This window comes from Carcharodon carcharias, unplaced genomic scaffold, assembly GCF_017639515.1.
Source record: "Carcharodon carcharias isolate sCarCar2 unplaced genomic scaffold, sCarCar2.pri U03, whole genome shotgun sequence".
Classification (NCBI taxonomy): domain Eukaryota; kingdom Metazoa; phylum Chordata; class Chondrichthyes; order Lamniformes; family Lamnidae; genus Carcharodon; species Carcharodon carcharias.
Window position 1 is genome coordinate 470,399 of NW_024470890.1, and position 72,089 is coordinate 542,487.

General features: G+C 48.5%; 1 protein-coding gene across 1 annotated transcript; it reads right to left on the reverse strand.

The window, feature by feature from the left end:
- Window positions 1–13,239: 13,239 nt before the first annotated feature.
- Window positions 13,240–21,959, reverse strand: LOC121275115 (tyrosinase-like). Its single transcript, XM_041182530.1, has 2 exons — window positions 21,150–21,959; window positions 13,240–13,428 (listed from the first exon to the last, which is right to left on the reverse strand). Exons 1-2 carry the CDS (start codon window positions 21,957–21,959, stop codon window positions 13,240–13,242), a joined length of 999 nt encoding a protein of 332 aa, XP_041038464.1.
- Window positions 21,960–72,089: the final 50,130 nt, after the last annotated feature.

Below are 72,089 nucleotides of genomic sequence, written 5' to 3' on the forward strand. Positions count from 1 at the left end.
ATAGCGCCTCCGTGCCAGCCAATCAGGGGACAGAAGCCCTGTCCCGCGCTCTGACCGTTACCGCTCGTGCGCTGAGGCTGTGGCCGGGGATTGTGGCTGGAGCCCTGGAGCCGGGTAAGTGGGGGTGGAATGGGGGTGGGGGGTGGGGGGGGGGGGTCACCGTTCATGGGGCCGCGGCGAGGGCAGGATTTCAATGACCAGTCCCCACCCCTCCCAATGCCACCTCCCGCGGTTGGGAATCGAGTTTGTGTCCAGAGGTAACTCGGTGGCGGGGGAGACCCGCCTGAGGCCCGTTTAACCCCTGAGGGGGGGGCGGGGTTCCCTCCTTGGGTCACAGCCAGGGGGCGGCGTTCCCGCCCTGGGTCACAGCCAGGGGGCGGGGTTCCCTCCTTGGGTCACAGCCAGGGGGCGGGGTTCCTGCCCTGGGTCACAGCCAGGGGGCGGGGTTCCTGCCCTGGGTCACAGCCAGGGGGCGGGGTTCCCTCCTTGGGTCACAGCCAGGGGGCGGGGTTCCTGCCCTGGGTCACAGCCAGGGGGCGGGGTTCCCGCCTTGGGTCACAGCCAGGGGGCGGGGTTCCTGCCCTGGGTCACAGCCAGGGGGCGGGGTTCCCGCCCTGGGTCACAGCCAGGGGGGCGGGGTTCCCGCTTTGGGGTCACAGCCAGGGGGCGGGGTTCCTGCTCTGGGTCACAGCCAGGGGGCGGGGTTCCCACTTTGGGTCACAGCCAGGGGGCGGGGTTCCTGCCCTGGGTCACAGCCAGGGGGCGGGGTTCCCGCCCTGGGTCACAGCCAGGGGGCGGGGTTCCTGCCCTGGGTCACAGCCAGGGGGCGGGGTTCCTGCCCTGGGTCACAGCCAGGGGGCGGGGTTCCTGCCCTGGGTCACACCCCATTCTCCGGCCATCCTGCTCGCTCCAGTGGGTTTCATTAAATTCCACCCAAAGTCACTGATCAATCCAATAGGCCATTCAGGAGGAAGTTCCATTCCCAGGGAGCAGGGAGATATAGATGAGGCAACCGGCATAGAGATGTATTTCAGAGGAAGTTAGATAAACACATGGGGGAGGAAGGAGGAGAAGAGACTGACCTTTTGGTTTAGATGAAGAGGGGTAGGAGCAAGGGAAGTGGAGACAGTGGTCATGTCACTGGCCTATTAAGCCCAAGCTCTAGGTCTGGGGGCACTGGGTTCAAATCCCACTGTGCCAGCCGGTGGATTTTAAATTCAGTTAATAAACCCGACATGACAACTATTGTCAATTTGTTATAAAGATCGACCTGGCTCACTAATGTCCTCCCTTTAGGGAAGAATATCCTTACCTGGTCTGACCTGCATGTGACCCTGGACCCACAGAAATGTGGTTGACTCTTAAGTGACCTCTGAAATGACCGAGCAAGCTGCTCAGTTCAAGGGTAATTAGGGATGGGCAACAAATGTTGGCCTTGCCAGTGACCCCCACATTGCATGAAAAAATCTAGATCCTTTTGTTTAGAGGACCTTTCAAATCATCTTTCTTTAAATTATTCCCTAACTCAGCTGTAGAGTTTAATCAACCGACAGATAATATGATTTGAATGGTCTTTTTTAAAGACAAATTTTGGCGATGCAGTTGGTCAGCTGATCCTCAAATGGGATCTTTTACGTCGATTTGAGAGGATGGATGGGTCTTTGGTTACAAATTGCATCCAAAATTTGTAGCAGCTAAAAGCAGTGAGGTGCTCCCTCAGCTCTGCACTGATGTGTCAACATCAATTTTTGGGCACAAGCCTCGGATGTGGAGCTTGAACGTGGACCTTCTGACTGAGGCAGACTGACTTACCCACTGTCCCAAGGGAACGTTTACCTCCTGCAGCCTTTTCTCCAGTTGCAGGCTTGGCTTCTAACAATGCTGGTTCCCTGATATTCCCAACAAGATTTAAGTATATTTCTGAAAATCTCCAAGTGCTTGCTGAATATTGGCACTAACCCTGAGCAGGAGTAGCTGCTTTTTTTCTCCGGGTTCACACCAACAATGTCAGCTGTGGCCCAGTGAGCACAGTTCTTGACTTTGAATGGGAAGGTTGTGGCCAAGTCCTAATCCAAAGATTTGAAACAAAACCTAGACTGATGCTCCCAGTGCAGTACTGAGGGAGTGCTGCAGTCTTCAAGGTGCTGCTGCATTTGGATAAGGCATCAAATGGAGGCCCCTATCTGCCATCTCAGGTGAAGATAAAAGATCCGGTGGAGCTGTTTTGGATAAAAGCCTCAAACAAGATCACTAAAACAGAATTCCTGCTGGTAATTGCATTTCTGTTTGTAGGAGCTTGCTGAGTGTAAATTGGCTCGGATATTAACTTCATTGCAACAGTGACGACGCTCCACGTGTACTTAATTCCTTTCAAGCACTTTGGGATGTCCTGAGGCCATAACCAGTATTAAATACATGCAAGTTCTTTGTTTCCCATAATACTAACAACAGAGGTGAGGGTGCCTTGGCAACCAGGCCTGGCATTGCCTGTTTTCACCTGAAGCACAATGATAAGGCACTGAAACCAGCATAAAATGCAGTTTGGCTGAAATGAATAGAAACAGTATAAATGAATTGACAGTGGTTGGGAGCAAGGAGAATAACCGTCTGTTAAATTTCCAGTGACTGAAAGTTGCTATAAACAAGCGGGATTTAATAGTAACCTATAAAATTCTAACAGGACCAGACAGGGTAGATGCAGGAAGGATGTTCCCGATGGTGGGGGTGTCCAGAACCAGGGGTCACAGTCTGAGGATATGGGGTAGACCATTTAGGACTGAGATGAGGAGAAATTTCTTTACCCAGACAGTGGTGAGCCTGTGGAATTCACTACCACAGAAAGTAGTTGAGGCCAAAACATTGTATGTTTTCAAGAAGGAGTTAGATAAAGCTCTTGGGGGTGAAAGGGATTAAAGGGTATGGGGAGAAAGCGGGAGCAGGCTATCGAATTGGATGATCAGCAATGATCATGATGAACGGTGGAGCAGGCTCGAAGGGCCTGTTTCTATGTTTCTATGAGCTCTTTTGCAGATTGGATATATTAGAAATTCAGCAATATTTTGAAATGTAGTCAGAGTAATTGTTATCCTGGGGGATTTGCTGTGCTGTCACATTAAGGTGAAAATGGCTTTCTAACTTCTGGTGTCAAATGCCAATCTGAATCCCCAGAGCAGAAATGCCCAGCTGCAGCAAATCTTTCTCAGGACAGGCAATCTGATGCAGCTTTGAATCCACTCTGGCTTCAGCCCAACATCAAGGCAAGATCACCTGTGAACTTGCTAACATTTCAAAATGTCTTAGTAATATAAATAGACAACACTCCCATTTGTAAGATTGATCATTAAATAAATAACGTCCACTCCCACATGAAGGGCAGTGAAGACCTGGAACTGTGTTGTTGGAAAAGGCTGTTGATGGTAGGTCATTTGGAGATTTTGGGACTGAGATCCGTGTTTCTATGTTGCTAACCACATTCTCCTAACATTCAATATGAGCACATGGGGAGCAGGGCACTGCATTTTCTGAGCTTCTCTCTGGCTCGGGGCAGGAGTGAGGTTAGCAGGTAACTGTGGCCTGGTGGGTGATGGGTGAGCGCTGCCTCCTAGAAATTCTGTTCTGAGATCAGTACTTCTGCAGGGTAATTACAACTTAACTTTCTTATTTCGGATCTCACTGAGAGGCGAGAACGAGATCTTCAACTTCCTTAATCACTTTCTGAAAAATGACAAAGGTTTAGACGGAGTGAAATTGAGTTGGGCGGTGAGCACAAAACAGACGGTATCACTTCGCCCATCCCGCACTCCATCCAACTCTCAGTTCCATTGACTTCATTAACGACCAGCACAAGTGATTCTACTTATTTAGCATCACTGCTTGTGCCAATATCACTCCTTTATCATGATTATTTTGGACTACACAGTTATTTCTCCCCTGTATTTTGTTTTTTAAGAGTAGGCCACAATGAGGATTAATGGCTTGGAAAATGTAAATGATCAGACAAGGGTGCTGAAGTGACAAGAATGCAGACAAAGCTTGAGTTATTTTGGTTGAATCATTGCGGGGTTGGGGGGCGTTGTGACAGAGATGGGGAGATATTAGACGTTATGCTGGTTCCTTCACACTGCTCCACTGGGCAGGGTTGAAACACTCATTCCACCACTGAATTGAAAACCATCCCACCAGCTCTCCTGGAATTCCTTGAGATTGGACAGTAAGCTACCAATATTATACAATAGGCTACCAATATTATAATCAAGTGCAGCACTAAATTACATTTACAGCGCAGAGACAGGTCATTCAGCCCAACTATTCCATGCCAGGGTTTATACTCCACACAATCCTCCTGCCGACTTTTTCAGCTAACCCTGGGCAGTGTCTTCTCCACTGTACAAAAAAGGTTCTCTGGCATCGGGGCCATTTGAAGGTGGTGTGCCCTGCAGCGCCATCTTATAGGAGGCAGCCAATGAGCAGCCCATTATGGGAGATGTGGATGCTGCTGAGGTATCCGTGGCCCTTAATTGTGTCACGGGCGAACTAGCAACTGCTGCCCCAAGATCCGACCTCCATGAAAATCTCCTGGAGGCCGAAACACATTGGAGAACAGACCCAACCGGCTTCAGTCGTATTTTCTAGGCTCCCTCCCCACCCCCCAACTGAATCCAAATCCTCAGGGCTGGTAAGATTCTGCCCTCTATCACCATGTCCTTCTATTTGAGTATTGCTGAAAAAGAGACCTGTCTAAGCTTTTTGTCTTGGACTCATCAGTGCGATACGAAAAATTTAGATGTGGCCCTTTTTTCAGCAATACTCAAGTTCTTTACTAGCAAAGCTTCGATTGCTTTCTCCCTCATGTGGTTACCCAGCTTTTCTTTAAATGCATCTATGGTATTCACTGATGGAGCAGGTTTCGTGTTCTTGCAATTGTCTAAGTGCAGGAGCAATGTCCATTCACGTGGTACAGGAAAGGTCAGACATAGGACTGAGGGTGATGAAACTTTATAGGTCTCAAAGGTATACAATTAATGAGGGAGTAATGAATTATACTTTTCCCGTCACTTAAAATGTTTAATTAAAAAAAGAAATCTTTCTTCTGGTGCTGCAGAAACAGCTGGCCAGGCTGTATCATAGTCGTCTTCTACAGGCCTCCACCAGCAATAAGCATCTTTCTTTCCCCTCCCTACCGCGCCCCACCTCTCCCCTCCCTACCGCGCCCCACCTCTCCCCTCCCTACCGCGCCCCACCTCTCCCCTCCCTACCGCGCCCCACCTCTCCCCTCCCTACCGCGCCCCACCTCTCCCCTCCCTACCGCGCCCCACCTCTCCCCTCCCTACCGCGCCCCACCTCTCCCCTCCCTACCGCGCCCCACCTCTCCCCTCCCTACCGCGCCCCACCTCTCCCCTCCCTACCGCGCCCCACCTCTCCCCTCCCTACCGCGCCCCACCTCTCCCCTCCCTACCGCGCCCCACCTCTCCCCTCCCTACCGCGCCCCACCTCTCCCCTCCCTACCGCGCCCCACCTCTCCCCTCCCTACCGCGCCCCACCTCTCCCCTCCCTACCGCGCCCCACCTCTCCCCTCCCTACCGCGCCCCACCTCTCCCCTCCGAGCCCTGACAAGGCTGGTCCCCGACAGTAAATGGACAATAATAAATGAAAGAAAGAAGATGCATTTACCTGACACCTTTCACAACTTCGAGACATCCCAGATTGTTTGACAGATAATGATGAAAGATGATGAGGGTCAGTTATGAGCAGGAGAGGGTAATGTCACTGAATGTGTAGTTCAGAATCCCAGGCTAATGCTGTGTGGACATGGGTTCAAATCCCACTCTGGGAGCTGGCGGAATTTAAATTCTGTTAATAAAACCTGGAACACAAAGTAATACTGAGTATGTTATTGTTTGTTGTTAAAAAGCTCTCTGGGTCACTAGTGTCCTTTTGGGAAGGAAATCTGCCATCCTTACCCGGTCTGGCCTACTTGGGACTCCAGACCCCCGGCAATGTGGTTGGCTCTTAACTGCCCTCTGAAATGGCCGAACGAGCCACTCAGTTGAAGGGCAGTTAGGGATGGGCAACCCTTGCCAGTGATGCCGACACGTCATGAAAGAATAAAAAAATACTTTTCAAACTGCTGTCGAAGTTGCAATTAAGCTGCCACAGAGCTCACAACAAGATCCCATAAATAACGCTGGGCCAGATATGACCAGATCGCTTTAGTTGGTAAACGTTGGCCAGTGCGTGAGGAGAACTGTCTGCTCTTCTTTGACTAGAACCACGGGACTTTTTCCACTTGCCTGAGAAGTCAGACAGGGCCTCAGTGAAAGTACAGAATTTCCAGAGTGCTGCGCTGAATTATGTGCTCAGCCTTCTATCCCCAACTGAGCTCCACTTGACGCTTCAGTCTGACCCTCCAAATCACCTGGGGTGAGGAGTGCAGGGTGAAGGTGCAGCCATGGTGAAGTTGTGCCATTGTAGTAGCCAGGAGAAAAGTCTGGCCCTGGATCTTTACTGCTGGTAACTCAGCTCTCTCGTGCTATCAGCCTCAATGACTCTCTGAAGCTAGTCGCTTTGATCGCACAAATTTACAGAATTCAATGGCATTAAAGGAAAAGGAAAAACAATATACGATTTAGACTTTAATGAAAGATTTTCTTCTTATGCAATGGGTATTGAAGAGAGTTGGTCCCTGTAAGGGGACCCACACTATTTCCCATCCATCCACTATCGGCCAGGCTCCGTTATTCGTGTGCTTGATGTTCCTCCACAAAGTCCAGTCCTGGGCCAGGATTTTACAGCCCCTCCCGCCCAGTGGGATATTACGGTCCCACCCAAGCGAATGGAGATTTTAATGGCTCGCTGCATCTGCCGGGTGAGCGGGGAGACACAACGTGGCGAGGCCGTAAAATCCTGGCCCTGGTGATAACTGGCACCGAAGCATGAGAGAGCTCCCTGGAGATGCTTTTTCTCAACAGGTGATCTTTAGGGATGTGTCCCACAACCCTTCATAAATCAGTACCTTCTTCATCAAATGATTCACATTAAAATAAATGAATTGACATTGAAAGGTCAAAGTGAATTAATTATGCAGCAATGTTTTCTGTGAGCAGTATAACGCCAAGTTTATCCAGTCACTTTAAAACAGGAGCTCACCTTCCCAGAAGTGTCTTGACTGTATTTTCTCCGGGAGATGTAAAGTGTTCAGGACAGTTTTAAGAGCTGACTGAATTTCCTGTGTGATTTTCTTGTCATTGAACCTACTTTCTGTTGAACCATTCCCAGGATCAGCCCCCAGATGGCAGGTGGCAACTGCCAAAAGCTTCAATTTCAAAGCAGTGACAGCCAGGCACCATTGGCTAATGCTTTACAAACCACAAGGAACGTTAACACCAAAGCCTTGAGATTCGGGACAAACCAAATCGCGTTCAGCATTTTTTACTTCAAAGTTCATTTAAATCCACACACAAACAAACGTCAAGAGGGAAACACCAAGCGGACTTGCAACTAGGAGTTGGGTAGGAGAGGAGTGGAGTGAGAAGTTGAAAAAGAGAAAGAATGCTTTCGTGTAGCAGTACAATCCATCTCCAACTCTCTGCACTTGAATGGATGAATAAAACCTGCCCTTGAATCTTCTGAAGACACTCTTTCTGCATGACCCCTCCCGCCTGGCCGCCTGACCCCACGTCTGATCTACAGCAGACACCTCTTACCTTCAACGAGTCGATGTTTAGACTTTCTTTCATTGACATTCTTCGAATCACTATCTCCTCCTTTCTCTCATATTGTGCCCTCTCCACCCCTCTTTCTGACTGATGCTTCTTTCCCTCTCAACCAATGGGAACTAACTCTCAGTAAAGCCTAAACCAATCCAAGAGTTGAGTAACACGAGGAAATCTCGTGTTTTCTAAATTTTCTAAAAATCCGACATTCCTGAGCAGGATACAAGCAGAAGATGGTCTCTTGTCCCAAATGTTTCCTTGCTCACCATTGGAATTTTTCTTCTCTTTCCATTTTATTGATTGTAATCAGTCTTCCATTAGCTGAGTTTTTCTCCCTTGCTTCCCCAAAGTCCCAAATCTTTGTCATATTTGCTTTTGCTCCTCGCTGTGTTGAATGTGTCATCTCTTATTCCCACTCATTCTTTCCCAGGACCTCAAACCTGCATTATTCCTCTATTCTCACAGTCCAGGTCACACGAGACAATAGCTTTATTAATATGAATTGCACATTATTTTAGAATTCTTTATAAAGTTCTTTTCAAGTAAGTTTGTTGTTCCAAAAGAAGAAAGTTGATCTTCAACTCCCCTGCATTCGAAACACTGATCTTTAACAAAGACTTCCATTTATATAGCACCCAATCACACCACTAAAATGTCTGGAACACTTCACAAATGTTGAAGTGCACTGACTGTTGGTGAACTGCCCAGACTACACTACCTACTCACAGTAGAATTTCAAAGCACATGTGCACTTGCTATTAGAATTTGAAGTGAACTCTGTACGGGTACCAGGAAGGGTATGCAACATTTTGAAGTGTAATTCTGAATCTGTGTTAAACAATATTGCATGTACCTCTCGTTTAAATCTCAGCATGGAAACTTGAAACTGTTGCCAAAGCTACAAGTATTCAGAAGCTAGCAGTGTCCTTTGTCTAAAAATAAATGATACCTTTTTACTCCTTTTCTGAAGGTGCACCCCTCAAGTCCCTCCATTGTGAGTCCAGTCAACAGTTTGTTTCAGGAACATTATATCCCAGCCCAGAGCTGGTCTCATCCAACATTACAGAAGTGTAAGCTTCTAGGGTTACAATTAGAAACTAGAGGTGGACTCTTTACCCTTTTCAGTGCCCAGATTAGCAACTCACTTGGAGGTAACTCTTTCGAGGACAAACACGTTTCCATCTGTTGCTATTCAGATGAAGTTACATTGTTTCATAGTTTGTTATTGTGAGATTTGAACTCTTGATCTTGGGGTCACAAGCCCAGTACCATAACCACTTGGCTATTTAGGCCAAGCCAACACAATCCTGGCTGTGATCAACTTACTCCATATGCAAAAGTGATTGAACCTCAAAACTTCCCACTCTCCTCAAGTGCATTTAAACTCCACAAGCGTGGAGCACAGCTGAAAGGGCTTTGTCCTGATGCTAAACGTAGGAGTGTAAAATGTGTGTGAAGCTTGGAACTGACTCTGAGATGATGATGAGCACTGTGACTGCACTTAGGCTGCACGTACATTGAAATTATAATGTCAGCTGACTCCACAATTGGGAAGTAAATGCACCCTAAGGTGCAATACCACTTCCAAGTCAGTCATTAAAGTGCCTTTTTATTAATGATTAATTAAACTGTAAGCAGATGTGGAGGCTTCTTCCCATAGTAAAAGTGCCATCCAGTGTTTCTGTTTGTGGAATGCTGACTGGATATTGGGTTACTTTCATAAAATGAGCGACTAAATGGGAACTAAATAATATAACGTACTAGAGAGCAAGTCCACAGAGTTTAATTGGCACATGTTTGTCCTAAACTAGAAATCTCAAGATGGCAAACTTCATGGTTCACGTTGTTCCAAGATGTTCTGAGAATAGGATTGAAGCACCTTATTGGGTACAGTGGTATATTGGCTCTGTTACTGAACTAGTAATCTGGAGGCTTAGACTATTTATTATTTTATTCTTTGATGGGATGTGGGCATTGTTGACAAGGCCAGCCTTTGTTGCCCATCCCTAACTGCCCTTGAGCTGAGTGCAGTCACATGTAGGCCAGACCAGGTAAGGACAGCAGACTTCCTTCCCTAAAGAACATTAGTGTCCCAGATAGGTTTTTACAGCAATCAATAATAGGTTAATGGTCGTCATTATTGAGACTAGCTTTATATTCCAGGTTTTATTAATTGTATTTACATTCCACCAGCTGCCTTGGTCGGACTTGAAGCCGCGACCCCAGATCATTAGCTTGGGCTCCTGGATTATGAGTCCAGTGACATGAGCATGACACAACCTTCTCCCCCTAATAATTTGGAGAATAAGTTCCAATTCCACCATGCTAGTTGGAGAATGTAATTAGGTAGTAAATAAATCTGGAATAAAAAAGCTAGTATATGTAGTGGTGACCATAAAATGACCAGAATGTTGTCCAAACCCATTTGGTTCACGAATGTAATTTGGAGAGAGAGACCTGTCCTTACCCGGTGTGGCCCATTGTGACTCCAGACCCACAGCAATGTGGTTGACTCTGAATTGGCCAAACAAGCCGGACAGTTACCACCACCTCTTCCTTAAGGGCAATTAAGAATGAACAACAAATGCTGAGCTTGCGATGAATAAAGAAAACCATTAGAAACAATAGGAACAAAGTAATGGAAGGTTTACCTTGTATCTAGCTGGTTCTGCACCTGGCCCAGTTGTGCTCGCAGTGACTCCAGAAAATGGTTGGGGGAGGTGGGGATTGAGCTGGCCAGCATCAGTGCTGGGTGCCCACACAGGACTGGAATTTCACAGCATTGAGACTGGGATAATGACAGAATGCTGTTTCGTCTCCATTGCCCCGCCCAGCTTCTTGGGCACCTGCAGAGCCTGATGTTCAATGCAATGATGTACATTGATCGGTGTAAAAAACAGGGGCATTGAATAAACACCAGGTTTGGCATGAGGTCCGTTATTGCAGATCCTGTCACTTCCAAAACCAAGAACAGCTATTTGACCCTGGCTACTCTGCAGGCAAGCACGTCCGTGCTCCTCTTCTTCCAGTTTAAGACCACTTCTGCCGATCGATTCATCTTGTTCAACAATGGCGACGGCAATGACTTCATTGCTGTGGGACTAGGTAAAGGGTATGGGAAACTTGTTTGGGTCGTTTTGTTTGAGCTCTCACTGGATTCGCCACATCTGCTGTTGGTCAGTGACTCATGGAGATTAGGAGCAGTGTAAATGTAAAGGGAAATCACAGGGCTGTAGTGTAAAACACCTGAGTTTCAAAGCAAGTACCCAGCCAGTCAGCTGAGAGTGAATGGTGGTTTAAATCAGAATGTAGAAACTACTCCTTAAAGTAGTATTTGTCTTGTCACAACAGCCTTTATAACAAATCTTAAAAAGTGCTTATTTAACTAATTAGATCATAGGGTCACGGCTAATCCCCCCCCCCACCCCTCCAAAAAGATAATTATTGGCTTGTTGACTTTTAGTGAATGGCCTTGGCTGCGGGTTCAGTTTCTCTGGCTTTTCTTGTGCCAAACAGTGAGCTAGAACAAGAGATTATTTTAATGATAAATATCACAAAGATTGGTAAAGATCTGACAGGCCATTTATTTCATTTGCTTCAGTCTTGCATCATAGCTTCGAACTGCTTCTTCAACCATTCTGGGATTTCTGCCTCCACGAGCCCACATTTTTCTACATGCATTCTTTCTGCAAAGTGACTCCCTGACCTCAGCTCTGACCTGCTAACTGTTTGTGCAGAGATCCCCCTGCTCTAAGTGTGACGTTTTACTGTGGAATAGTGCTGTTATTAATCTTTGCTATTCCAGTTGCTATCTTGTACATCTTCATCCCATTCACTACCTTTCAACATGACCGATTCAGAGCTTTCATGTCGATTCGAGCCCCGGCTACCTTCATCACAGCAGTGACTTTGCCTTAAGTGGCTCTGAAGGTGCTTTGCGACATCTAGAGGCAACATACAAAGGCCAGTTCTTCCTTTGCAAATCCACACTCTTAAAGTTCATACATGAAGAGATAACGGGACAAGGCATTAGAGAATGAAAGCTACCCATGGAACCTTGTATCCTACAAAGATAGTCAATGCTTTTGAGAGGGGAAAGATAGAAAACAGAAGCAGAAGTGGGTCATTCGGCCCTTTGAGGCTGCTCTGCCATTCAGTTTGATCATGGCTGATCCTCTATCTCAATGCCGTATTCCTGCTCTCTCCCCATAATCCCTTGATGCCTTTAGAGTTTAGAAATCTATCTATTTCCTTCTTAAGTATAATCAGTGACTCTAGCGAGAGAATTCCACAGCTTTACCACCATCTGAGTGAAGACGTTTCTCCTCATCTCAGCCCTAAATAGCCTACCCTGTATCCTGAGATTGTGACCTCTTGTTCTAGACCCCCCCCAGCCAGCTAGAGGAAAGATCATCCCTGCATTCAGTCTGTCCATCCCTGTCAGAATTTTATATGTTTCAATAAGATCCCCTCTCATTCTTCTAAACTCCAGTCAATACAGACCGAGTCGGCCCAACCTCTCCCTCATACAACAACCCTGCCTTCCCAGGCATCAAGCAATTCAAGAGTGCTTCTCTTTGAAAAGGAAAGAATATGAAATAATCATCGAGGGTCTGGTTAACATTTTCAAAGTTAAATTAAAATTAAACAATGAATCTGTGAGAAATGCACAACTTCTCAATTTTCTATTTTCTCATTTTGATATTAATTATGTCACATATTTTTTGCTAAGCAGTGTAATATTTTTATTGCAATTCTAATGTATAATTGCAATTTACAATATATACAAATTCCTTTATTTAATTTGTGTTTGTTGATATCCTTTGCTCACCAGTCCTGACTCCAGGATTTGTTTAAAACTTGGTGAATCCGTGTCCTTCTGCAGATACATCCACAATGTGTTTGACCTGGAAATGGGCTAAACCTTATCAAGCAGAACTCTGAAAAGGTCTTGGGTGACGATCAATGGCTCAATGTGGTTATCGCCAGGGACAACAGCAACACACACACTTAAGGTGGATGCTAGATCTGTGACTCATCATCAATGGTGCCAAAACCCTGGTCCTTAAAGGTAAGCTTCTTTCAATTTAGACCCCTCAAAACCCCCCACAACCCCAATTCAGTCAGTTAAGCTGCAAGATCAATTAAATTATGCACACATTACCATTTGGAGAGGACTCATGCTGGCCAACAAAGCTAAGGCTGTTGATGAGCTATGTTCACACAAAGACTGCAGTTTTCTGTAATTACCATGGTTAATTCTTAGGCCACCACAATTCACAACAATGAGAAAGAACTCCTGACTCTTTCAAGAACTGTGGACACAGGGGATGTGATGCCTTGGGTGCTTAATGTACCGTGTAATGTGATACGTCCCGATTGGGGGACTTGGCCAATTCACTGACTCGGGTGAAACTGTGCCAACAAATCCCCAGGCTGGATCCAGGGATGTGGTATAGTGTCTGACCTCTGCAGCTGGCCTTTAGGGCCCTGGTCAAGGTAGAGAGGATTAGGCCCATTCCACTGTCTAGTTGCCCCTTTTCTTGGATTGTGCCAACGTCTGGATGTCAGTGTGGAACTCGATGTTCTCATTTCTGAAATTGTGGCTGCCGACTTTGGTTTTGTACATGCAGAATGGGAATTGTAGTCGGAAAGGCTGGTGACACCAATGGGACAATGCAAAAGCTTCATCGGGGCCTTGAGCAGGGGAGAGAACCTGGGAACAGTGAGGCTGGGAGCATGTGTTTTACTTGACTGGGGTGTAAAATTGTGATTGCTGAATGCAATAAAAAAATGAGGCAGACAAGGGCAACAACTGACACTTGCATTTGGCCCTGAATGTTTGCAAGAAGGGCTACAAGGCGTGGTCTGGGTGAACCCTGAATGAGTGGCTGTGCTGGTTGGTCGGTGGAGGTAACAGGGGTTGGAATCAGTGGCAATGGGGTAGAACAGTGCTTCCCAATTTGCCTTTAGTGTTGTCAGATGCACCCTCCCTCTGATCTAGAAGCATTAGCTCCACATCTCCTGCTTACCTGAACACTTTGCATGCAGGCAGAAAAGCTTTCATTAAAACTTGAGGTTTCGGAGAAAATTTGGCGAGCCCTATGGCACTGCATAAAACATCAGGAATACCGTTTAGACAGGGAGACACGGTATGTTATTAAAGGGAAGGCTAGAAAGAGTGGAAAGGACCTGGCAAGGTAGTGGGATGTGATGGGAAAGCAGTAATTGTGCAACACTGCAGTCAAACTGTCCGGGTACTTTATAAAAACAAAAAAACTGCGGATGCTGGAAATCCAAAACAAAAACAGAATTACCTGGAAAAACTCAGTAGGTCTGGCAGCATCGGCGGAGAAGAAAAGAGTTGACGTTTCGAGTCCTCATGACCCTTCGACAGAACTTGCGTTCGAGTCCAGGAAAGAGCTGAAATATAAGCTGGTTTAAGGTGTGTGTGTGGGGGGCGGAGAGATAGAGAGACAGAGAGGTGGGGGGGGGGGCGGGTGTGGTTGTAGGGACAAACAAGCAGTGATAGAAGCAGATCATCAAAAGATGTCAACGACAATAGTACAATAGAACACATAGGTGTTAAAGTTAAAGTTGGTGATATTATCTAAACGAATGTGCTAATTAAGAATGGATGGTAGGGCACTCAAGGTATAGCTCTAGTGGGGTTATTTTTTATATAATGGAAATAGGTGGGAAAAGGAAAATCTTTATAATTTATTGGGAAAAAAAAGAAGGGGGAAACAGAAAGGGGGTGGGGATGGGGGAGGGAGCTCACGACCTAAAGTTGTTGAATTCAACATTCAGTCCGGAAGGCTGTAAAGTCCCTAGTCGGAAGATGCGGTGTTGTTCCTCCAGTTTGCGTTGGGCTTCACTGGAACAATGCAGCAAGCCAAGGACAGACATGTGGGCAAGAGAGCAGGGTGGAGTGTTAAAATGGCAAGCGACAGGGAGGTTTGGGTCATTCTTGCAGACAGACCGCAGGTGTTCTGCAAAGCGGTCGCCCAGTTTACGTTTGGTCTCTCCAATGTAGAGGAGACCACATTGGGAGCAACGAATGCAGTAGACTAAGTTGGGGGAAATGCAAGTGAAATGCTGCTTCACTTGAAAGGAGTGTTTGGGTCCTTGGACGGTGAGGAGAGAGGAAGTGAAGGGGCAGGTGTTGCATCTTTTGCGTGGGCATGGGGTTGTGCCATAGGAGGGGGTTGAGGAGTAGGGGGTGATGGAGGAGTGGACCAGGGTGTCCCGGAGGGAGCGATCCCTACGGAATGCCGATAAGGGGGGTGAAGGGAAGATGTGTTTGGTGGTGGCATCATGCTGGAGTTGGCGGAACTGGCGGAGGATGATCCTTTGAATGCGGAGGCTGGTGGGGTGATAAGTGAGGACAAGGGGGACCCTATCATGTTTCTGGGAGGGAGGAGAAGGCGTGAGGGCGGATGCGCGAGAGATGGGCCGGACACGGTTGAGGGCCCTGTCAACGACCGTAGGTGGAAAACCTCGGTTAAGGAAGAAGGAGGACATGTCAGAGGAACTGTTTTTGAATGTAGCATCATCGGAACAGATGCAACGGAGGCGAAGGAACTGAGAGAATGGGATGGAGTCCTTACAGGAAGCGGGGTGTGAGGAGCTGTAGTCGAGATAGCTGTGGGAGTCGGTGGGTTTGTAATGGATATTGGTGGACAGTCTATCACCAGAGATTGAGACAGAGAGGTCAAGGAAGGGAAGGGAAGTGTCAGAGATGGACCATGTGAAAATGATGGAGGGGTGGAGATTGGAAGCAAAATTAATAAATTTTTCCAAGTCCTGACGAGAGCATGAAGCAGCACCGAAGTAATCATCGATGGACCGGAGAAAGAGTTGTGGAAGGGGGCCAGAGTAGGACTGCAACAAGGAATGTTCCACATACCCCATAAAGAGACAGGCATAGCTGGGGCCCAAGCGGGTACCCATAGCCACACCTTTTATTTGGAGGAAGTGAGAGGAGTTGAAGGAGAAATTGTTCAGTGTGAGAACAAGTTCAGCCAGACGGAGGAGAGTAGTGGTGGATGGGGATTGTTCGGGCCTCTGTTCGAGCTACAGCTCATATACCACACACACACACATAGATACACACACACACATACATAGATACACACACACACACACACACACACACATACACACATACATGGACACACTTCAGAGAGAATCAGTGACTCAGGCAATGAGAGAGAGAGAGAGAGAATCAGTGACAGAGGCAGTGAGAGAGAGAGAGAATCAGTGAGTGAGGCAGTGAGAGAGAGACAGGGAATCAGTGACAGAGGCAGAGAGAGAGAGAGAATCAGTGACAGAGGCAGAGAGAGAGAGAGAGAGACAGAATCAGTGACAGAGGCAGTGAGAGAGAGAGAGAATCAGTGACAGTGGCAGTGAGTGAGAGAATCAGTGTCAGAGGTAGTGAGAAAGAGAGAATTAGTGACAGTGGCAGTGAGAGAGAGAGAATCAGTGATTGAGGCAGTGGGAGAGAGAGAATCAGTGACAGAGGCAGAGAGAGAGAGAGAATCAGTGTCAGAGGCAGAGAGAGAGAGAGAGAGAGAGAGAATCAGTGTCAGAGGCAGAGAGAGAGAATCAGTGACAGAGGCAGAGAGAGAGAGAGAGAGAGAGAATCAGTGTCAGAGGCAGTGAGTGAGAGAGAGAATCAGTGTCAGAGGTAGTGAGTGAGAGAGAATCAGTGTCAGAGGTAGTGAGTGAGAGAGAATCAGTGAAAGAGTCAGTGAGAGAGAGAGAATCAGTGACAGAGGCAGTGAGTGAGAGAGAATCAGTGAAAGAGTCAGTGAGAGAGAGAGAGAGAATCAGTGACAGAGGCAGTGAGAGAGAGAGAGGGAATCAGTGACAGAGGCAGTGAGAGAGAGAGAGGGAATCAGTGACAGAGGTAGTGAGTGAGAGAGAATCAGTGAAAGAGTCAGTGAGAGAGAGAGAATCAGTGACAGAGGCAGTGAGTGAGAGAGAGGGAATCGGTGACAGAGGCAGTGAGAGAGAGAGAGAGGGAATCAGTGACAGAGGTAGTGAGTGAGAGAGAATCAGTGAAAGAGTCAGTGAGAGAGAGAGAGAATCAGTGACAGAGGCAGTGAGAGAGAGAGAGGGAATCAGTGACAGAGGCAGTGAGAGAGAGGGAATCAGTGACAGGTAGTGAGTGAGAGAGAATCAGTGTCAGAGGCAGAGAGAGAGAGAGAGAGAGAATCAGTGACAGAGGCAGTGAGTGAGAGAGAGAATCAGTGTCAGAGGTAGTGAGAGAAAGAGAGAATCAGTGACAGAGGCAGTGAGAGAGAGAGAATCAGTGTCAGAGATAGTGAGAGAGAGAGAGAGAATCAGTGACAGAGGCAGTGAGAGAGAGAGAATTAGTGACAGAGGCAGTGAGTGAGAGAGAGAATCAGTGTCAGAGGTAGTGAGAGAGAGAGAGAATTAGTGACAGAGGCAGAGAGAGAGAGAGAGAGAATCAGTGACAGAGGTAGTGAGAGAGAGAGAATCAGTGTCAGAGGCAGAGAGAGAGAATCAGTGACAGAGGTAGTGAGAGAAAGAGAGAATCAGTGACAGACATAGTGAGAAAGAGAGAATCAGTGACAGAGGCAGTGAGAGAGAGAGAATCAGTGTCAGAGGCAGTGAGTGAGAGAGAGAATCAGTGTCAGAGGCAGTGAGTGAGAGAGAGAATCAGTGACAGAGGCAGTGAGAGAGAGAGAATCAGTGACAGAGGCAGTGAGAGAGAGAGAATCAGTGTCAGAGGCAGTGAGTGAGAGAGAGAATCAGTGACAGAGGCAGTGAGAGAGAGAGAATCAGTGACAGAGGCAGTGAGTGAGAGAGAATCAGTAACAAAGGCAGTGAGAGAGAGAGAATCTGTGACAGAGGCAGTGAGAGAGAGAGAGAGAATCAGTGTCAGAGGCAGTGAGTGAGAGAGAGAATCAGTGACAGAGGCAGTGAGTGAGAGAGAATCAGTGACAGAGGCAGTGAGTGAGAGAGAATCAGTGACAGAGGCAGTGAGTGAGAGAGAGAGAATCAGTGTCAGAGGTAGTGAGAGAGAGAGAGAATCAGTGACAGAGGCAGTGAGTGAGAGAGAATCAGTGACAGAGGCAGTGAGTGAGAGAGAGAGAATCAGTGTCAGAGGTAGTGAGAGAGAGAGAGAGAGAGAATTAGTGACAGAGGTAGTGGGAGAGAGAGAATCAGTGACAGAGGTAGTGAGAGAGAGAGAGAATCAGTGACAGAGGCAGTGAGAGAGAGAATCAGTGACAGAGGCAATCAGAAACAGGTATAGAAAATGTGTGACAGGCAGTGAGAGAGAACCAGTGACTGAGGCATTGAGAGAGGAAGAGACTTCGTGGCACAGGTCATGAGAGAAGGAGAGAATCAGTGACAGGAAGTGAAAGAGAGAGACACAGAGAAAGAGAATCAGTGGCAGCAGTAGTGAGAGAACAAGGGAAGGAGGGAGAATCAGTGACAGAGGTAATGAAAGAGAGAGAGAAAAGTTTTACCATGATGCTTCTGGGGATGGGAGATTTTAGTCATAAGTTTCAATGGGAAATGCTGCGATTGATCTCCTTGAATCATAGGAGTTTGATGGGAGATTTGTTAGAAGTGAACGAGGTGATGACAGGGTTTATTAAGCTAGACATGGTGGCTGTCCCATTAGCTGATCGTACAAGGACTGGGGAACACAGAGTTTTCATTTCAGGCAAGAGATGCAGAAGGAATGTGGGCAAGAAGTGTTTTAACACAGCGAGAGGTGATGTTCTGGAACCCCACGCAGTGGTGGAAGTGGAGACGATGAATGATGTCAAAAGGAAAATGGATGAGCACTTGAGGGGATACAGGGATAAATGGGGGTCTGGGACTGACTGGATTGCTGTCCAGAGGGCCAGCATGGACTTGATGGGCTGAATGGTCTACTTTTTTTTTCATGGCTTGTGAGCATTGTCCACAAGGCCAGCATTTGTTACCCATCTCTAATTGCCCTTGAACTGAATGGCTCTGCTCGGCCATTTCAGAGGGCAGTTAAGAGTCAACCACAAAAAGGTGTGTCTGGAGTCACGTGCTGGCCAGACCGGGTAAGAATGGCAGATTTCCTTTCCTAAAGGACATTAGTGAACCAGATGGGTTTTTTCAACAATTGATGATAGTTTCATGGTCACCATTCCTGGCACTAGCTTTCAACTCCAGATTTATTGATTGAATTGAACTTCCACCAGCTGCTGTGGTGGGATTTGAATGTGTATTCTGAGCCACAAATGACACTATGAGAGTCCGAGACAGAGATTGACAAAAAGAAAAATACCTGGAAAAACTCAGCAGGTCTGACAGCATCTGCGGAGAGGAACTCAGTTAACGTTTCAGGTCTGAATGACCCTACAACAGAACTAAGGAAATAGAGAAATGAGGTGAAATATCAGCTGGTTGAGGGGGCTGGGACAGGTAGAGCTGGATAGAGGGGCAGTGATTGGTGGAGGCAAAGAAGAGATTGCCAAAAATGTCATAGACAAAAGGGGTGTTGACGGTGGTGATATTATCTATGGAATGTGCTAATAGGGACATTAAGGATAGCAGGTAGGACAAGCTAGTGGCAGATGGCCCTGGTGGGGTTGGGGTGGGGGGAAGGGATCGAAGTGGGCTAAAAGGTGGAGATAAAACAATAGATCGAAATAAATTTAAAAATAGGTGGGAAAAGACAAATGTATATATTTTTTTTAAATTGTGAATTATTGGAAAGAGGGGGATTGGAAAAGGGGTGGGGATGGAGGAGAGAGTTCATCATCTGAAATTGTTGAACTCAATATTAAGCCTGGAAGACTATAAAGTGCCTAGTCGGAAGATGAGGTGCTGTTCCTCCAGTTTGCGTTGAGCTTCACTGGAACAATGCAGCAGGCCAAGGACAGACATGTGGGCATGAGAGCAGGGTGGAGTGTTGAAATGGCAGGGGACAGGGAGGTCTGGGTCATTCTTGCGGACAGACCAAAGGTGTTCTGCAAAGCAGTCATCCAGTCTGTGTTTGGTCTCTCCAATGTAGAGGAGACCGCATTGGGAGCAGTGAATGCAGTAGACTAAATTGAGGGAAGTGCAAGTGAAGCCTGCTTCACTTGAAAGGAGTGTTTGGGCCCTTGGATGGTGAGGAGAGGGGAAGTAAAGGGGTAGGTATTGCACCTTCTGCAGTTGCATGGGAAGGTGCCGTGGGAGGGAGATGAGGTGTAGGTTGTGATGGAGGAGTGGACCAGGGGCGTCCCAGAGGGAATGATCCCTATGGAATGCTGCCGGGGGGGGGAAGGGAAGATGTGTTTGGTGGTAGCATCATGCTGGAGTTGGCGGAACTGGCGGAGGATGATCCTTTGAATGCGGAGGCTGGTGGGGTGATAAGTGAGGACAAGGGAGACCCTATCATGTTTCTGGAAGGGAGGAGAAGGCGTGAGGGCGGATGCACGGGAGATGGGCCAGACACGGTTGAGGGCCCTGTCAACGACCGTGGGTGGAAAACCTCAGTTAAGGAAGAAGGAGGACATGTCAGAGGAACTGTTTTTCAAGGTAGCATCATCAGAACAGATGTGACAGAGGCAAAGAAACTGAGAGAATGGGATCAAGTTCTTACGGGAAGCGGCGTGTGAGGAGCTGTAGTCAAGACAGCTGTGGGAGTCGGTAGGCTTGTAATGGATATTGGTGGACAGTCTATCACCAGAGATTGAGACAGCGAGGTCAAGGAAGGGAAGGGAAGTGTCAGAGATGGACCATGTGAAAATGATGGAGGGGTGGAGATTGGAAGCAAAATTAATAAATTTTTCCAGGTCCCGACGAGAGCATGAAGCAGCACCGAAGTAATCATCGATGTACCGGAGAAAGAGTTGTGGGAGGGGGCCGGAGTAGGACTGCAACAAGGAATGTTCCACATACCCCATAAAGAGACAGGCATAGCTGGGGCCCATGCGGGTACCCATAGCCACACCTTTTATTTGGAGGAAGTGAGAGGAGTTAAAGGAGAAATTGTTTAGTGAGAGAACAAGTTCAGCCAGACGGAGGAGAGTAGTGGTAGATGGGGATGGGGCAAGAGAGTGAGAGACAGTGTGACACTGAGAAAGAGAGGCAGAGAGAGATAGCAAGCCTGAGAGACAGAGAGAGAGCGAGAAACAGAGAGAGATTCAGAGGCAGAGACAGTGAGAGCGAGAAATAGAGATAGAGAGAGGAAAAGAGAGTCAGTGAAAGAGACAGGCAGAGACAGTAAGAGAGAGAAACAGAGAGAGGGAAAGAGAGAGTCAGTGAGAAAGACGGAGGTAGAGTGAGAAAGAGAAATAGAGAGACAGCAGGAGAGAGAGACATGGACAGAGGGAGAGAGAGAGGGACAGGGATTGTGGGTGGTATCTTAGAGGAGTTGGAGATTGATTGGGGAGAGAGGTGTTAAAGCCGACATGAACAGTGAATTGATCTTACCAGCCAGCTGCAGAAGCAGGAGGTCTGACTGAGGACCCCTTGTGCATCATTGGAACCGAAGATATGGTCAATGCAGATGTCACAGCTCTGCTGTCCTGCCCAGGCCCAGTATGGGAGGTAGAAATCCTGCTCTCCAGTCAGGTTTCTCATCTCCCTCTCAAAGGACAGGAGGTAGACACGGTGCCAACAGGGGAAGGCAGGTCCCCGGTGGGCGTAGCTACTCAGCTGGCCATCCCCCTGGGGCTTGGCACAGAGATAGTGTGCCCAGGCCAAGATGTCGTCGAGGCTGGCATCACGGACATGGAGCGGCGAGCCGGGCTCAGGACTGGAGCTTGTATAGATGACGTATCGGGAGCTGACTGTGCGCTTGGCCAGCAGGAGGCGGTCCAGGAAGAGGTCCCGCTCAGACACTGACATCTGCCGCAGATCCCGCCTCTCCACCAGGCGCCGCCGCTGGCATTGTGAGCCCACCCGGCCGGGGGCACACTCCCCACAGTCCACACCGCCACATCCCCGTTGGCACGCGCACAGCCAGCTGAAGGAGTAGGACGGCCAGCCTAGGCAGAAATCGGTGGCGCGCCCCTCACCCACCTGCCCACCTGACCAGGGTGACGGCAGTGCCAGCTCCTGGCAGTAACCCCGGCCTGAGGCACTCCCACAGGGTGAGCCGTCGCCCCACCAGTGTGGGCAGCACATGCCATTTGCTATGTGCCAATCACTGGCGCAAGTGCGAGGGACCTGCCCCTGGGTGCTTGCCAAGACGGCCAATACCAGCAGTAGCTGGCAGCAGCAGGCACAAGGTTTGGACATTGTTTGCAACCAGACTGACTCCCACATGGCTCCTTATTGGCAGTGATGGGTTCCTGCGATGCTCAAACTAATGAGACTCCGGTGGCGCTGACGATCGACAATTCCTCCCAGCTCCGCATCCGGCTGTCAGGTCCTGCCCGGCTGCTGTAGAATCTGATCCTGCGGACGACCCCCCCGCTCTGGCCTCCGTTGCACCGTTACCCAGTACTCAGCTGGTTGACTGACGTGTACCTCGCCCCTGTGAGGATAAGCAGAACAGCAGGTTAGAGGTCAACCAAAGAGAGAGTCTGAGGGGGAATTCGATGGCGAATGCAGACAGAGACACAGTTACACGCCAGAGGCACACACACACTCTCTCACACACAGGCAAATACAGACATAGGAACATAGGAGACAGGAGCAGGAGTCGGCCATTTGGCCCCTTGAACCCACTCCGCCATTTAATTAGATCATGGCTGATCTTCTCCCTCACGCCATTTTCTTACCCTATCCCTATACTGCTTGATATCTTTCATCTGTGGAAATCTATCAATCTCAGTCTCATACTCAATGACTGAGCCTCCACAGCCCTCTGGGGTAGAGAATTCCAAACATTCACAACCCTCTGAGTGAAGACATTCCTCCTCAAGTCAGTCCGAAATGGCCTGCCCCTTATCGTGAGACTGTGATCCCTGGTTCTAGACCCCCCAGCCAGGGGATACATCATTCCTGCATCTATCCTGTCCAGCCTTGTAAGAATTTGGTATCTTTCAATAAGATCGCCTCTCATTCTTTGAAACTCTAGTGAATACAGGCCCAGTCTCCTCAGTCTCTCCTCATAGGACAATGCCGCCATCCCAGGGATCAGTCTGGTGAACCTTCACTGCACTCCCTCTATGGTAAGTATCTCCTTCCTTTGTTAGGGAGACCAAAACACAATACTCCAAGTGCGATCTCACCAAGGCTTTTAAGCAATCGCCCCCCCCCCCGGCACCTTCTCCCATTGTCCCCATGAACGGTTTGACACCTGGTGAAGGGGGAAGCGATGTACATAAATAACGACTGAGATAGAGAAACAAGTGTTGGAAGAAGAGGGGAGGGGGGAGTGGAACATGCTGAATCTGTAATGTGGCGTTCAACTGATCCTATTAACTTTTAAGGACCAGCAAGAAGTTTGTTTGCAGTAACTGAAGTTTAAGTGATCTTTAACTCCTCAGGTCTGGATACCTTGGTTCCAAGCCTCTGACGTGATTAATGTGGTGTAACTGTGCTATTGTTAAAGGAAGTGAACGGACGAAAACGTGCAAGATGGTGCAGTCGGTAAGATGAAATATCAAATTGATAAGGTTAAAGTTATTGTTAAATTTGTGACCAAATTTGTACGGGCTGGTTGCTTGGAAACCAAGAAGTTGGCGGAGATGAGACTATGGTCTCGTTAATTGTGTCAGGGCTGGAGAACAGAGAGCGAACTCTCTGTAAAATGATCAAAAACTTGATGAGGCTGCCAGGAGACAACTGGCCAATCGCTGAGCCTCGAGAAGACATGTTCTACCTATCCGGAGCCGATCATGAGGGTAGCGAGCGCCGAGCGGGGTATAAGAAGCTGTGCCCCAAAATGATAGCTCGCTAGCTCAGGACGGAGTAGCCTGATCAACTACTTGGAGACTGGAAGGAGAGAACTGATCTCTCCTTCCCTTCCGACACTCAGACAAACCCAGGCAACCTTGCACATGTGGACATGAGAGTATACGTCTTATTGAGTGTAAGAAGATTTTTGTTTGAGTGCCAAATAAACGTGTTGTGCGCAAACTAAAATGAGTTGTTGATACCCAGAGTAGACCTCCGAACGGGAGAAGGGGATATCAGCTTACAAAATGGGTTATTTTAATTGGTTACACTTTCTATACATTCACAGCAAACATCTTTATTCCTGTACTCAAATCCTCTTGCAATGAAGGCCAACACCACCACGTGCCTTCCTAGTTGCTTGTTGCGCCTGCATGTTAACCTTGCGATGCACAAGAACATCCAGGTCCCATTGGATATCTACATTTCTCAATCTTTTCCCCATTTAAGACATATTCTGCACATCTGTTTATTCCTACCAAAGTGGATAACTTGACATTTTTCCACATTACAGCTTAAAGGTGTATTACACCTCAGATAGCCACAACCTTCTCTCTGAAATGAAAGATTGAATAGATTAATGGGAGAACGTAAGCTCACAATCTGTAACCAAGAGCATCTCTCACAGTCACTTGTAGCTTCAGGCCCACTCGCCTTGTCGCTGATACAGCCTTGTCGCTGATACAGCCTTGTCACTGATACAGCCTTGTCGCTGATACAGCCTTGTACCTGATACAGCCTTGTCACAGGTACAGCCTTGTCACTGATACAGCCTTGTCACTGATACAGCCTTGTACCTGATACAGCCTTGGACCTGATACAGCCTTATACCTGACACAGCCTTGTACCTGATACAGCCTTGTACCTGACACAGCCTTGTACCTGACACAGCCTTGTACCTGATACAGCCTTGTACCTGATACAGCCTTGTCGCTAATATAGCCTTGTACCTGATACAGCCTTGTAATTGATACAGCCTTGTCATTGATACAGCCGTGTCGCTGACACAACCTTGTACCTGATACAGCCTTGTACCTGATACAGCCTTGTACCTGATACAGCCTTGTCGCTGATACAGCCTTGTACCTGATACAGCCTTGTCGCTGATACAGCCTTGTACCTGATACAGCCTTGTCGCTGATACAGCCTTGTACCTGATACAGCCTTGAACATGATACAGCCTTGTCCCTGATGCAGCCTTGTACCTGATACAGCCTTGTCGCTGATACAGCCTTGTACCTGATAAAGTCTTGTCACTGATACAGCCTTGTACCTGATACAGCTTTGTACCTGATACAGCCTTGTACCTGATACAGCCTTGTACCTGATACAGCCTTGTACCTGACACAGCCTTGGACCTGATACAGCCTTGTACCTGATACAGCCTTGTACCTGACACAGCCTTGTACCTGACAAAGCCTTGTACCTGACACAGCCTTGTACCTGATACAGCCTTGTACCTGATACAGCCTTGTACCTGATACAGCCTTGTAATTGATACAGCCTTGTCACTGATACAGCCTTGTCGCTGATACAGCCTTGTCGCTGACACAGCCTTGTACCTGATACAGCCTTGTACCTGATACAGCCTTGTACCTGATACAGCCTCGTCGCTGATACAGCCTTGTACCTGATACAGCCTTGTACCTGATACAGCCTTGTCGCTGATACAGCCTTGTACCTGATACAGCCTTGTACCTGATACAGCCTTGTCGCTGATACAGCCTTGTACCTGATACAGCCTTGAACCTGATACAGCCTTGTCCCTGATACAGCCTTGTACCTGATACAGCCTTGTCGCTGATACAGCCTTGTACCTGATAAAGTCTTGTCACTGATACAGCCTTGTACCTGATACAGCCTTGTACCTGATACAGCCTTGTCACTGATAAAGTCTTGTCACTAATACAGCCTTGTACCTGATACAGCCTTGTACCTGATACAGCCTTGTACCTGATACAGCCTTGTCACTGATATAGCCTTGTACCTGATACAGCCTTGTCACTGATACAGCCTTGTACCTGATACAGCCTTGTCGCTGACACAGCCTTGTACCTGATACAGCCTTGTACCTGATACAGCCTTGTACCTGATACAGCCTTGTCGCTGATACAGCCTTGTACCTGATACAGCCTTGTCGCTGATACAGCCTTGTCGCTGATACAGCCTTGTACCTGATACAGCCTTGAACCTGATACAGCCTTGTCCCTGATACAGCCTTTTACCTGATACAGCCTTGTCGCTGATACAGCCTTGTACCTGATAAAGTCTTGTCACTGATACAGCCTTGTACCTATTACAGCTTTGTACCTGATACAGCCTTGTACCTGATACAGCCTTGTACCTGATACAGCCTTGTACCTGACACAGCCTTGGACCTGATACAGCCTTGTACCTGATACAGCCTTGTACCTGACACAGCCTTGTACCTGACAAAGCCTTGTACCTGACACAGCCTTGTACCTGATACAGCCTTGTACCTGATACAGCCTTGTACCTGATACAGCCTTGTAATTGATACAGCCTTGTCACTGATACAGCCTTGTCGCTGATACAGACTTGTCGCTGACACAGCCTTGTACCTGATACAGCCTTGTACCTGATACAGCCTTGTAATTGATACAGCCTTGTCACTGATACAGCCTTGTCGCTGATACAGCCTTGTCGCTGACACAGCCTTGTACCTGATACAGCCTTGTACCTGATACAGCCTTGTACCTGAAACAGCCTCGTCGCTGATACAGCCTTGTACCTGATACAGCCTTGTACCTGATACAGCCTTGTCGCTGATACAGCCTTGTACCTGATACAGCCTTGTACCTGATACAGCCTTGTCGCTGATACAGCCTTGTACCTGATACAGCCTTGAACCTGATACAGCCTTGTCCCTGATACAGCCTTGTACCTGATACAGCCTTGTCGCTGATACAGCCTTGTACCTGATAAAGTCTTGTCACTGATACAGCCTTGTACCTGATACAGCCTTGTACCTGATACAGCCTTGTCACTGATAAAGTCTTGTCACTAATACAGCCTTGTACCTGATACAGCCTTGTACCTGATACAGCCTTGTACCTGATACAGCCTTGTCACTGATATAGCCTTGTACCTGATACAGTCTTGTCACTGATACAGCCTTGTACCTGATACAGCCTTGTCGCTGACACAGCCTTGTACCTGATACAGCCTTGTACCTGATACAGCCTTGTACCTGATACAGCCTTGTCGCTGATACAGCCTTGTTCCTGATACAGCTTTGTCGCTGATACAGCCTTGTCGCTGATACAGCCTTGTACCTGATACAGCCTTGAACCTGATACAGCCTTGTCCCTGATACAGCCTTGTACCTGATACAGCCTTGTCGCTGATACAGCCTTGTACCTGATAAAGTCTTGTCACTGATACAGCCTTGTACCTGATACAGCTTTGTACCTGATACAGCCTTGTACCTGATACAGCCTTGTACCTGATACAGCCTTGTACCTGACACAGCCTTGGACCTGATACAGCCTTGTACCTGATACAGCCTTGTACCTGACACAGCCTTGTACCTGACAAAGCCTTGTACCTGATACAGCCTTGTACCTGATACAGCCTTGTACCTGATACAGCCTTGTAATTGATACAGCCTTGTCACTGATACAGCCTTGTCGCTGATACAGCCTTGTCGCTGACACAGCCTTGTACCTGATACAGCCTTGTACCTGATACAGCCTTGTACCTGATACAGCCTCGTCGCTGATACAGCCTTGTACCTGATACAGCCTTGTACCTGATACAGCCTTGTCGCTGATACAGCCTTGTACCTTATACAGCCTTGTACCTGATACAGCCGTGTCGCTGAGACAGCCTTGTACCTGATAAAGTCTTGTCTCTGATACAGCCTTGTACCTGATACAGGCTTGTACCTGATACAGCCTTGTCACTGATAAAGTCTTGTCACTGATACAGCCTTGTACCTGATACAGCCTTGTACCTGATACAGCCTTGTACCTGATACAGCCTTGTCACTGATATAGCCTTGTACCTGATAAAGCCTTGTCACTGATACAGCCTTGTACCTGATACAGCCTTGTCGCTGATACAGCCTTGTACCTGATACAGCCTTGTCGCTTTTACAGCCTTGTACCTGATACAGCCTTGTCGCTGATACAGCCTTGTCCCTGATACAGCCTTGTACCTGATACAGCCTTGTCGCTGATACAGCGTTGTACCTGATAAAGTCTTGTCAATGATACAGCCTTGTACCTGATACAGCTTTGTACCTGATACAGCCTTGTACCTGATACAGCCTTGTACCTGATACAGCCTTGTACCTGACACAGCCTTGGACCTGATACAGCCTTGGACCTGATACAGCCTTGTACCTGACACAGCCTTGTACCTGACAAAGCCTTGTACCTGACACAGCCTTGTACCTGATACAGCCTTGTACCTGATACAGCCTTGTACCTGATACAGCCTTGTACCTGATACAGCCTTGTAATTGATACAGCCTTGTCGCTGATACAGCCTTGTCGCTGATACAGCCTTGTCGCTGACACAGCCTTGTACCTGATACAGCCTTGTACCTGATACAGCCTTGTACCTGATACAGCCTCGTCGCTGATACAGCCTTGTACCTGATACAGCCTCGTACCTGATACTGCCTTGTCGCTGATACAGCCTTGTACCTAATACAGCCTTGTACCTGATACAGCCTTGTCGCTGATACAGCCTTGTACCTGATATACCCTTGTACCTGATACAGCCTTGTCGCTGATACAGCCTTGTACCTGATAAAGTCTTGTCACTGATACAGCCTTGTACATGATACAGCCTTGTACCTGATACAGCCTTGTCACTGATAAAGTCTTGTCACTGATACAGCCTTGTACCTGATACAGCCTTGTACCTGATACAGCCTTGTCACTGATATAGCCTTGTACCTGATACAGCCTTGTCACTGATACAGCCTTGTCCCTGATACAGCCTTGTCGTTGATACAGCCTTGTGCCTCATACATCCTTGTACCTGATACAACCTTGTACCTGATACAGCCTTGAACCTGATACAGCCTTGTCGCTGATATAGCCTTGTACCTGATACAGCCTTGTACCTGATACAGCCTTGAACCTGATACAGCCTTGTCGCTGATATAGCCTTGTACCTGATACAGCCTTGTACCTGATACAGCCTTGTCGCTGATAAAGCCTTGTCACTGATACAGCCTTGTCACTGATGCAGCCTTGTCACTGATGCAGCCTTGTCCCTGATACAGCCTTGTACTTGATACAGCCTTGTCGCTGATACAGCCTTGTCGCTGATATAGCCTTGTACCTGATACAGCCTTGTACCTGATACAGCCGTGGCCCCGATACAGCCTTGTACCTGATACAGCCTTGTCGTTGATACAGCCTTGTCGCTGATACAGCCTTGTACCTGATACAACCTTGTACCTGAAACAGCCTTGTCACTGATACAGCCTTGTACCTGATACAGCCTTGCACCTGATACAGCCTTGTACCTGATACAGCCTTGTCGCTGATACAGCCTTGTCGCTGATACAGCCTTGTCGCTGATACGGCCTTGTACCTGATACAGCATTGTACCTGATACAGCCTTGTACCTGATACAGCCTTATCACTGTTACAGCCTTGTCACTAATACAGCCTTGTACCTGATACAGCCTTGTACCTGATACAGCCTTGTACCTGATACAGCCTTGTCGCTGATACAGCCTTGTACCTGATACAGTTTTGTCACTGATACAGCCTTGTCACTGGTACAGCCTTGTACCTGATACAACCTTGTCGCTGATACAGCATTGTCGCTGATACAGCCTTGTCGTTGATACAGCCTTGTCACTGGTACAGCCTTGTACCTGATACAGCCTTGTCGCTGATACAGCCTTGTACCTGATCCAGCCTTGTCGCTGATACAGCCTTGTCGCTGATACAGCCTTGTCGTTGATACAGCCTTGTCACTGATACAGCCTTGTCGCTGATAAAGCCTTGTCGCTGATACAGCCTTGTACCTGATACAGCCTTGTACCTGATACAGCCTTGTCGCTGATACAGCCTTGTACCTGATACAGCCTTGTCGCTGATACAGCCTTGTCGCTGTTATAGCCTTGTACCTGATACAGCCTTGAACCTGATACAGCCTTGTCACTGATACAGCCTTGTACCTGATACAGCCTTGTCGCTGATACAGCCTTGTACCTGATACAGCCTTGTCCCTGATACAGCCTTGTACCTGATACAGCCTTGTACCTGATACAGCCGTTTATCTGATACAGCATCGTCGCTGATACAGCATCGTCACTGATACATCCTTTTCACTGATACAGCCTTGTCACTGATACAGCTTTGTACCTGTTACAGCCTTGTCACTGATACAGCCTTTTCGCTGATACAGCCTTGTCCCTGATACAGCCTTGTCACTGTTACAGCCTTGTCACAGATACAGCCTTGTCGCTGATACAACCTTTTACCTGATACAGCCTTGTCACTGATACAGCCTTGTACCTGATACAGCTTTGTCACTGATACAGCCTTGTCACTGATACAGCCTTGTCGCTGATACAGCCTTGTCGCTGATACAGCCTTGTCGCTGACACAGCCTTGTCACTGTTACAGCCTTGTACCTGATACAGCCTTGTCGCTGATACAGCCTTGTCGCTGATACAGCCTTGTACCTGATATAGCCTTGTACCTGATACAGCCTTGTCGCTGATACAGCCTTGTCGCTGATACAGCCTTGTACCTAATACAGCCTTGTCGCTGATACAGCCTTGTCGCTGATACAGCCTTGTCACTGATAGAGCCTTGTACCTGATACAGCCTTGTACCTGATACAGCCTTGTCACTGATACAGCCTTGTCGCTGATACAGCCTTGTACCTGATCCAGCCTTGTACCTGATACAGCCTTGTCGCTGATACAGCCTTGTCGCTGATACAGCCTTGTACCTGATACAGCCTTGTCGCTGATACAGCCTTGTCGCTGATACAGCCTTGTCGCTGATACAGCCTTGTCGCCGACACAGCCTTGTACCTGATACAGCCTTGTCGCTGATACAGCCTTGTACCTGATACAGCCTTGAACCTGATACAGCCTTGTCCCTGATACAGCCTTGTACCTGATACAGCCTTGTCGCTGATACAGCCTTGTACCTGATAAAGTCTTGTACCTGATACAGCCTTGTCGCTGATACAGCCTTGTCGCTGATACAGCCTTGTACCTGATACAGCTTTGTACCTGATACAGCCTTGTACCTGATACAGCCTTGTACCTGATACAGCCTTGTACCTGACACAGCCTTGGACCTGATACAGCCTTGGACCTGATACAGCCTTGTACCTGACACAGCCTTGTACCTGACACAGCCTTGTACCTGACACAGCCTTGTACCTGATACAGCCTTGTAATTGATACAGCCTTGTCACTGATACAGCCTTGTCCCTGATACAGCCTTGTACCTGACACAGCCTTGTACCTGATACAGCCTTGTTCCTCTTACAGCCTTGTACCTGATACAGCCTCGTCGCTGATATAGCCTTGTACCTGATACAGCCTTGTACCTGATACAGCTTTGTCGCTGATACAGCCTCGTACCTGATACAGCCTTGTTCCTGATACAGCCTTGTACCTGATACAGCCTTGAACCTGATACAGCCTTGTCCCTGATACAGCCTTGTACGTGATACAGCCTTGTCGCTGATACAGCCTTGTCGCTGATACAGCCTTGTCGTTGATACAGCCTGGTCGTTGATACAGCCTTGTCACGGATACAGCCTTGTCGCTGATACAGCCTTGTCGCTGATACAGCCTTGTACCTGATACAGCCTTTTACCTGATACAGCCTTGTCGCTGATACAGCCTTGTCGCTGTTATAGCCTTGTACCTGATACAGCCTTGAACCTGATACAGCCTTGTCACTGATACAGCCTTGTACCTGATACAGCCTTTTCGCTGATACAGCCTTGTACCTGATACAGCCTTGTACCTGATACAGCCTTGTCCCTGATACAGCCTTGTACCTGATACAGCCTTGTCGCTGATACAGCCTTGTACCTGATAAAGTCTTGTCACTTATACAGCCTTGTACCTGATACAGCTTTGTACCTGATACAGCCTTTTACCTGATACAGCCTTGTACCTGATACAGCCTTGTACCTGACACAGCCTTGGACCTTATACAGCCTTGGACCTGATACAGCCTTGTACCTGACACAGCCTTGTACCTGACACAGCCTTGTACCTGACACAGCCTTGTACCTGATACAGCCTTGTAATTGATACAGCCTTGTCACTGATACAGCCTTGTACCTGATACAGCCTTGTACCTGACACAGCCTTGTACCTGATACAGCCTTGTTCCTGATACAGCCTTGTACCTGATACAGCCTCGTCGCTGATATAGCCTTGTACCTGATACAGCCTTGTAGCTGATACAGCCTTGTCGCTGATACAGCCTTGTACCTGATACAGCCTTGTCGCTGATACAGCCTTGTACCTGATACAGCCTTGAACCTGATACAGCCTTGTCCCTGATACAGCCTTGTACGTGATACAGCCTTGCCGCTGATACAGCCTTGTACCTGATAAAGTCTTGTCACTGATACACCCTTGTACCTGATACCGACTTGTACCTGATACAGCCTTGTACCTGATACAGCCTTGTCACTGATATAGCCTTGTACCTGATACAGCCTTGTACCTGATACAGCCTTGTACCTGATACTGCCTTGTACCTGATACAGCCTTGTCACTGATACAGCCTTGTCCCTGATACAGCCTTGTCGCTGATACAGCCTTGTACCTGCTACATCCTTGTACCTGATACAACCTTGTACCTGATACAGCCTTGAACCTGATACAGCCTTGTCGCTGATATAGCCTTGTACCTGATACAGCCTTGTACCTGATACAGCCTTGTCGCTGATAAAGCCTTGTCACTGATACAGCCTTGTCACTGATACAGCCTTGTCACTGATGCAGCCTTGTCCCTGATACAGCCTTGTACTTGATACAGCCTTGTCGCTGATACAGCCTTGTCGCTGATATATCCTTGTACCTGATACAGCCTTGTACCTGATACAGCCTTGGCCCTGATAAAGCCTTGTACCTGATACAGCCTTGTCGTTGATACAGCCTTGTCGCTGATACAGCCTTGTCGCTGATACAGCCTTGTACCTGATACAGCCTTGTACCTGATACAGCCTTGTACCTGATACAGCCTTATCACTGTTACAGCCTTGTCACTAATACAGCCTTGTACCTGATACAGCCTTGTACCTGATACAGCCTTGAACCTGATACAGCCTTGTCGCTGATACAGCCTTGTACCTGATACAGCCTTGTCACTGATACAGCCTTGTCACTGGTACAGCCTTGTACCTGATACAGCCTTGTCGCTGATACAGCCTTGTACCTGATACTACCTTGTCGCTGATACAGCCTTGTCGCTGATACAGCCTTGTCGTTGATACAACCTTGTCACTGGTACAGCCTTGTACCTGATACAGTCTTGTCGTTGATACAGCCTTGTACCTGATACAGCCTTGTCGCTGATACAGCCTTGTCGTTGATACAGCCTGGTCGTTGATACAGCCTTGTCACTGATACAGCCTTGTCGCTGATACAGCCTTGTCGCTGATACAGCCTTGTACCTGATACAGCCTTTTACCTGATACAGCCTTGTCGCTGATACAGCCTTGTCGCTGTTATAGCCTTGTACCTGATACAGCCTTGAACCTGATACAGCCTTGTCACTGATACAGCCTTGTACCTGATACAGCCTTGTCGCTGATACAGCCTTGTACCTGATACAGCCTTGTACCTGATACAGCCTTGTCACTGATACAGCCTTGTTGCTGATACCCCAGCCTTGTACCTGATACAGCCGTTTATCTGATACAGCCGTTTATCTGATACAGCATCGTCGCTGATACAGCATCGTCACTGATACAGCCTTTTCACTGATACAGCCTTGTCACTGATACAGCTTTGTACCTGTTACAGCCTTGTCGCTGATACAGCCTTGTCGCTGATACAGCCTTGTCCCTGATACAGCCTTGTCCCTGATACAGCCTTGTCATTGTTACAGCCTTGTCACTGATACAGCCTTGTCACTGATACAGCCTTGTCGCTAATACAGCCTTGTCACTGATACAGCCTTGTCACTGATACCGCCTTGTACCTGATACAGCTTTGTCACTGATACAACCTTGTCACTGATACAGCCTTGTCGCTGACACAGCCTTGTCGCTGACACAGCCTTGTCACTGTTACAGCCTTGTACCTGATACAGCCTTGTCGCTGATACAGCCTTGTACCTGATACAGCCTTGTCGCTGATACAGCCTTGTCGCTGATACAGCCTTGTCGCTGATACAGCCTTGTACCTGATACAGCCTTGTACCTGATACAGCCTTGTCACTGATAGAGCCTTGTCACTGATAGAGCCTTGTCACTGATTCAGCCTTGTCGCTGATAGAGCCTTGTACCTGATACAGCCTTGTACCTGATACAGCCTTGTCACTGATACAGCCTTGTACCTGATCCAGCCTTGTACCTGATACAGCCTTGTACCTGATACAGCCTTGGACCTGATACAGCCTTGTACCTGACACAGCCTTGTACCTGATACAGCCTTGTACCTGATACAGCCTTGTACCTGATACAGCCTTGTACCTGACACAGCCTTGTTAATGATACAGCCTTGTCGCTGATATAGCCTTGTACCTGATACAGCCTTGTAATTGATACAGCCTTGTCATTGATACAGCCTTGTCGCTGACACAGCCTTGTACCTGATACAGCCTTGTACCTGATACAGCCTTGTACCTGATACAGCCTCGTCGCTGATACAGCCTTGTACCTGATACAGCCTTGTCGCTGACACAGCCTTGTACCTGATACAGCCTTGTAACTGATACAGCCTTGTCGCTGATACAGCCTTGTCGCTGATACAGCCTTGTACCTGATCCAGCCTTGTACCTGATACAGCCTTGTCGCTGATACAGCCTTGTCGCTGATACAGCCTTGTACCTGATACAGCCTTGTCGCTGATACAGCCTTGTCGCTGATACAGCCTTGTACCTGATACAGCCTTGTACCTGATACAGCCTTGTCACTGATACAGCCTTGTCGCTGATACAGCCTTGTACCTGATCCAGCCTTGTACCTGATACAGCCTTGTCACTGATACAGCCTTGTCGCTGATACAGCCTTGTACCTGATCCAGCCTTGTACCTGGTACAGCCTTGTCGCTGATACAGCCTTGTCGCTGATACAGCCTTGTCCCTGATACAGCCTTGTCGCCGACACAGCCTTGTACCTGATACAGCCTTGTCGCTGATACAGCCTTGTACCTGATACAGCCTTGAACCTGATACAGCCTTGTCCCTGATACAGCCTTGTACCTGATACAGCCTTGTCGCTGATACAGCTTTGTACCTGATAAAGTCTTGTCACTTATACAGCCTTGTACCTGATACAGCTTTGTACCTGATACAGCTTTGTACCTGATACAGCCTTGTACCTGATACAGCCTTGTACCTGACACAGCCTTGGACCTGATACAGCCTTGGACCTGATACAGCCTTGTACCTGACACAGCCTTGTACCTGACACAGCCTTGTACCTGACACAGCCTTGTACCTGATACAGCCTTGTAATTGATACAGCCTTGTCACTGATACAGCCTTGTACCTGATACAGCCTTGTACCTGACACAGCCTTGTACCTGATACAGCCTTTTTCCTGATACAGCCTTGTACCTGATACAGCCTTGTAACTGATACAGCCTTGTCTCTTCAACAGCCTTGTCGCTGATACAGCCTTGTAACTGATACAGCCTTGTCGCTGATACAGCCTTGTCGCTGATCCAGCCTTGTACCTGATACAGCCTTGTACCTGATACAGCCTTGTCGCTGATACAGCCTTGTACCTGATACAGCCTTGTCGCTGATACAGCCTTGTCACTGATAGAGCCTTGTACCTGATACAGCCTTGTACCTGATACAGCCTTGTCACTGATACAGCCTTGTCGCTGATACAGCCTTGTACCTGATCCAGCCTTGTACCTGATACAGCCTTGTCGCTGATACAGCCTTGTCGCTGATACAGCCTTGTACCTGATCCAGCCTTGTACCTGATACAGCCTTGTCGCTGATACAGCCTTGTCGCTGATACAGCCTTGTCGCTGATACAGACTTGTCGCCGACACAGCCTTGTACCTGATACAGCCTTGTCGCTGATACAGCCTTGTACCTGCTACAGCCTTGAACCTGATACAGCCTTGTCCCTGATACAGCCTTGTACCTGATACAGCCTTGTCGCTGATACAGCCTTGTACCTGATAAAGTCTTGTCACTTATACAGCCTTGTACCTGATACAGCTTTGTACCTGAAACAGCCTTGTACCTGATACAGCCTTGTACCTGATACAGCCTTGTAGCTGACACAGCCTTGGACCTTATACAGCCTTGGACCTGATACATCCTTGTACCTGACACAGCCTTGTACCTGACACAGCCTTGTACCTGACACAGCCTTGTACCTGATACAGCCTTGTAATTGATACAGCCTTGTCACTGATACAGCCTTGTACCTGATACAGCCTTGTACCTGACACAGCCTTGTACCTGATACAGCCTTGTTCCTGATACAGCCTTGCACCTGATACAGCCTCGTCGCTGATATAGCCTTGTACCTGATACAGCCTTGTACCTGATACAGCCTTGTCGCTGATACAGCCTTGTACCTGATACAGCCTTGTCGCTGATACAGCCTTGTACCTGATACAGCCTTGAACCTGATACAGCCTTGTCCCTGATACAGCCTTGTACGTGATACAGCCTTGCCGCTGATACAGCCTTGTACCTGATAAAGTCTTGTCACTGATGCACCCTTGTACCTGATACAGCCTTGTACCTGATACAGCCTTGTACCTGATACAGCCTTGTCACTGATATAGCCTTGTACCTGATACAGCCTTGTACCTGATACAGCCTTGTACCTGATACTGCCTTGTACCTGATACAGCCTTGTCACTGATACAGCCTTGTCCCTGATACAGCCTTGTCGCTGATACAGCCTTGTACCTGATACATCCTTGTACCTGATACAACCTTGTACCTGATACAGCCTTGAACCTGATACAGCCTTGTCGCTGATATAGCCTTGTACCTGATACAGCCTTGTACCTGATACAGCCTTGTCGCTGATAAAGCCTTGTCACTGATACAGCCTTGTCACTGATACAGCCTTGTCACTGATGCAGCCTTGTCCCTGATACAGCCTTGTACTTGATACAGCCTTGTCGCTGATACAGCCTTGTCGCTGATATATCCTTGTACCTGATACAGCCTTGTACCTGATACAGCCTTGGCCCTGATACAGCCTTGTACCTGATACAGCCTTGTCGTTGATACAGCCTTGTCGCTGATACAGCCTTGTCGCTGATACAGCCTTGTACCTGATACAGCCTTGTACCTGATACAGCCTTGTACCTGATACAGCCTTATCACTGTTACAGCCTTGTCACTAATACAGCCTTGTACCTGATACAGCCTTGTACCTGATACAGCCTTGAACCTGATACAGCCTTGTCGCTGATACAGCCTTGTACCTGATACAGCCTTGTCACTGATACAGCCTTGTCACTGGTACAGCCTTGTACCTGATACAGCCTTGTCGCTGATACAGCCTTGTACCTGATACTACCTTGTCGCTGATACAGCCTTGTCGCTGATACAGCCTTGTCGTTGATACAACCTTGTCACTGGTACAGCCTTGTACCTGATACAGCCTTGTCGCTGATACAGCCTTGTACCTGATACAGCCTTGTCGCTGATACAGCCTTGTCGTTGATACAGCCTGGTCGTTGATACAGCCTTGTCACTGATACAGCCTTGTCGCTGATACAGCCTTGTCGCTGATACAGCCTTGTACCTGATACAGCCAAGTATCTGATACAGCCATGTCGCTGATACAGCCTTGTCGCTGTTATAGCCTTGTACCTGATACAGCCTTGAACCTGATACAGCCTTGTCACTGATACAGCCTTGTACCTGATACAGCCTTGTCGCTGATACAGCCTTGTACCTGATACAGCCTTGTACCTGATACAGCCTTGTCCCTGATACAGCCTTGTACCTGATACAGCCTTGTCGCTGATACAGCCTTGTACCTGATAAAGTCATGTCACTTATACAGCCTTGTACCTGATACAGCTTTGTACCTGATACAGCCTTGTACCTGATACAGCCTTGTACCTGATACAGCCTTGTACCTGACACAGCCTTGGACCTTATACAGCCTTGGACCTGATACAGCCTTGTACCTGACACAGCCTTGTACCTGACACAGCCTTGTACCTGACACAGCCTTGTACCTGATACAGCCTTGTAATTGATACAGCCTTGTCACTGATACAGCCTTGTACCTGATACAGCCTTGTACCTGACACAGCCTTGTACCTGATACAGCCTTGTTCCTGATACAGCATTGTACCTGATACAGCCTCGTCGCTGATATAGCCTTGTACCTCATACAGCCTTGTAGCTGATACAGCCTTGTCGCTGATACAGCCTTGTACCTGATACAGCCTTGTCGCTGATACAGCCTTGTACCTGATACAGCCTTGAACCTGATACAGCCTTGTCCCTGATACAGCCTTGTACGTGATACAGCCTTGCCGCTGATACAGCCTTGTACCTGATAAAGTCTTGTCACTGATACACCCTTGTACCTGATACAGACTTGTACCTGATACAGCCTTGTACCTGATAGAGCCTTGTCACTGATATAGCCTTGTACCTGATACAGCCTTGTACCTGATACAGCCTTGTACCTGATACTGCCTTGTACCTGATACAGCCTCGTCACTGATACAGCCTTGTCCCTGATACAGCCTTGTCGCTGATACAGCCTTGTACCTGCTACATCCTTGTACCTGATACAACCTTGTACCTGATACAGCCTTGAACCTGATACAGCCTTGTCGCTGATATAGCCTTGTACCTGATACAGCCTTGTACCTGATACAGCCTTTTCGCTTATAAAGCCTTGTCACTGATACAGCCTTGTCACTGATACAGCCTTGTCACTGATGCAGCCTTGTCCCTGATACAGCCTTGTACTTGATACAGCCTTGTCGCTGATACAGCCTTGTCGCTGATATATCCTTGTACCTGATACAGCCTTGTACCTGATACAGCCTTGGCCCTGATACAGCCTTGTCGTTGATACAGCCTTGTCGCTGATACAGCCTTGTCGCTGATACAGCCTTGTACCTGATACAGCCTTGTACTTGATACAGCCTTGTACCTGATACAGCCTTATCACTGTTACAGCCTTGTCACTAATACAGCCTTGTACCTGATACAGCCTTGTACCTGATACAGCCTTGAACCTGATACAGCCTTGTCGCTGATACAGCCTTGTACCTGATACAGCCTTGTCACTGATACAGCCTTGTCACTGGTACAGCCTTGTACCTGATACAGCCTTGTCGCTGATACAGCCTTGTACCTGATACTACCTTGTCGCTGATACAGCCTTGTCGCTGATACAGCCTTGTCGTTGATACAACCTTGTCACTGGTACAGCCTTGTACCTGATACAGTCTTGTCGCTGATACAGCCTTGTACCTGATACAGCCTTGTCGCTGATACAGCCTTGTCGTTGATACAGCCTGGTCGTTGATACAGCCTTGTCACTGATACAGCCTTGTCGCTGATACAGCCTTGTCGCTGATACAGCCTTGTACCTGATACAGCCTTTTACCTGATACAGCCTTGTCGCTGATACAGCCTTGTCGCTGTTATAGCCTTGTACCTGATACAGCCTTGAACCTGATACAGCCTTGTCACTGATACAGCCTTGTACCTGATACAGCCTTGTCGCTGATACAGCCTTGTACCTGATACAGCCTTGTACCTGATACAGCCTTGTCACTGATACAGCCTTGTTGCTGATACCCCAGCCTTGTACCTGATACAGCCGTTTATCTGATACAGCCGTTTATCTGATACAGCATCGTCGCTGATACAGCATCGTCACTGATACAGCCTTTTCACTGATACAGCCTTGTCACTTATACAGCTTTGTACCTGTTACAGCCTTGTCGCTGATACAGCCTTGTCGCTGATACAGCCTTGTCCCTGATACAGCCTTGTCCCTGATACAGCCTTGTCATTGTTACAGCCTTGTCACTGATACAGCCTTGTCACTGATACAGCCTTGTCACTGATACAGCCTTGTCGCTAATACAGCCTTGTCACTGATACAGCCTTGTCACTGATACCGCCTTATACCTGATACAGCTTTGTCACTGATACAACCTTGTCACTGATACAGCCTTGTCGCTGACACAGCCTTGTCGCTGACACAGCCTTGTCACTGTTACAGCCTTGTACCTGATACAGCCTTGTCGCTGATACAGCCTTGTACTTGATACAGCCTTGTCGCTGATACAGCCTTGTCGCTGATACAGCCTTGTACCTGATACAGCCTTGTCGCTGATACAGCCTTGTACCTGATACAGCCTTGTACCTGATACAGCCTTGTCACTGATAGAGCCTTGTCACTGATAGAGCCTTGTCACTGATTCAGCCTTGTCGCTGATAGAGCCTTGTACCTGATACAGCCTTGTACCTGATACAGCCTTGTCACTGATACAGCCTTGTACCTGATCCAGCCTTGTACCTGATAGAGCCTTGTACCTGATACAGCCTTGGACCTGATACAGCCTTGTACCTGACACAGCCTTGTACCTGATACAGCCTTGTACCTGATACAGCCTTGTACCTGATACAGCCTTGTACCTGACACAGCCTTGTTCCTGATACAGCCTTGTCGCTGATATAGCCTTGTACCTGATACAGCCTTGTAATTGATACAGCCTTGTCATTGATACAGCCTTGTCGCTGACACAGCCTTGTACCTGATACAGCCTTGTACCTGATACAGCCTTGTACCTGATACAGCCTCGTCGCTGATACAGCCTTGTACCTGATACAGCCTTGTCGCTGACACAGCCTTGTACCTGATACAGCCTTGTAACTGATACAGCCTTGTCGCTGATACAGCCTTGTCGCTGATACAGCCTTGTTTCCTGATCCAGCCTTGTACCTGATACAGCCTTGTCGCTGATACAGCCTTGTCGCTGATACAGCCTTGTACCTGATACAGCCTTGTCGCTGATACAGCCTTGTCGCTGATACAGCCTTGTCGCTGATACAGCCTTGTCGCTGATACAGCCATGTACCTGATACAGCCTTGTCGCTGATACAGCCTTGTACCTGATACAGCCTTGAACCTGATACAGCCTTGTCCCTGATACAGCCTTGTACCTGATACAGCCTTGTCGCTGATACAGCCTTGTACCTGATAAAGTCTTGTCACTTATACAGCCTTGTACCTGATACAGCTTTGTACCTGATACAGCTTTGTACCTGATACAGCCTTGTACCTGATACAGCCTTGTACCTGACACAGCCTTGGACCTGATACAGCCTTGGACCTGATACAGCCTTGTACCTGACACAGCCTTGTACCTGACACAGCCTTGTACCTGACACAGCCTTGTACCTGATACAGCCTTGTAATTGATACAGCCTTGTCACTGATACAGCCTTGTACCTGATACAGTCTTGTACCTGACACAGCCTTGTACCTGATACAGCCTTGTTCCTGATACAGCCTTGTACCTGATACAGCCTTGTCGCTGATACAGCCTTGTCGCTGATACAGCCTTGTACCTGATACAGCCTTGTACCTGATACAGCCTTGTCACTGATACAGCCTTGTCGCTGATACGGCCTTGTACCTGATCCAGCCTTGTACCTGATACAGCCTTGTCGCTGATACAGCCTTGTCGCTGATACAGCCTTGTACCTGATCCAGCCTTGTACCTGATACAGCCTTGTCGCTGATACAGCCTTGTCGCTGATACAGCCTTGTCCCTGATACAGCCTTGTCGCCGACACAGCCTTGTACCTGATACAGCCTTGTCGCTGATACAGCCTTGTACCTGATACAGCCTTGAACCTGATACAGCCTTGTCCCTGATACAGCCTTGTACCTGATACAGCCTTGTCGCTGATACAGCCTTGTACCTGATAAAGTCTTGTCACTTATACAGCCTTGTACCTGATACAGCTTTGTACCTGATACAGCTTTGTACCTGATACAGCCTTGTACCTGATACAGCCTTGTACCTGACCCAGCCTTGGACCTGATACAGCCTTGGACCTGATACAGCCTTGTACCTGACACAGCCTTGTACCTGACACAGCCTTGTACCTGACACAGCCTTGTACCTGATACAGCCTTGTAATTGATACAGCCTTGTCACTGATACAGCCTTGTACCTGATACAGCCTTGTACCTGACACAGCCTTGTACCTGATACAGCCTTGTACCTGATACAGCCTTGTACCTGATACAGCCTTGTACCTGATACAGCCTTGTCGCTGATACAGCCTTGTACCTGATACAGCCTTGTACCTGATACAGCCTTGTCGCTGATACAGCCTTGTCGCTGATACAGCCTTGTACCTGATACAGCCTTGTACCTGATACAGCCTTGTCACTGATACAGCCTTGTACCTGATACAGCCTTGTCGCTGATACAGCCTTGTCACTGATACAGCCTTGTCGTGATACAGCCTTGTCACTGATACAGCCTTGTCGTTGATACAGCCTTGTCGCTGATACAGCCTTGTCACTGATACAGCCTTGTCACTGATACTGCCTTGTAGCTGATACAGCCTTGTACCTGATACAGCCTAGTACATGGTACAGCCTTGTCGCTGATACAGCCTTGTCGCTGATACACCCTTGTCGCTGATACAGCCTTGTCGCTGATACAGCCTTGTCGCTGATACAGCCTTGTACCTGATACAGCCTTGTCGCTGATACAGCCTTGTACCTGATACAGCCTTGAACCTGATACAGCCTTGTCCCTGATACAGCCTTGTACCTGATACAGCCTTGTCGCTGATACAGCCTTGTACCTGATAAAGTCTTGTCACTTATACAGCCTTGTACCTGATACAGCTTTGTACCTGATACAGCCTTGTACCTGATACAGCCTTGTACCTGACACAGCCTTGGACCTGATACAGCCTTGGACCTGATACAGCCTTGTACCTGACACAGCCTTGTACCTGACACAGCCTTGTACCTGACACAGCCTTGTACCTGATACAGCCTTGTAATTGATACAGCCTTGTCACTGATACAGCCTTGTACCTGATACAGCCTTGTACCTGACACAGCCTTGTACCTGATACAGCCTTGTTCCTGATACAGCCTTGTACCTGATACAGCCTCGTCGCTGATATAGCCTTGTACCTGATACAGCCTTGTACCTGATACAACCTTGTCGCTGATACAGCCTTGTACCTGATACAGCCTTGTCGCTGATACAGCCTTGTACCTGATACAGCCTTGAACCTGATACAGCCTTGTCCCTGATACAGCCTTGTCGCTGATACAGCCTTGTACCTGATACAGCCTTGTCGCTGATACAGCCTTGTCGCTGATACAGCCTTGTACCTGATACAGCCTTGTCGCTGATACAGCCTTGTCGCTGATACAGCCTTGTCGCTGATACAGCCTTGTACCTGATACAGCCTTGTACCTGATACAGCCTTGTCACTGATACAGCCTTGTCGCTGATACAGCCTTGTACCTGATCCAGCCTTGTACCTGATACAGCCTTGTCGCTGATACAGCCTTGTCGCTGATACAGCCTTGTACCTGATACAGCCTTGTACCTGATACAGCCTTGTCGCTGATACAGCCTTGTCGCTGATACAGCCTTGTCCCTGATACAGCCTTGTCGCCGACACAGCCTTGTACCTGATACAGCCTTGTCGCTGATACAGTTTTGTCGCTGATACAGCCTTGTCGCTGATACAGCCTTGTACCTGATACAGCCTTGTACCTGATACAGCCTTGTCACTGATACAGCCTTGTCGCTGATACAGCCTTGTACCTGATACAGCCTTGTACCTGATACAGCCTTGTCGCTGATACAGCCTTGTCGCTGATACAGCCTTGTACCTGATACAGCCTTGTACCTGATATAGCCTTGTCGCTGATACAGCCTTGTCGCTGATACAGCCTTGTCCCTGATACAGCCTTGTCTCCTGATACAGCCTTGTACCTGATACAGCCTTGTCGCTGATACAGCCTTGTACCTGATACAGCCTTGAACCTGATACAGCCTTGTCCCTGATACAGCCTTGTTCTTGATACAGCCTTGTACCTGATACAGCCTTGTCGCTGATACAGCCTTGTACCTGATACAGCCTTGTCACTGATAGAGCCTTGTACCTGATACAGCCTTGTACCTGATACAGCCTTTGTACCTGATACAGCCTTGTACCTGATACAGCCTTGTACCTGATACAGCCTTGGACCTGATACAGCCTTGGACCTGATACAGCCTTGTACCTGACACAGCCTTGTACCTGACACAGCCTTGTACCTGATACAGCCTTGTCGCTGATACAGCCTTGTACCTGATAAAGTCTTGTCACTTATAGAGCCTTGTACCTGATACAGCTTTGTACCTGATACAGCTTTGTACCTGATACAGCCTTGTACCTGATACAGCCTTGTACCTGACACAGCCTTGGACCTGATACAGCCTTGGACCTGATACAGCCTTGTACCTGACACAGCCTTGTACCTGACACAGCCTTGTACCTGACACAGCCTTGTACCTGATACAGCCTTGTAATTGATACAGCCTTGTCACTGATACAGCCTTGTACCTGATACAGCCTTGTACCTGACACAGCCTTGTACCTGATACAGCCTTGTTCCTGATACAGCCTTGTACCTGATACAGCCTTGTAACTGATACAGCCTTGTCTCTGCAACAGCATTGTACCTGATACAGCATTGTAACTGATACAGCCTTGTCGCTGATACAGCCTTGTCGCTGATACAGCCTTGTACCTGATACAGCCTTGTACCTGATACAGCCTTGTCGCTGATACAGCCTTGTACCTGATACAGCCTTGTCGCTGATACAGCCTTGTCACTGATACAGCCTTGTACCTGATACAGCCTTGTACCTGATACAGCCTTGTCACTGATACAGCCTTGTCGCTGATACAGCCTTGTACCTGATACAGCCTTGTACCTGATACAGCCTTGTCGCTGATACAGCCTTGTACCTGATACAGCCTTGTCCCTGACACAGCCTTGTCGCTGATACAGCCTTGTACCTGATACAGCCTTGTCGCTGATACAGCCTTGTCGCTGATACAGCCTTGTCGCTGATACAGCCTTGTACCTGATACAGCCTTGTCGCTGATACAGCCTTGTACCTGATACAGCCTTGTACCTGATACAGCCTTGTCCCTGATACAGCTTTGTCGCTGATACAGCCTTGTCACTGATACAGCCTTTTACCTGACACAGCCTTGTACCTGACACAGCCTTGTACCTGATACAGCCTTGTAATTGATACAGCCTTGTCACTGATACAGCCTTGTACCTGATACAGCCTTGTACCTGACACAGCCTTGTACCTGATACAGCCTTGTTCCTGATACTGCCTTGTACCTGATACAGCCTTGTCGCTGATGCAGCCTTGTCGCTGATACAGCCTTGTACCTGATCCAGCCTTGTACCTGATACAGCCTTGTCGCTGATAGAGCCTTGTCGCTGATACAGCCTTTTCCCTGATACAGCCTTGTCGCCGACACAACCTTGTACCTGATACAGCCTTGTCGCTGATACAGCCTTGTACCTGATACAGCCTTGAACCTGATACAGCCTTGTCACTGATACAGCCTTGTCACTGATGCAGCCTTGTCCCTGATACAGCCTTGTACTTGATACAGCCTTGTCGCTGATACAGCCTTGTCGCTGATATAGCCTTGTACCTGATACAGCCTCGTCGCTGATATAGCCTTGTACCTGATACAGCCTTGTACCTGATACAGCCTTGTCGCTGATACAGCCTTGTACCTGATAAAGCCTTGTCGCTGATACAGCCTTGTACCTGATACAGCCTTGAACCTGATACAGCCTTGTCCCTGATACAGCCTTGTACGTGATACAGCTTTGCCGCTGATACAGCCTTGTACCTGATAAAGTCTTGTCACTGATACACCCTTGTACCTGATACAGCCTTGTACCTGATACAGCCTTGTACCTGATACAGCCTTGTCACTGATACAGCCTTGTCGCTGATACAGCCTTGTACCTGATCCAGCCTTGTACCTGATACAGCCTTGTCGCTGATACAGCCTTGTCGCTGATACAGCCTTGTACATGATCCAGCCTTGTACCTGATACAGCCTTGTCGCTGATACAGCCTTGTCGCTGATACAGCCTTGTCCCTGATACAGCCTTGTCGCCGACACAGCCTTGTACCTGATACAGCCTTGTCGCTGATACAGCCTTGTACCTGATACAGCCTTGTCGCTGATACAGCCTTGTACCTGATAAAGTCTTGTCACTGATACACCCTTGTACCTGATACAGCCTTGTACCTGATAAAGTCTTGTCACTTATACAGCCTTGTACCTGATACAGCTTTGTACCTGATACAGCCTTGTACCTGATACAGCCTTGTACCTGATACAGCCTTGTACCTGACACAGCCTTGGACCTGATACAGCCTTGGACCTGATACAGCCTTGTACCTGACACAGCCTTGTACCTGACACAGCCTTGTACCTGACACAGCCTTGTACCTGATACAGCCTTGTAATTGATACAGCCTTGTCACTGATACAGCCTTGTACCTGATACAGCCTTGTACCTGACACAGCCTTGTACCTGATACAGCCTTGTTCCTGATACAGCCTTGTACCTGATACAGCCTTGTAACTGATACAGCCTTGTCGCTGATACAGCCTTGTCGCTGATACAGCCTTGTACCTGAAACAGCCTTGTACCTGATACAGCCTTGTCGCTGATACAGCCTTGTACCTGATACAGCCTTGTCGCTGATACAGCCTTGTCACTGATAGAGCCTTGTACCTGATACAGCCTTGTACCTGATACAGCCTTGTCACTGATACAGCCTTGTCGCTGATACAGCCTTGTACCTGATCCAGCCTTGTACCTGATACAGCCTTGTCGCTGATACAGCCTTGTCGCTGATACAGCCTTGTACCTGATCCAGCCTTGTACCTGATACAGCCTTGTCGCTGATACAGCCTTGTCGCTGATACAGCCTTGTCGCTGATACAGCCTTGTCGCCGACACAGCCTTGTACCTGATACAGCCTTGTCGCTGATACAGCCTTGTACCTGATACAGCCTTGAACCTGATACAGCCTTGTCCCTGATACAGCCTTGTACCTGATACAGCCTTGTCGCTGATACAGCCTTGTACCTGATACAACCTTCTACCTGATACAGCCTTGAACCTGATACAGCTTTGTACCTGATACAGCCTTGTACCTGATACAGCCTTGTACCTGATACAGCCTTGTACCTGACACAGCCTTGGACCTGATACAGCCTTGGACCTGATACAGCCTTGTACCTGACACAGCCTTGTACCTGACACAGCCTTGTACCTGACACAGCCTTGTAATTGATACAGCCTTGTCACTGATACAGCCTTGTACCTGATACAGCCTTGTACCTGACACTGCCTTGTACCTGATACAGCCTTGTTCCTGATACAGCCTTGTACCTGATACAGCCTCGTCGCTGATATAGCCTTGTACCTGATACAGCCTTGTACCTGATACAGCCTTGTCGCTGATACAGCCTTGTACCTGATACAGCCTTGTCGCTGATACAGCCTTGTACCTGATACAGCCTTGAACCTGATACAGCCTTGTCCCTGATACAGCCTTGTACGTGATACAGCCTTGCCGCTGATACAGCCTTGTACCTGATAAAGTCTTGTCACTGATACACCCTTGTACCTGATACAGCCTTGTACCTGATACAGCCTTGTACCTGATACAGCCTTGTCACTGATATAGCCTTGTACCTGATACAGCCTTGTCACTGATACAGCCTTGTCCCTGATACAGCCTTGTCGCTGATACAGCCTTGTACCTGCTACATCCTTGTACCTGATACAACCTTGTACCTGATACAGCCTTGAATCTGATACAGCCTTGTCGCTGATATAGCCTTGTACCTGATACAGCCTTGTACCTGATACAGCCTTGTCGCTGATAAAGCCTTGTCACTGATACAGCCTTGTCACTGATACAGCCTTGTCACTGATGCAGCCTTGTCCCTGATACAGCCTTGTACTTGATACAGCCTTGTCGCTGATACAGCCTTGTAGCTGATACAGCCTTGTACCTGATAAAGTCTTGTCACTGATACAGCCTTGTACCTGATACAGCCTTCTACCTGATACAGCCTTGTCACTGATATAGCCTTGTACCTGATACAGCCTTGTACCTGATACAGCCTTGTACCTGATACTGCCTTGTACCTGATACAGCCTTGTCACTGATACAGCCTTGTCCCTGATACAGCCTTGTCGCTGATACAGCCTTGTACCTGATACATCCTTGTACCTGATACAACCTTGTACCTGATACAGCCTTGAACCTGATACAGCCTTGTCGCTGATATAGCCTTGTACCTGATACAGCCTTGTACCTGATACAGCCTTGTCGCTGATAAAGCCTTGTCACTGATACAGCCTTGTCACTGATACAGCCTTGTCACTGATGCAGCCTTGTCCCTGATACAGCCTTGTACTTGATACAGCCTTGTCGCTGATACAGCCTTGTCGCTGATATAGCCTTGTACCTGATACAGCCTTGTACCTGATACAGCCTTGGCCCTGATACAGCCTTGTACCTGATACAGCCTTGTCGTTGATACAGCCTTGTCGCTGATACAGCCTTGTCGCTGATACAGCCTTGTACCTGATACAGCCTTGTACCTGATACAGCCTTGTACCTGATACAGCCTTATCACTGTTACAGCCTTGTCACTAATACAGCCTTGTACCTGATACAGCCTTGTACCTGATACAGCCTTGAACCTGGTACAGCCTTGTCGCTGATACAGCCTTGTACCTGATACAGCCTTGTCACTGATACAGCCTTGTCACTGGTACAGCCTTGTACCTGATACAGCCTTGTCGCTGATACAGCCTTGTACCTGATACAGCCTTGAACCTGATACAGCCTTGTCCCTGATACAGCCTTGTACCTGATACAGCCTTGTACCTGATACAGCCTTGTCGCTGATACAGCCTTGTACCTGATAAAGTCTTGTCACTTATACAGCCTTGTACCTGATACAGCTTTGTACCTGATACAGCCTTGTACCTGATACAGCCTTGTACCTGATACAGCCTTGTACCTGACACAGCCTTGGACCTGATACAGCCTTGGACCTGATACAGCCTTGTACCTGACAGAGCCCTGTACCTGACACAGCCTTGTACCTGACACAGCCTTGTACCTGATACAGCCTTGTAATTGATACAGCCTTGTCACTGATACAGCCTTGTACCTGATACAGCCTTGTACCTGACACAGCCTTTTACCTGATACAGCCTTGTTCCTGATACAGCCTTGTACCTTATACAGCCTTGTAACTGATACAGCCTTGTCGCTGACACAGCCTTGTACCTGATACAGCCTTGTAACTGATACAGCCTTGTCGCTGATACAGCCTTGTCGCTGATACAGCCTTGTACCTGATACAGCCTTGTACCTGATACAGCCTTGTCGCTGATACAGCCTTGTACCTGATACAGCCTTGTCGCTGATACAGCCTTGTCACTGATAGAGCCTTGTACCTGATACAGCCTTGTACCTGATACAGCCTTAACACTGATACTGCCTTGTCGCTGATACAGCCTTGTACCTGATCCAGCCTTGTACCTGATACAGCCTTGTCGCTGATACAGCCTTGTCGCTGATATAGCCTTGTACCTGATCCAGCCTTGTACCTGATACAGCCTTGTCACTGATACAGCCTTGTCGCTGATACAGCCTTGTCGCTGATACAGCCTTGTCGCTGATACAGCCTTGTACCTGATACAGCCTTGTCGCTGATACAGCCTTGTACCTGATACAGCCTTGTACCTGATACAGCCTTGTCCCTGATACAGCCTTGTACCTGATACAGCCTTGTCGCTGATACAGCCTTGTACCTGATACAGTCTTGTCACTTATACAGCCTTGTACCTGATACAGCTTTGTACCTGATACAGCCTTGTACCTGATACAGCCTTGTACCTGATACAGCCTTGTACCTGATACAGCCTTGTACCTGATACAGCCTTGGACCTGATACAGCCTTGTACCTGATACAGCCTTGTACCTGACACAGCCTTGTACCTGACACAGCCTTGTACCTGATACAGCCTTGTAATTGATACAGCCTTGTCACTGATACAGCCTTGTACCTGATACAGCCTTGTACCTGACACAGCCTTGTACCTGATACAGCCTTGTTCCTGATACAGCCTTGTACCTGATACAGCCTCGTCGCTGATATAGCCTTGTACCTGATACAGCCTTGTACCTGATACAGCCTTGTCGCTGATACAGCCTTGTACCTGATACAGCCTTGTCGCTGATACAGCCTTGTACCTGATACAGCCTTGAACCTGATACAGCCTTGTCCCTGATACAGCCTTGTACGTGATACAGCCTTGTCGCTGATACAGCCTTGTACCTGATAAAGTCTTGTCACTGATACACCCTTGTACCTGATACAGCCTTGTACCTGATACAGCCTTGTACCTGATACAGCCTTGTCACTGATATAGCCTTGTACCTGATACAGCCTTGTACCTGATACAGCCTTGTACCTGATACAGCCTTGTCACTGATACAGCCTTGTCCTGATACAGCCTTGTCGCTGATACAGCCTTGTACCTGATACATCCTTGTACCTGATACAGCCTTGTACCTGATACAGCCTTGTACCTGATACAGCCTTGTCGCTGATATAGCCTTGTACCTGATACAGCCTTGTACCTGATACAGCCTTGTCGCTGATACAGCCTTGTCACTGATACAGCCTTGTCACTGATACAGCCTTGTACCTGATACAGCCTTGTCACTGATACAGCCTTGTCGCTGATACAGCCTTGTCGCTGATACAGCCTTGTACCTGATACAGCCGTGTCACTGATACCACCTTGTACCTGATACAGCCTTGTACCTGATACAGCCTTGTACCTGATACAGCCTTGTCACTGATATAGCCTTGTACCTGATACAGCCTTGTACCTGATACTGCCTTGTTACTGATACAGCCTTGTCACTGATACAGCCTTGTCCCTGATACAGCCTTGTCGCTGATACAGCCTTGTACCTGATACATCCTTGTACCTGATACAACCTTGTACCTGATACAGCCTTGAACCTGATACAGCCTTGTCGCTGATATAGCCTTGTACCTGATACAGCCTTGTACCTGATACAGCCTTGTCGCTGATAAAGCCTTGTCACTGATACAGCCTTGTCACTGATACAGCCTTGTCACTGATGCAGCCTTGTCCCTGATACAGCCTTGTACTTGATACAGCCTTGTCGCTGATACAGCCTTGTCGCTGATATAGCCTTGTACCTGATACAGCCTTGTACCTGATACAGCCTTGGCCCTGATACAGCCTTGTACCTGATACAGCCTTGTCGTTGATACAGCCTTGTCGCTGATACAGCCTTGTCGCTGATACAGCCTTGTACCTGATACAGCCTTGTACCTGATACAGCCTTGTACCTGATACAGCCTTATCACTGTTACAGCCTTGTCACTAATACAGCCTTGTACCTGATACAGCCTTGTACCTGATACAGCCTTGAACCTGATACAGCCTTGTCGCTGATACAGCCTTGTACCTGATACAGCCTTGTCACTGATACAGCCTTGTCACTGGTACAGCCTTGTACCTGATACAGCCTTGTCGCTGATACAGCCTTGTACCTGATACAACCTTGTCGCTGATACAGCCTTGTCGCTGATACAGCCTTGTCGTTGATACAACCTTGTCACTGGTACAGCCTTGTACCTGATACAGCCTTGTCGCTGATACAGCCTTGTACCTGATACAGCCTTGTCGCTGATACAGCCTTGTCGTTGATACAGCCTGGTCGTTGATACAGCCTTGTCACTGATACAGCCTTGTCGCTGATACAGCCTTGTCGCTGATACAGCCTTGTACCTGATACAGCCTTGTACCTGATACAGCCTTGTCGCTGATACAGCCTTGTCGCTGTTATAGCCTTGTACCTGATACAGCCTTGAACCTGATACAGCCTTGTCACTGATACAGCCTTGTACCTGATACAGCCTTGTCGCTGATACAGCCTTGTACCTGATACAGCCTTGTACCTGATACAGCCTTGTCACTGATACAGCCTTGTTGCTGATACCCCAGCCTTGTACCTGATACAGCCGTTTATCTGATACAGCCGTTTATCTGATACAGCATCGTCACTGATACAGCCTTTTCACTGATACAGCCTTGTACCTGATACAGCCTTGTCGCTGATACAGCCTTGTACCTGATACAGCCTTGTCGCTGATACAGCCTTGTCGCTGATACAGCCTTGTCCCTGATACAGCCTTGTACCTGATACAGCCTTGTCCCTGATACAGCCTTGTCCCTGATACAGCTTTGTCATTGATACAGCCTTGTCACTGATACAGCCTTGTACCTGATACAGCCTTGTCGCTGATACAGCCTTGTCGCTGATACAGCCTTGTACCTGATACAGCCTTGTCACTGATACAGCCTTGTACCTGATACAGCCTTGTAACTGATACAGCCTTGTCACTGACACAGCCTTGTCGCTGACACAGCCTTGTCACTGATACAGCCTTGTACCTGATACAGCCTTGTACCTGATACAGCCTTGTCGCTGATACAGCCTTGTACCTGATACAGCCTTGTCGCTGATACAGCCTTGTCGCTGATACAGCCTTGTACCTGATACAGCCTTGTCGCTGATACAGCCTTGTACCTGATACAGCCTTGTACCTGATACAGCCTTGTCACTGATAGAGCCTTGTCACTGATAGAGCCTTGTCACTGATTCAGCCTTGTCGCTGATAGAGCCTTGTACCTGATACAGCCTTGTACCTGATACAGCCTTGTCACTGATACAGCCTTGTCGCTGATACAGCCTTGTACCTGATCCAGCCTTGTACCTGATACAGCCTTGTCGCTGATACAGCCTTGTACCTGATACAGCCTTGGACCTGATACAGCCTTGTACCTGACACAGCCTTGTACCTGATACAGCCTTGTACCTGATACAGCCTTGTCGCTGATACAGCCTTGTACCTGATACAGCCTTGTCACTGATACAGCCTTGTACCTGATACAGCCTTGTACCTGATACAGCCTTGTACCTGATACAGCCTTGTACCTGATACAGCCTTGTACCTGACACAGCCTTGGACCTGATACAGCCTTGTACCTGATACAGCCTTGTACCTGACACAGCCTTGTACCTGACACAGCCTTGTACCTGATACAGCCTTGTACCTGATACAGCCTTGTACCTGATACAGCCTTGTCACTGATACAGCCTTGTACCTGATACAGCCTTGTACCTGATACAGCCTTGTACCTGATACAGCCTTGTTCCTGATACAGCCTTGTACCTGATACAGCCTTGTACCTGATACAGCCTTGTCGCTGATACAGCCTTGTACCTGATACAGCCTTGTCACTGATACAGCCTTGTCGCTGATACAGCCTTGTCGCTGATACAGCCTTGTACCTGATACAGCCTTGTACCTGATACAGCCTTGTCGCTGATACAGCCTTGTACCTGATACAGCCTTGTCGCTGATACAGCCTTGTCACTGATACAGCCTTGTCCCTGATACAGCCTTGTACCTGATACAGCCTTGTCACTGATACAGCCTTGTCGCTGATACAGCCTTGTACCTGATACAGCCTTGTACCTGATACAGCCTTGTCGCTGATACAGCCTTGTCGCTGATACAGCCTTGTACCTGATCCAGCCTTGTACCTGATACAGCCTTGTCGCTGATACAGCCTTGTCGCTGATACAGCCTTGTCGCTGATACAGCCTTGTCGCCGACACAGCCTTGTACCTGATACAGCCTTGTCGCTGATACAGCCTTGTACCTGATACAGCCTTGAACCTGATACAGCCTTGTCCCTGATACAGCCTTGTACCTGATACAGCCTTGTCGCTGATACAGCCTTGTACCTGATAAAGTCTTGTCACTTATACAGCCTTGTACCTGATACAGCTTTGTACCTGATACAGCCTTGTACCTGATACAGCCTTGTACCTGATACAGCCTTGTACCTGACACAGCCTTGGACCTGATACAGCCTTGGACCTGATACAGCCTTGTACCTGACACAGCCTTGTACCTGACACAGCCTTGTACCTGACACAGCCTTGTACCTGATACAGCCTTGTAATTGATACAGCCTTGTCACTGATACAGCCTTGTACCTGATACAGCCTTGTACCTGATACAGCCTTGTACCTGATACAGCCTTGTACCTGATACAGCCTTGTCACTGATACAGCCTTGTCCCTGATACAGCCTTGTCGCTGATACAGCCTTGTACCTGATACATCCTTGTACCTGATACAGCCTTGTACCTGATACAGCCTTGAACCTGATACAGCCTTGTCGCTGATATAGCCTTGTACCTGATACAGCCTTGTACCTGATACAGCCTTGTCGCTGATACAGCCTTGTCACTGATACAGCCTTGTCACTGATACAGCCTTGTCACTGATACAGCCTTGTCCCTGATACAGCCTTGTACCTGATACAGCCTTGTCGCTGATACAGCCTTGTCGCTGATACAGCCTTGTACCTGATACAGCCTTGTACCTGATACAGCCTTGTCGCTGATACAGCCTTGTACCTGATACAGCCTTGTCGCTGATACAGCCTTGTCGCTGATACAGCCTTGTCGCTGATACAGCCTTGTACCTGATACAGCCTTGTACCTGATACAGCCTTGTACCTGATACAGCCTTGTCACTGATACAGCCTTGTCACTGATACAGCCTTGTACCTGATACAGCCTTGTACCTGATACAGCCTTGTACCTGATACAGCCTTGTCGCTGATACAGCCTTGTACCTGATACAGCCTTGTCGCTGATACAGCCTTGTCGCTGATACAGCCTTGTCGCTGATACAGCCTTGTCACTGATACAGCCTTGTACCTGATACAGCCTTGTCGCTGATACAGCCTTGTACCTGATACAGCCTTGTCGCTGATACAGCCTTGTTCCTGATACAGCCTTGTCGCTGATACAGCCTTGTCACTGATACAGCCTTGTCGCTGATACAGCCTTGTCGCTGATACAGCCTTGTACCTGATACAGCCTTGTACCTGATACAGCCTTGTACCTGATACAGCCTTGTCGCTGATACAGCCTTGTCCCTGATACAGCCTTGTCGCTGATACAGCCTTGTACCTGATACAGCCTTGTACCTGATACAGCCTTGAACCTGATACAGCCTTGTCGCTGATACAGCCTTGTACCTGATACAGCCTTGTCACTGATACAGCCTTGTCACTGATACAGCCTTGTACCTGATACAGCCTTGTCGCTGATACAGCCTTGTACCTGATACAACCTTGTCGCTGATACAGCCTTGTCGCTGATACAGCCTTGTCCTTGATACAACCTTGTCACTGGTACAGCCTTGTACCTGATACAGCCTTGTCGCTGATACAGCCTTGTACCTGATACAGCCTTGTCGCTGATACAGCCTTGTCGCTGATACAGCCTTGTCGTTGATACAGCCTTGTCACTGATACAGCCTTGTCGCTGATACAGCCTTGTCGCTGATACAGCCTTGTACCTGATACAGCCTTGTACCTGATACAGCCTTGTCGCTGATACAGCCTTGTCGCTGTTATAGCCTTGTACCTGATACAGCCTTGAACCTGATACAGCCTTGTCACTGATACAGCCTTGTACCTGATACAGCCTTGTCGCTGATACAGCCTTGTACCTGATACAGCCTTGTACCTGATACAGCCTTGTCACTGATACAGCCTTGTTGCTGATACCCCAGCCTTGTACCTGATACAGCCGTTTATCTGATACAGCCGTTTATCTGATACAGCATCGTCGCTGATACAGCATCGTCACTGATACAGCCTTTTCACTGATACAGCCTTGTCACTGATACAGCTTTGTACCTGTTACAGCCTTGTCGCTGATACAGCCTTGTCGCTGATACAGCCTTGTCCCTGATACAGCCTTGTCCCTGATACAGCCTTGTCATTGTTACAGCCTTGTCACTGATACAGCCTTGTCACTGATACAGCCTTGTCGCTGATACAGCCTTGTCGCTAATACAGCCTTGTCACTGATACAGCCTTGTCACTGATACCGCCTTGTACCTGATACAGCTTTGTCACTGATACAACCTTGTCACTGATACAGCCTTGTCGCTGACACAGCCTTGTCGCTGACACAGCCTTGTCACTGTTACAGCCTTGTACCTGATACAGCCTTGTCGCTGATACAGCCTTGTACCTGATACAGCCTTGTCGCTGATACAGCCTTGTACCTGATACAGCCTTGTACCTGATACAGCCTTGTCGCTGATACAGCCTTGTACCTGATACAGCCTTGTACCTGATACAGCCTTGTCACTGATAGAGCCTTGTCACTGATAGAGCCTTGTCACTGATTCAGCCTTGTCGCTGATAGAGCCTTGTACCTGATACAGCCTTGTACCTGATACAGCCTTGTCACTGATACAGCCTTGTCGCTGATACAGCCTTGTACCTGATCCAGCCTTGTACCTGATACAGCCTTGTCGCTGATACAGCCTTGTACCTGATACAGCCTTGGACCTGATACAGCCTTGTACCTGACACAGCCTTGTACCTGATACAGCCTTGTACCTGATACAGCCTTGTACCTGATACAGCCTTGTACCTGACACAGCCTTGTACCTGATACAGCCTTGTACCTGATACAGCCTTGTACCTGATACAGCCTTGTACCTGATACAGCCTTGTACCTGATACAGCCTTGTCACTGATACAGCCTTGTACCTGATACAGCCTTGTACCTGATACAGCCTTGTACCTGATACAGCCTTGTACCTGATACAGCCTTGTACCTGATACAGCCTTGTCGCTGATACAGCCTTGTCGCTGATACAGCCTTGTACCTGATACAGCCTTGTACCTGATACAGCCTTGTACCTGATACAGCCTTGTACCTGATACAGCCTTGTCGCTGATACAGCCTTGTACCTGATACAGCCTTGTCGCTGATACAGCCTTGTCGCTGATACAGCCTTGTCGCTGATACAGCCTTGTCACTGATACAGCCTTGTACCTGATACAGCCTTGTCGCTGATACAGCCTTGTACCTGATACAGCCTTGTCGCTGATACAGCCTTGTCACTGATACAGCCTTGTCGCTGATACAGCCTTGTCACTGATACAGCCTTGTCGCTGATACAGCCTTGTCGCTGATACAGCCTTGTACCTGATACAGCCTTGTACCTGATACAGCCTTGTACCTGATACAGCCCTGTATCTGATACAGCCTTGTACCTGATACAGCCTTGTCTCTGATACAGCCTTGTCACTGATACAGCCTTGTACCTGATACAGCCTTGTACCTGATACAGCCTTGTACCTGATACAGCCTTGTACCTGATACAGCCTTGTACCTGATACAGCCTTGTACCTGATACAGCCTTGTACCTGATACAGCCTTGTACCTGATACAGCCTTGTACCTGATACAGCCTTGTCACTGATACAGCCTTGTCGCTGATACAGCCTTGTACCTGATACAGCCTTGTACCTGATACAGCCTTGTACCTGATACAGCCTTGTCCTGATACAGCCTTGTACCTGATACAGCCTTGTCACTGGTACAGCCTTGTCACTGATACAGCCTTGTCGCTGATACAGCCTTGTACCTGATACAGCCTTGTACCTGATACAGCCTTGTCGCTGATACAGCCTTGTACCTGATACAGCCTTGTCGCTGATACAGCCTTGTACCTGATACAGCCTTGTACCTGATACAGCCTTGTCGCTGATACAGCCTTGTCACTGATACAGCCTTGTCGCTGATACAGCCTTGTACCTGATACAGCCTTGTCACTGATACAGCCTTGTACCTGATACAGCCTTGTCGCTGATACAGCCTTGTACCTGATACAGCCTTGTCGCTGATACAGCCTTGTACCTGATACAGCCTTGTACCTGATACAGCCTTGTCGCTGATACAGCCTTGTACCTGATACAGCCTTGTACCTGATACAGCCTTGTCACTGATACAGCCTTGCACCTGATACAGCCTTGTCACTGATACAGCCTTGTCGCTGATAGAGCCTTGTACCTGATACAGCCTTGTACCTGATACAGCCTTGTCACTGATACAGCCTTGTCGCTGATACAGCCTTGTACCTGATACAGCCTTGTACCTGATACAGCATTGTACCTGATACAGCCTTGTACCTGATACAGCCTTGTACCTGATAAGCCTTGTACGTGATACAGCCTTGTACCTGATACTGCCCTGTAACAGATACAGCCATGTCCCTGATACAGCCTTGTACCTGATACAGCGTTCTCCCTGATACAGCCTTGTACCTGATACAGCCTTGTACCTGATACAGCCTTGTACCTGATACAGCCTTGTACCTGATACAGCCTTGTCACTGATACAGCCTTGTACCTGATACAGCCTTGTACCTGATACAGCCTTGTACCTGATACAGCCTTGTACCTGATACAGCCTTGTACCTGATACAGCCTTGTCACTGCTACAGCCTTGTCTCTGATACAGCCTTGTCCTGATACAGCCTTGTACCTGATACAGCCTTGTACCTGATACAGCCTTGTACCTGATACAGCCTTGTACCTGATACAGCCTTGTACCTGATACAGCCTTGTCGCTGATACAGCCTTGTACCTGATACAGCCTTGTCGCTGATGCAGCCTTGTACCTGATACAGCCTTGTACCTGATAAGCCTTGTACCTGATACAGCCTTGTACCTGATACAGCCTTGTACCTGATACAGCCTTGTACCTGATACAGCCTTGTACCTGATACAGCCTTGTACCTGATACAGCCTTGTACCTGATACAGCCTTGTACCTGATACAGCCTTGTACCTGATACAGCCTTGTACCTGATACAGCCTTGTACCTGATACAGCCTTGTACCTGATACAGCCTGGTCACTGATACAGCCTTGTACCTGATACAGCCTTGTACCTGATACAGCCTTGTACCTGATACAGCCTTGTCGCTGATACAGCCTTGTACCTGATACAGCCTTGTACCTGATACAGCCTTGTACCTGATACAGCCTTGTACCTGATACAGCCTTGTCGCTGATACAGCCTTGTACCTGATACAGCCTTGTACCTGATACAGCCTTGTCGCTGATACAGCCTTGTACCTGATACAGCCTTGTACCTGATACAGCCTTGTACCTGATACAGAATTGTCCCTGATACAGCCTTGTACCTGATACAGCCTTGTCCCTGATAGAGCCTTGAACCTGATACAGCCTTGTCGCTGATACAGCCTTGTCACTGATACAGCCTTGTCGCTGATACAGCCTTGTACCTGATACAGCCTTGTCACTGATACAGCCTTGTCCCTGATACAGCCTTGTACCTGATACAGCCTTGTACCTGATACAGCCTTGTACCTGATACAGCCTTGTCACTGATACAGCCTTGTACCTGATACAGCCTTGTCACTGATACAGCCTTGTCACTGATACAGCCTTGTACCTGATACAGCCTTGTACCTGATACAGCCTTGTACCTGATACAGCCTTGTCGCTGATACAGCCTTGTCGCTGATACAGCCTTGTCGCTGATACAGCCTTGTACCTGATACAGCCTTGTACCTGATACAGCCTTGTCGCTGATACAGCCTTGTACCTGATACAGCCTTGTCACTGATACAGCCTTGTACCTGATACAGCCTTGTCGCTGATACAGCCTTGTACCTGATACAGCCTTGTCGCTGATACAGCCTTGTCGCTGATACAGCCTTGTACCTGATACAGCCTTGTACCTGATACAGCCTTGTACCTGATACAGCCTTGTCGCTGATACAGCCTTGTCGCTGATATAGCCTTGTACCTGATACAGCCTTGTACCTGATACAGCCTTGTCACTGATACAGCCTTGTATCTGATACAGCCTTGTCGCTGATACAGCCTTGTACCTGATACAGCCTTGTACCTGATACAGCCTTGTCCCTGATACAGCCTTGTACCTGATACAGCCTTGTACCTGATACAGCCTTGTACCTGATACAGCCTTGTACTGATACAGCCTTGTCGCTGATACAGCCTTGTCACTGATACAGCCTTGTCACTGATACAGCCTTGTCACTGATACAGCCTTGTACCTGATACAGCCTTGTCGCTGATACAGCCTTGTCGCTGATACAGCCTTGTACCTGATACAGCCTTGTACCTGATACAGCCTTGTACCTGATACAGCCTTGTCACTGATACAGCCTTGTACCTGATACAGCCTTGTACCTGATACAGCCTTGTACCTGATACAGCCTTGTCGCTGATACAGCCTTGTCGCTGATACAGCCTTGTACCTGATACAGCCTTGTCCTGATACAGCCTTGTACCTGATACAGCCTTGTCGCTGATACAGCCTTGTCCTGATACAGCCTTGTCACTGATACAGCCTTGTACCTGATACAGCCTTGTACCTGATACAGCCTTGTCACTGATACAGCCTTGTACCTGATACAGCCTTGTCGCTGATACAGCCTTGTACCTGATACAGCCTTGTACCTGATACAGCCTTGTACCTGATACAGCCTTGTACCTGATACAGCCTTGTACCTGATACAGCCTTGTCACTGATACAGCCTTGTCCTGATACAGCCTTGTACCTGATACAGCCTTGTCGCTGATACAGCCTTGTACCTGATACAGCCTTGTACCTGATACAGCCTTGTACCTGATACAGCCTTGTCGCTGATACAGCCTTGTACCTGATACAGCCTTGTACCTGATACAGCCTTGTCGCTGATACAGCCTTGTACCTGATACAGCCTTGTACCTGATACAGCCTTGTACCTGATACAGCCTTGTACCTGATACAGCCTTGTACCTGATACAGCCTTGTCGCTGATACAGCCTTGTACCTGATACAGCCTTGTACCTGATACAGCCTTGTACCTGATACAGCCTTGTACCTGATACAGCCTTGTACCTGATACAGCCTTGTCGCTGATACAGCCTTGTACCTGATACAGCCTTGTACCTGATACAGCCTTGTACCTGATACAGCCTTGTACCTGATACAGCCTTGTACCTGATACAGCCTTGTACCTGATACAGCCTTGTCGCTGATACAGCCTTGTCGCTGATACAGCCTTGTCGCTGACACAGCCTTGTACCTGATACTGCCTTGTACCTGATACAGCCTTGTCGATGATACAGCCTTGTCGCTGATACAGCCTTGTACCTGATACAGCCTTGTACCTGATACAGCCTTTTGGCTGATACAGCCTTGTCGCTGATACAGCCTTGTACCTGATACAGCCTTGTCGCTGATACAGCCTTGTCGCTGATACAGCCTTGTCACTGATAGAGCCTTGTACCTGATCCAGCCTTGTACCTGATACAGCCTTGTCACTGATACAGCCTTGTCGCTGATACAGCCTTGTACCTGATCCAGCCTTGTACCTGATACAGCCTTGTCGCTGATACAGCCTTGTCGCTGATACAGCCTTGTACCTGATCCAGCCTTGTACCTGATACAGCCTTGTCGCTGATACAGCCTTGTCGCTGATACAGCCTTGTCGCTGATACAGCCTCCAAGGGTGCAGCCATACCTGCCACTGCATAGTGGTGAGGTGTTGCGTTCCGCTGTAATTGGTCAATAGGTAAGTATGGTTCTGCCACCGCCATCGATAGATGCCAGTAAGGCAACCTGAAAAAGGCGTCGTCGGGAGTAAGGCATGGGCATGACTAGTGGCCACACAGAGCGTAGGGGGACCAATCTGCCACATCATATCTCGGGGTGCCTCAATCATCCATTCACACAAAGCCGTGTCTTCTGTAAGGCACGGGTCTCGATATCGATCCATCAACAGACAGGCCTTTCCTTGATCCGCCTGCTCACACGCGGACAAGTCATAGGTAAGATTGGTGTCCGGACTGAACCAATTCCCTTTTGTTTTGAGAAAGTAATATCCATCAGATGTAATGACCGGCAATACGTAATATCGGCACACCGTCACAAAATCAGTTACATTCAAGGTTACAAAATGTCCTTTACACAGCGTTGCATTACACCATGTTTTGTCCGGATAGGTGTTCATCCATAATTTCTCAGATACGTTCCACACCCCTCGCCAGGCCTGAACATTAGGCGAAGTGACTATTCGTAAAAATCGTTCTTTTTGCAAATGTGCATGCAGCATTTGGATACCGCAAATTGTCCAGTTCATCTGTACAGTAAAATTTTGGAACAGCCGTTGAGTCGAATCCCACACGTCCAATTCCCATTTTAAGGAATGCAGCAAAATTCGTGCAGTCTCTTCCTGCGTCATCATGGCCGACGGCATCCATCGGCCAATAGTGTACAGGCCTTGTGCAGTTGCTTGCCCCGTACTGGATAATTTAGTACGGGTCACTTCAGAGTCTATAGCATTGGATATCCCCATTACTGTCCCTGCCCCTCCTAACAAGGTATCGTACCATGCCCGTCGTCGCTGTTTAGGGTTACATTCGGGTATGACTGGCAGTCGGACTTGCCAATGTACATTGGTTTGTGCGGCGGTGCTGGCCATTGTCTGACAAGTCGACGCTATGGGGGCCAAGTGTGTGTGGTGTATGTCAGGGACAGTTATCCGGGGAGTAGTTTGGGAAGTCAGAACTGTGAGGGAGCCCTCTGAAACGCCAGACCACCCCCTGACCAACCAAGCCATTCGGCCTCTGCCAGTGATTGTTGTCCCATTAACAATCCACATCTCTCCGTCTGTAGTAATAGTAGTCCATTTAGTACCATTTTCCATATTACACCGTTTTACGGCTCTATTCCAATGACACATATTCACCTGGGCATGGATCGTTAGCGTACAGCCGGGGGCCACTACTGTACCCCACTGTGGCCTCCCACAGCTATCGGTACATCTGTACAACGTACAATTGCTAGTAATAGTCATGATATCGCATCGGTGTCCGGAGGAGCACGTGAAATTGTCCTGTCTCCGCTTTTGGTCACTGACTTTCCAGCCGATAATATGTTCCGGGGTACCATCTTTGCCTATCATTAGCTCCAATTGGGGGGTTGACATACTCTGTCCCAGAATTCCAACAGTCAATAGCACATCCAGAGCCCACCACCATGCCATGATCCGGATCTATGGTAACGAGAAGACGTGGGCTCATGTTTCTCGAAGGTAGCATTGGTTTGCCGGTACATTATGCCAGGCTGAGTTCCCTGGATGGCTCATGTTTCTCGAAGGTAGCATTGGTTTGCCGGTACATTATGCCAGGCTGAGTTCCCTGGATGGCTCATGTTTCTCGAAGGTAGCATTGGTTTGCCGGTACATTATGCCAGGCTGAGTTCCCTGGATACATTATTGTCACCAAACTATCCTTCCCTTGGGCGATTATTTCTGCCGGTTTTGGAGGGCCATTTGGCTGGCGTACCCAAACTTTAGCCCCCTTTACATCAGTGGATCCGAAACCTCCCGTTCCTCGTTCGGTTATTTTCGTAGGGGCCCCCGTCTCCTCCACAGTGGACATGTCACAAGGTTTAATTACCAATTGGGCGATCTTATCCCCCTTATTAACCACGTAGGGCTCGGTGGCGATGTTGACTAGGATAACCCCAATCTCTCCCTGATAGTCTGCGTCAATAACTCCACCCATGACATCGATCCCTTTCAGTGATAACCCAGATCGTGGGAGAATGTGTCCATAAGTCCCGGAAGGGCAAACTAATCCCAAGCCGGTTTTAACTACCGTTGGCACTTGGGGCACCAACGTCCGGGTAGTCAGGGCCCGCAAATCAAGCCCCGCTGATGCCGGGGTGGCCCGGACTGGCAGTTCCGCTTCCGCATCGAATTTCCACATTTTAATGGGACGCGCCTCGGGCGTGTCACATACCTTTATCATCCTATTTAAGGGTGTAACTCCATTCCCCAATGGACGATTGTTAATTTGTTTTACAACTCGGATGAGGTTCTTTTTCCAATTTGTCAAATCATTCGCCCCCCCCGCCTTCCGAAGAGAGGACTTCAAGATCCCATTCATCCGTTCAATCAGTCCTGCTGCTTGCGGATGATACGGCACATGGTATATCCATTCGACATGATTATCGTTGCACCATTGCTTTATCCGCCCTCCCGTAAAGTGCGAACCATTGTCGCTCTGGACCTGCATAGGCATCCCGTAGAATTGTTCTATCATATCTAAACATCGCAGGGTTGCCTGCTGATTATTATGGCGACAAGGATGGGTCACCAGGACCCCAGACATGGTGTCCACCGCTGTGCAAATGTGCCTGCATCCCTGGGACGTGGGCAATGGGCCCACGAAGTCCATCTGCCAGCTTTGGCCGGGGCCTTCTCCTCGGTGAATGTGCCCCATCATATGCTGGGGCACTCCCTGTCTTTGGTGTTGGCATTGCTCACACTGATTCACTGCGGTTTTTACATCGTCTACCAGCAGGTCTATACCCCGATCCCGGGCCCATTGTAGAGTCCCTTGTACCCCCCAATGCCCAGCCTTTTGGTGTGCCCATCTGGCTAGATCCACCGAGGTGTCCCTCTGTATTACCATAGCTCGAACTATGCCGTCAACATATCGGTTATGGAGGGCTTCTGCGTCATTTCGGGACGTGTGGGCGTCCACGTGTGTGATAAATATCCTTAAATGCTGGGCCTTCTCCCAAATTTCCTCCCACAGCGGCCTACCCCATACTTCCCGACTTTGGATCATCCACTGATTGGCCTGCCATGTGGGCATCCACTGAGTCATCCCGTTAACTACTGACCATGAATCGGAAAATAGGTGTACCCCAATAATTCCGGCCTGCATGATTACCATATGCACCGCCTTGAGCTCGGCCCACTGGCTGCTCTTACCCTCTCCCAATTCTTCCAATGTAATCCCTTGCTTTGGATTATACGCAGCGGCCTTCCACCTACGCCGTCCTGACTTCCATTGAGCTGAGCCGTCCACGAACCAAGCAGTGGCTTGCTCTTCCGGCGTCAGCTCATCGTACCTTTTCCCAAGTTTCACAGGTGATTCTGTGTATTCAATCACCTCGAATCTCACTTCCCCTCCCTCAGGGGCCTCCGCCACTTGCTCATGTAAGACTGACACCCCCTTCTGCCCAGTCTTCACCCTTTCTGACACATACCATTTCCATTTGATGATACTACTTTCTTGGGCCGTCCCTATCCTATGTGTAGTGGGATCACTCATTACCCACGGGAGAATGGGTATAGCCGTTCTCATAATTACTTCGTGCCCTGCTGTCAGGGCCTCGGTTTCCACCAAGCTCCAGTAGCAGGACAACAGTTGTTTCTCAAAGGGGGTGTACCTCTCCCCCGCCGGGGGTAGTTTACGAGACCAAAACCCCAACGGCTTCCTTACGCGTCCTTGTTTTTGCCATAGACTCCAATTTGCATAGTCTCCCTGTGCCGAAACCTGCAATTCGACCGGTCCTGACTGTATTTTTCCTAGGGATACAGCCTGCTGTATCGCTTGTTTGGCCATCTCGAAGGCGAGTTGATGGTTGTTAGTCCATTCAAACTCTGCCTTCTTCCTGGTAATTTGGTATAATGGTCTCAGTATCTGTCCCAAATGTGGTATATGTTGCCTCCAAAAGCCAAATAGTCCAATAAATTGCTGTACGTCCTTTTGCGTGTGAGGAACTGCGAAGGCCTGAATTTTATCCCTGGCCTTCTCGGTAACTTCTCGTTCCCCTTTATTCCAAATTATCCCCAGGAACTTCACAGTCTGGGAAGGCCCTTGTATCTTTGCCGGGTTGATTTCCCATCCGTACCCCTTCATGTGTTGGACTAATGCGTCCAACAGTGTTTGTATCTGGGCCTGCCCACTACCTTGTATCATTATATCGTCAATGTAGTGGGAGACCATTACGTGGTCCGGCACTTCGAACCTTGCCAAATGTTCCGCCACTATCCTATGACATATAGTGGGGCTGTGCAGATAGCCTTGAGGCAACCGTGTGAATGTGAACTGTCTACCTTCCCACGTGAAGGCAAACTGTTCCTGTCTATCTTCGGGGATTGGGATAGTAAAAAAGGCATTAGCTAAATCGATCACCCCGTACCAAGTACCAGGGTGATGTTGTATTCGTCCTATAATGGTAACGGCGTCAGGTACCGCCGCCGTCAGGGCAGGGGTGTGGCGGTTCAATTGCCGATAGTCCACCGTCATCCGCCAGGATCCATTAGCCTTATGGACCGGCCACAACGGGTTATTCCAAGCAGTCGTACACGTTTTTAATACCCCCGCTTCTAAGTAATCCTTAATGGTGGCGGAGATCTCTTTGTGTCCACCGGGAATTCTATACTGTCGTAGGCTGATCACCTTTTCGGCTATTGGGATGGGAAAGGGGTCCATTTTCACCTTTCCCACCAATACCGTGCGACAATGTATTAAGGTTCCAAATTCAAATTTACCGTGTCGCAGGTATAGGGTTAGCCCTGCCAGCACGTCCATTCCTAGGATCCACTCGCGGACCGGTGTTATGATTACAGAATGGGTCCTAATCGGCATTGCCCCTATTCTTAAGGGTAATTGCACCATTTTTCCTTCTATCAAATTTCCTCCCAATCCCACTAATGTGACTGGGGTTCCTTTAAACTTATGGGGAGTTCCATGGATTAGGGTGGCCTCCGCCCCCGTGTCCACTAGAGCCATAACCGTCTGAACAGATTTGCGCCAATAAATGGTCACCGCCACATGTGGTCTGATGTCATCGGCCGACCATTGGCTCGTTTGTGGGCAAATCTTCGGGGCTTGGCCCAATCCCTATTGGTCCTCCCACTCATCCTCTTCTGACAACGCCGGGTACAGGCGTTTAGCACCTCTTCCTCTCTTATTCTTCCCCTTCTTATTCGCATTGCGAGTGCGCCGGTCCACCTTGCAACATTCTCTGTAAGGGGTTGTCACCTCTCCTTCCTCCTCCTCGGAGGACTCCCATTGCGGTCGAGTGGGAGTCCTCCCTCTATCTGAGGTAACGTTCCCCGTCTCCCTGAACTGACATTTCTGTATTAATAGTTCTACCAATTCCTCTGCCGTTACCCGTGGTTCACGGGCCTCGGTTTCTACCCTGGACACTTTAAGTCCCTTTCGTTTACACATTTCTTGCAGCTCTCTCGTGGGCCTCCCATCAATGTCCGCAACCGGGACTTGTGCTTGCATCAGCGCTTGCCATAGGGCTCGGCGGGAGGGTCCGGGGTTGCCTCCTTGATTGGGGTTGAATCTAGAGTCACCCCGAGTTTCCGAGCGACGTCCCTCCCTAGTCCCATTATTACCCCGGCCTTGCACCCCCCAGTCTCCCAATCCTCCCATCTCCCGCATCCTACTCCGAGCCTCCCCCAACGTTTCTCCCTTGCCACTCAGCATTATGGTAAGTAGCAACGGCTTATAATGTGGGGGAGCCGTCTTTACCAGGTGATCCCTGGCTTGTTTGCTCACATTGACATTTTCTATCTCATCCAAGACTTCTAACAACAAGGCATCTCGTACACATAGTCGGGTCAATCTCTGTATCCCTTCCTTAATCGTGGTCCACATTCCTTCCAAGGGTGGCCAGTCAGACGGGAACGGGTATTGTTCTGCTACCGCTCGGGCGTACATCCCGAATAGAGTCCCCGTACCCCTTTCCCCTACCATATCTTTGGCCTGTCGTCTATATGCCAGGTCTATTGCCGCATCTTTGGCCAATCCCCCGAATTTGGGCGCATCTTGAAAATCTACCTGGACTTGCTGTCCTCCTTCTTCCAAAAGCCTCACCAACCACAATTCAATGGGCTCCCCAGGATTTCGGCGGGTCTTTTGAGTAATGTATAATACTTCCTCCGTAGTAAAGTCCTCCGTTAGCTCGGAGAACTCCGGAGGAGGTTGCAACTGAGGGATCTCATGATGGATCGGCTCGCCTCGCTCGTTTCGTTGGGGATTTCCCTCATCATCCAACAACACTTCAAACCTAACAGGAGGCCGTCTCTGAACCTGTTTTCTCCGGACGACCGGATTCGCTCGCACCTGGGGTGGCAGCTCATCTTCGTATTGATCATCCGAATCCCCCCATATATTCCCGTCCCAGTGGTCAATATCCCAGCCGTCCCCATTATTTAGCTGCGCCACAAACGCCCTTATTTGAGTGGGGTTCACGGATCGCGGGCGCTTTCGCTCACTCTTCCGCTTACTAGACGACAAATGTGTGATCGCCCGCCCTGCTAATTCCGTTAGTGCTGTTATTTCTGCCTTTAGTTTTATAATTTCTTGTCTTAACACGGAGGCATCCCCGCTACTGAGCCCCTGCTCATGCTTAAGGGTTGCTATTTCAGCCTCCAACTTCTGACGCCTGTCAGACTGCTGCTTACAAGCCGCCGCACAAGCCCACATCCGCCTCTGGATCCCTGGCAAGGGGTTCCTTGAGGGGACCGGGATTTTCTCAAGGGTGGACAGCAGCGACCCTGGGGTGGTTCCTACGCCTTCGGCCTCCCAGTTTTCCGGTCGCCCCCCCACCCTTCCGCAAACAGGCCGCTACACTATGCCACGGCCCTTGCCATCCTGGGACCGCAACCGCCTCGGCCTGCCCTTCTGGTTTCTTATTCCTTTTCCCAAACATTGTTTCGCATCAAAATCCCTCCTCAATTGCGATTGATCCTGCCGACTACGCCAAAATGTTCTAAGAAATTATGAGGATCAGGTTCGCAGGCGGGTAGTTTGATGCGGAAACAAAGAACAGGAGACTAGCTTGCTAGGATAATATTATTTTATTTTGCTTGTTTCCTACCTAGCCTACATAGGATAGAAACCAGGTCCGATACTCACAACGGGTCTGGCATAATTGGCTATATACTTACTCCACGAATTACTGGAACTGGGAGCCGTCAGTTCTGCGGAGGTGCCGCCTGTGACCCACGCTCGGCGATTAGCTTAACCCGGAGCAGACTCCCCGAACTGGGGACTTTCCAGGCTTATATATGCGCTACTTGCCGAGTTCACTGAGTCCGCGTTGGGCACTCGTCCAACACATTGTTTAGTACTGGGCATTGTTCCCATGCGGTTTCGGCTCCGACTCCCTTCAGTAGATAACAGGAAGTCTCTTAGCAACGTCTTGTGTTCTAGGTCGACTGGTGCCTGGATCCAATCTTGCATGTATTGGGACACCATGTTAACCCCTTATATTACACCCTGATACAGCCTTGTCACTGGTACAGCCTCGTCACTGGTACAGCCTCGTCACTGATACAGCCTTGTACCTGATACTGCCTTGTCACTGGTACAGCCTTGTACCTGAAGGGCCTTGTCGCTGATACAGCCTTGTACCTGATAAAACCTTGTCACTGGTACAGCCTTGTACCTGATACAGCCTTGTACCTGATACAGCCTTGTCGCTGATACAGCCTTGTACCTGATAACAGCCTTGTACCTGATACAGCCTTCTACCTAATACAGCGTTGTTGCTGATACAACCTTGTCGCTGATACAGCCTTGTCGCTGATACAGCTTTGTCCCGATACAGCCTTTTCCCAATACAGCCTTGTCCCTGATACAGCCTTGTCCCTGATACAGCCTTGTCCCTGATACTGGCTTGTACTTGATACAGCCTTGTCACTATTACAGCCTTGTCACTGATATAGCCTTGTCGCTGATACAGCCTTGTACCAAATACAGCCTTGTCACTGTTACAGCCTTGTTCCTGATTCAGCCTTGTCACTGATACAGCCTTGTGCCTGATATAGCCTTGTCGCTGATGCAGCCTTGTCGCTGATACAGCCTTGACACTGATACAGCCTTGACACTGATACAGCCTTGTGACTGATACAGCCGTGTACCTGATACAGCCTTGTCACTGATACTACCTTGTACCTGATACAGCCTTGTTACTGATACAGCCTTTTTGCTGATACAACCTTGTTGTTGATACAGCCTTGTCATTGATACAGCCTTGTCACTGTTTAAGCCTTGTCGCTGATACAGCCTTGTCACTGATAAAGCCTTGTACCTGATACAGCCTTATACCTGATACAGCCTTGTACCTGATACAGCCTTTTCACTGGTACATCCTTTTTACTGATAAAGCCTTGTCACTGATACAGCCTTGTCTCTGATTCAGCCTTGACACTGATACAGCCTTGGCACTGATACAGCCTTGTCACTGTTACACCCTTGTCGCTGATACAGCCTTGTCACTGATACAGCCTTGTACCTGATACAGCCTTGTACCTGATACAGCCTTGTCACTGATACAGCATTGTACCTGATACAGCCTTGTACCTGATACAGCCTTGACACTGATACACCCTTGACACTGATGCAGACTTGTACCTGATACAGGCTTGTACCTGATACAGCCTTGTACCTGATACAGCCTTGTTCCTTATAAAGCCTTGTCACTGATACAGCCTTGTCGCTGATACAGCCTTTTCACTGATACCGCCTTGTCCCTGATACAGCCTTGTCACTGGTACAGCCTCGTCACTGATACAGCCTTGTACCTGATACTGCCTTGTCACTTGTACAGCCTTGTACCTGATAGGGCCTTGTCGCTGATACAGCCTTGTACCTGATAAAACCTTGTCACTTGTACAGCCTTGTACCTGATACAGCCTTGTACCTGATACAGCCTTGTACCTGATACAGCCTTGTCGCTGATACAGCCTTGTACCTGATAACAGCCTTGTACCTGATACAGCCTTCAACCTGATACAGCCTTGTCGCTGATACAACCTTGTCGCTGATACAGCCTTGTCGCTGATACAGCATTGTCGTTGATACAGCCTTGTCACTGATACAGCCTTGTCACTGTTACAGCGTTTTCCCTGATACAGCTTTGTCACTGATACAGCCTTGTACCTGATATAGCCTAGTACCTGTTACAGCCCTTCACTGATACAGCCTTGTCGCTGTTATAGCCTTGTACCTGATACAGCTTTGTACCTGATGCAGCCTTGTCACTGATACAGCCTTGTACCTGATAAAGCCTTGTGGCTAATACAGCCTTGTCGCTGATACAACCTTGTCGTTGATACAGCCTTGGCAGTGATACAGCCTTTTCACTGTTATAGCCTTGTCGCTGATACAGCCTTGTCGCTGAAAGAGCCTTGTCACTGATACAGCCTTGTACCTGATACAGCCTTGTCGCTGTTATAGCCTTGTACCTGATACAGCCTTGTACCTGATACAGCCTTGTACCTGATACAGCCTTTTCACTGGTACAGCCTTTTCACTGATACAACCTTGTTACTGATTCAGCCTTGTCTCTGATACAGCCTTGACACTGATACAGCCTTGTCCCTGATACAGCCTTGTACCTGATAGAGCATTGTCGCTGTTACAGCCTTGTCACTGATACAGCCTTGTACCTGATACAGCCTTGTCGCTGATACAGGCTTGTACCTGATACAGCCTTGTCACTGATACAGCCTTGTACCTGATACAGCCTTGTTGCTGATACAGCCTTGTCGCTGATACAGCCTTGTCGATGATACAGCCTAGTACCTGATACAGCCTTGTCACTGATACAGCCTTGTACCTGATACAGCCTTGTTGCTGATAGAGCCTTGTCGCTGATACAACCTTGTCACTGTTACAGCCTTGTCACTGATACAGCCTTGTACCTGATACAGCCTTGTACCTGATACAGCCTTGTCACTTGATACAGCCTTGTCACTGTTATAGCCTTGTACCTGATACAGCCTTGTACCTGATACCCCCTTGTCACTGATACAGCCTTGACACAAATACAGCCTTGTCACTGATTCAGCCTTGTACCTGATACAGCCTTGTACCTGATACAGCTTTGTACCTGATACAGCCTTGTTCCTGATAAAGCCTTGTCGCTGTTACAGCCTTGTCTCTGCTACAGCCTCGTCACTGATACCGTCTTGTAGCTGATACAGCCTTGTCACTGATACAGCCTTGTACCTGATACAGCCTATTCGCTGATACAGCCTTGTACCCGATACAGCATTGTCACTGATGCAGCCTTGTACCTGATACAGCAATGTACTTAATACAGCCTTGTCGCTGATACAGCCGTGTATCTGATACATCCTTGTCACTGATACAGCCTTGTACCTGATACAGCCTTGTACTTGATACAGCCTTGTCGCTGATACAGCCTTGTCTCTGATACAGCCTTGTCGCTGGTACAGCCTAGTACCTGATACAGCCTTGTCACTGATACAGCCTTGTACCTGATACAGCCTTGTCGCTGATACAACCTTGTCACTGATACAGCCTTGTCCCTGATACAGCCTTGTCCCTGATACAGCCTTGTCACTGATACAGCCTTGTGACTGATACAGCCGTGTACCTGATACAGCCT

Coding starts and splice junctions, on each gene's coding strand:
- LOC121275115 (XM_041182530.1), bottom strand. CDS start 21,959: ATGTCCAAACCTTGTGCCTGCTGCTGCCAGCTACTGCTGGTATTGGCC. Junction 13,429..21,149: donor CCTGCTTCTGCAGCTGGCTG/GTAAGATCAATT, acceptor CACTGTTCCCAG/GTTCTCTCCCCTGCTCAAGG.